Below are 71,766 nucleotides of genomic sequence, written 5' to 3' on the forward strand. Positions count from 1 at the left end.
TGGAGGAGTCCATTTAAATGGAGTCAGGTCGTGGGTGCACACATTTCATCCCCTTCCATGTCGATAGAGCGAATCCTAATGGCACCTTTCAGTGAAATTCTCATCTCCACAAAATTGATTTCCATGTGTGAAACAGAGAGTCGTCCCCAGAGACAACAGGTCCTAAAACCCTCTTCACACGTTTATGCTGCTAATTTAGAGGAAAGGACGGAAAATAAATGTGAAATAGAAATGGGGAATATTAACAGTGTATATGGGCGAGCGGGTGCGTGCAGTTGGCGATTAAAAGCACAGTTTATAAAGAGAGAGCATGCAGTCCCTATTGCCAACTGTGAAACAAATGGCATCTAAATTGAATAATTCAGTCTGGGGGAGAAAGACGTGGGATTTGCACACAAAGACTGACTGACAGATAGAGTGAGAGGAGAGGCAGCCAACCTTTAACAGAGCTGCAGAGAAAAGACAGTAAATGGCAAGTTAGATTAATAGATTGGCAAGGTCTCACAGAAGATGGGATAATAATTCACCAGGCACAAGAAAGGCAGCTTTTTTCTGAGGTCAGAGTTGAGTGAGGAGGAATTATGTAGATGGAAATATGAATATTGAATAATGCAGTCGAGATCCATCATTGAAACAAAAAGGGATTAAGAGTGGTAGAAGGAGTCAGAGGTTAGAAGCAGTAGTGGAGAGAGATAGAAATGAGTCAGGTGGGTGGAGAAGAGAAATCTGTGAAGGAACTGAAGCGTAGTGGAGACAGAACAACTGGGAAGAGGAGTTTGCAGCAGCAGACAGAGGTCAACATGTTATTATGATCCACATCCAGCATCCACCATCTATGGTCTGAGCATTCACCCCTGCCTGTGTACCTTTCAACCAGCGGCTGACGTTCAGACAGGAAGCAGCAAACGGACATGTAAATGAACACCTGGGCTTCTTCAGATCCAGTTTCTTACCGAGTAATTTCAGCTGAACAAATACAAATCACTCAAAAGTCATTTATGTCATGGTGAAAAGGGAAATGGACTATTTAATTTTTTACAAAGCAACCTCTAACTCAGGCTAATTGGGTGCAGCTTATTTCTGACGGTGTCTCTTCCCATGTGAGGTGACTGAATGTCTCTATCCCACTTTGGCTCTCAGCACCTCGGTTTTTGATTTTTCTCTAATCTATTTCATTCTTTTCTACTTTGAGCTTAGATGTCCTGCTGGGATTGTTAACCAGCTTCCAACACAGACTTTTAACCTGCTCGCTCAATCATGGCTCTGCCAAAACCTTTTATCTCCTACCTTGTCTTCTTTTGTCTGCTTATTTCTTGATTGACAGAGTGTTCACATGACTCTGTGAGGCAACCTCTTAAAGCAATTTCCCCGTAATTTTTTTTTACTTTAAAGCTGTAATTTTTATTTTACATTAAAGCCTTTAAGGTCATGTAACTAGTTGTATGTGAAATGGTTTGTTTGTTTATTTGGATCCCCATTAGCTTCAGTACAATCTAGAAGCTTGCTTAATATTCCATTGATGACTATTACAATACTCTTTAGTTCCTGCTAGCTTAATGGAGCGTTTTAAGCACATTTCAAAGCTTTGTTTTTACTGTATGGGCTTCAATTGTACATATTTAGTTAAGAAAATGAATTATTGAAAATTTAAATGTATGATGCTTGCCCAGTTAACAACAGCCAGATTGTTTAAACGCTAGATAGCGAACGTAGAGTAGAACTCTTTAGCTCTGTACTGACCGCAAACTTCCTTGAGGAAGTTGTGACCAAAACAGAGCTGAAAAGAGAGTGTATTAATACCAATCTGAAAATGCATGTAAGAAAAAGCAGTGTTTTTCCTTTAACTGGCCCCCAGGCTTCTGATAAATATGGTCATAGTCTTCACAAATGATATGAACAAGAGAAGTGTTGGCAGGAAATAGCTGCCTATCTGTCATGATTTAGAGCGTGCTAGCTAGTTTGTGTTTGTTGGTGATGCTGAGTATGTTTGTGTATGAGAGAGCGAGAGCGTTTCTTACAGTTTGTATTTCAGCCATGCAAAGGAGACAATTAAAATACATTTAGATCTGACTACAACTTGACTACTGTCAATGATACAGCCTGATTTAACACGTGCAGTGTGAGCACTCAGGTCAGGCTGGACAATCAGAGTGTACAGTGTGAGCATGGTATTCATGAGCTTTGGTTGTTGGTTGCAAAGGAATCACTCTTACAGTGTGAGATGACGTCCACCATGACTTTTTACAATTGTGCATCGTATGTCTGGCCTTAGTAATTTCTATTCACTCTAAGTAACAATAGTTGATTTAACCATTTATTGTCTAATTTATATATTTAACTGAGAAACTGTGAGGACTAAATCATCCTCCTCTAAAGGCAAATTTAATGTAATAACAAGCTAAGCATCCTTAGCATCATTATGGTCATCATTATCATTAATATAACGATTATCATCATTTTCATTATCATTATCTTTCTACCTCCTTTAGTTAAAACTTCTTAATTTATAGCATGCATTTCTTTTGAAAACATTTCAGTTTTACCATCTAGTTTTATTAAGGACGATGACTATGGAGTTAAGTAATTGGCCTAAGAATCCAATGAGACAGTTTCAGCGGGGTGATTACTTCCAGGAGGCAGCAGTGCTCGAGTGTTGTGGAGAGGTTGTCTCTAATGTGATTAGCTGTCTGTTTCAAATTAAACACAAGCCAATGATGAAACTAGGGACAAAGTATCTCATTGTCCTTAGCATCCTTACAGATATCCTCACTCCTCTGTTTCTTTCTCTTCTTTGACAGCTTTTGTTCTGCCTTTCATTTCCAGCCCCCATCCTTTAGAAAGACAGACAGTTAAAGAGAGGTGTGTATCTGTGTGTATCTGTGTGTATCTGTGTGTATCTGTGTGTGTGTGTGTGTGTGTGTGTGTGTGTGTGTGTGTGTGTGTGTGTGTGTGTGTGTGTGTGTGTGTGTGTGTGTGTGTGTGTGTGTGTGTGTGTGTGTGTGTGTGTGTGTGTGTGTGTGTGTGTGTGTTTGTGTGTGTTTTGGGGGTGCAGGGTGGGTGAACGGAGTGAGTACTCAAATCCCAGTGGCTCTGGGGAGCTGTCAGAACTGATAGTGCTCTATCACTCGCAAACGGAGGTGCAAAATTGGGCAGAGCTGAGCACTGTGCAAAGCAGAGGATGATGGTCGTCTGTCCACTGGAGCCTGACTGACTGAGACCAAGGAACATGGAAAGTGTTCAACCAGCTGCCGCGCAACTTGAAATGAACAAGCCCAAGCTTTTCAGAATGCAACAAAGGGAATTCACAATAAAGTAACTGGCAACACGGATGAGAAAATATAAAAGTCTGATAGTAAAAAATAAATAAATGTACTTGTTTTCTGGCTAAGAGTTTGATGAGAAGAGTACAACCTATATAAAATATATCAATATAAAGCTAGATCCAGGGGCTGGTTAGCTTAGCTTAGCAAAAAGACCAGAAACAGAGGAAACAGCTAGCTTAATATTGGACAGACAGACATAGATTGGTTGAGGAAGCACTCACTGGCTTAACATGTTGTCAAACTATAACTTTATAAATCTTCTACCAATTTCCCAAGTTGAACTTGGAGACAAATTATTCACAAAATGATGAAGAGTTAGTGATATGGTTAAAAGTGCTGGTTAAAGCAAAAGTGTGGACTTTGAGATGGGATGACACTGTCAAGCTATTCGTCATAGCAGTCATTGTCAATAATCAATTTTTATGAGATGAAATAACAACAGAACTCACATGTAAGCAGATCCATCTATGACCAATAAGAAAACTCAATGCACTGCTGAGGATATTGAATATTCTCGCAAGTGCTCACAAGACACCCTTAAAGTTGGGAATGTTTCGTAAACTGTTTTGTATGCTATATATTGACATGGTTTGAGCTATTCCCATATAGTCTGCCTGTACGATATATATTCTATTTTGATCAATTTACTTTTGGACTTTATTGTTGGACTGTTGCATACGTCGTTCACAAAATAAACACAGTGCTTCCCTTAAATGTGGTTAGACAATAAAGTATGAAAGTGGGACACAATGAAGGAGTTAAATCAATCCTAACTGAGTTTATAGACATGTTTAAATCAGATTAAGGTATCTAATAAGTGCAGAGATCATCACAATCATTTTCTCTGCAGTGGGGGGACTAAAGCATGTTTTTGTGGAAATGTGGTTTAGAATGGACTTCATTAAATGTTGTACTTAAAATTTCCGCACAATGATTTTACTTGACTACTTGCTTTGTCTTCGGTGCATTTCGTTAAAGTAGGTCTTAACTAAAACAAGGCGCATTCAGTGGCCTCTCACCTGTCACAGACACCAGTGCTGAGCTGATGGTGCATCATATGAAGAGAGGAGAGACACAAGATGTGAAGCTCTCAAACAACAGGGACATAGATGTGTTCTTGGCAGATCTGCCTTAACCAGCTGACAGAAACAGAGAGTGTGTGTGTGTGTGTGTGTGTGTGTGTGTGTGTGTGTGTGTGTGTGTGTGTGTGTGTGTGTGTGTGTGTGTGTGTGTGTGTGTGTGTGTGTGTGTGTGTGTGTGTGTGTGTGTGTGTGTGTGTGTGTGTGTGTGTGTGTGTGTGTGTGTGTGTCTGTGTGTGTGTGTCTGTGTGTGTGTGTCTGTGTGTGTGTACGCGCATGTGAGCTCATGTGAGGCATTTTTAGCTGGTAATGAAACACAAACTAACAGATATGTGTTTATATGACTTTACAAAAGCAAGAGCATCAGCAGGTAGATATATAATTTTCTACTTTCAGTGCCAGAAAAATTACTGCCCCCTTCAAAAACATTTCAAACATGATTTATTTTTACATGTTCAAAGATGCAATGTGTGTTAAATGACAGCAGGATGAGATTTTTAATAGAATAAAAAAAACGACTTGCGCATGTGCTGGACAGGATCAGCAAAGACAAAAAAATTACAGCTCTGTCCAGAGGGGGCCCCAAAATGTTCATTAACTGAAAGTTGCTCACAGGAACTCTGGTAAGAAAAAGCCAATGAGTGAGTGTGCAATTTCTTATGTGTCTCGGATCTAAAGCTAATACAAAGGGCTTTCACACTTAAACAAAATCTGAAAATGAACAGACATTTTCAAAATGAGCTGCATGTGTGAATGCAAAATGTCAAAATTTTTCACTCAGATTTTACCCTGAATTTTACTGCTAGCCTTACTGAAAATGCCCAGTCTAAAGTCGTAGTGAGCCGATGTGCAAACGCAGTGGGAATGTTCACAAAAATTACAGAGGGAGGGGAGAGGGGTGTGACTGGCGGATGATAAGAAACTGCTTCATATTGTTTTCTTTTCGCCACTATCTTCTTTTCTGCTCTTTTGCTGATCTGGTGAGTATGTAGAACTGTACACTGATATCATCGAGTTGGACTCTGTGTCTTCATCCACCATTTCTTCGTTGTTCTTTTTACGTACTATTTTTATGTCCTCCTTCATGAGACCCCACCCCTTTTGTCTGACATGGAAACCAGATGCTTTTGAGGGTTGAACCTAAACACTGCTCAAGAAAACAGCCTCCTAAAATGTAAACATGTGACAATCCTTGTGTCAAGTCGAGTCAGCCTCACTTAAACCTGCACCTCAGATAGAAAAAAAACAAGGATACAGAGCCTGTCGCAGGGGATCACTCTGTTCAGGAACACATTGTCCTTTTGAAACATTGATGGAAGAAAAACAACCAAAAAGAACCCACACAAATTAGACCAAACTTAGAAAAAGTGATCCACAGTCTTGGGAAAAATCCTGATACCAACCATACACTTTCCTGAAGGTTGCTCCACTTGCACGGGCCTCATGGCAAACAGAGAGGATTCCTTCAGTTTCTGTGTGGACGTGCGAACAGCCACAGAGAAGACAGAGGGATGTTGTAAAAATACCAAAGTCCAGGAGTAACACTTCTCTGTCTGGTTCAGTGGCCTCTGATCTCTGTCCTGGCTTCCCCTCATCTCAAACAACATTTGGCTGTCAGTGGAGACTCTCTGGGGAGACATCGATTTGCCAATTGCTGAGACTTAAAATATTGCAAAAGATGCTTGCTTGTCAAACACTTGGATATGTGCTTACTCGGACAGTATCATTGGAGCCAGCAACGTTTGACTGAAGTTGGCCCGTGTTGTGCTGATAAGTGTTGAAACAGTGGTCTGCATGGTGATGTTAATTTAAGATGTGGAAACTGTCAACAGGACAGAGATCTTAGTGGTCTCTTAGTGGTTTGCTCTTCAGGCCGTAAATCTCAGCTTTCATGATCTCGTCTGTCAAAAACATTTAACGCACGCGAATCAAAGTCTTGGTGTCATCCTCCCAACATTGTCCCCTGCCTCGTGTCCTGCCGTCTTCTGTTTGATATGCCCTTGCCGCCTCTGGATGCCCCCCATGCCTTCCTCCACCTCTGTGTCCTCTAACCACTTCACACCTTTTCAGATTCATCCCCACCGTTGGCATACAGCGTGCATTTCACCCTGCAGGGCACAATGCAGCGATCCCCACGAATCAATGGTAGATAAATCAATGCTATCTCCTTTTTCCATGCCTCTGCTGCCATCGATTTCCAAACCCCCAAACCCCCCCCACCCCCCTGTTACTTTGCTGTTTACGAAGACTCGAACTTTGCTCAATTAAACTGAGTTCACTTTCAGGTACAAATTGTAACAGCGTAAGGCTTTCAGCTCTGAGACAGACACTGATGTTGGCTGTGGATGGGGCAAACGAGAGCTTTATTTATGAGACTCTCTATTGGAAGAGAAGCTGCAGAGGTTTTTACTGAATCTGGATTTATTGTGAGCCCTCGTTCAGAGGAAGCATGCTAAAGGCTCGTCTTGATCTTTGATTCTGAACCGGGGCTAATACCTTAACAAGAGACAAAGCAAATATCCTTTGAACATATTTACTAAGATAAAGGGAGGCCCAATTAGCATGTGAATAACCCTTGCTGTGGTGTTTTAGTGAAACACTCATAGGTTTCTTGGCAGGAACATTTCAAATATGATTTCCTATCCAATCTTCAGGCTTTAGATCCTGTCACTGGGAATGATTTCTGGGAAATGAAACCGACTCAGACGTATTATTTTGAAAACTACATTTAATATAGCCCAGAGAAAATTATCCACTGTGATATTTCACTCGTCTTCCCCATAAATAATTCATTATTTCTATGTGCCCTCATGCTGCCTTGGGGATTGGAACAGCTGAGTGTTTTCACAACGCATTTGTGTCCAATCTTTTGCGTATTGGGCGCGCTCTAATCAAACCACAGTAAACATGCCTTGAATGTTTGTTGAGTCATCTGCTTATCAGCTAATCAAATGGCTTATTTGCCTGCCTGCGTGCCTCGCTGGAGCACAACACGGCTCTGGTTGAATATTTTTCAATTAATTTGTTCATCTGTTTGATTGACTGTGCAGCCACACAGCAGCGTAGGTGATATGATTGAACACCACAGGCTTTAATGTATGCTCTATAGGTCCTCTGCTGCAATGAGGGGGAGATGTGATTGCACTGAATACATTTAAGGGATAGACTAAGTCAGGCGATCTATTGCTCTGGACATTTTTACCTTCCCTGCTACACTTTTCACCATTTTATTTTGTGTCATGTGGGTGTAAGACCACACAAAAGACCCCGTTTGTACATAAAGTCTGTACCTATTTTTTTCTGAGAAAGCACTAGCATGAAAGTGCAAGTCATAGAGAGAATTTCAAAGGCACAAGCCAGGACAGCGACATGGAGCTGCCAGGGATTGGTGAGCAATCAGATAGGGCAGAATTGATGACCTGGCTCAGGATGGATTTCTTGGAGCGGGCTGCCAGACCGAGGTAATACTTTCAGGCTCTTATCAGCACTGGCATAAGCTGAGTGCTGCATCACCCACTTCCCAGCGTCAGCTTATTATGAGAGTCCATGATGTGTGATTGCTTGTTCTGCCTTTGTGTGTCCCGGGTCTGCTGTGTGCACCGGACACAGTGTGCAAGAGAGGAAGAAGAAAACTTTCACAGTCAAACCCTCTACTTCCACACTATTGTAATGACATTTTGCAAAAGAGAAAATTGGTGTTTTGCAAGGTTTCCTGTGACTCATATAAGCTGGAGATGTCAGTGAAGTGAAGTTAAGACGACTGTCACATATATGTCATACTTGTTAAAAGATAGTCTGGGGAAATATATAAACACTTTGAGGTAGTCAGTGGATTAAGAACACACAGGATATTTGTGAGTGACCCTACGCATTTTGGGACATTTAAAGAGCATATGATGCATCCTAAAGTATAAATTCCTTCATAAACCTAGGCTGTGCTCATAAAGGATAATACACTGTCTATACAGATGATAACACAGCTGTTGTCCCTTTGATATTATTAACTGATTATTGCTCGTCTTATTATCTGCACACAATATTCCTCCTATAGGAGTTTAAAAGCAATTAAGTTAAATGGCATTTTACAGTCTCCAATTTATAAACAGTAGATTCATTTTGCATGCTAATCACATTTAATTGTGTTCTGGTTGCATAATAATATTTCATTTGTCCCTGGAGAGCAGCCACAGAGCAGCTCTCCTGCAGATTGGACTGATTCAGTGTCTTGCTCAAGGGCATGTCTGCAGAGACGGTGCCTGCGGATTTGAGCCCGGCTCTTGCAATGCAGGGACGCAGCCTTTAAACTTTAACTGAGCTGCTGATAAGGAAAAAGAGTGATTAAAGATCTTAATCTGCATCCTGCCACGCAATTTATATCAGACTATTTTTTTTCTATTTCCGCGATTAAACAACGTGGTTTCAGACGTTTGGACGCCGAGCATCTCTATGGCAACAGTCCTCAATTACCCATGATTGGCCAACCCGTGGGAATGTTTCTATTCCCTGAGCACAGTGATTGGTCGGTGGGCGGTCTGAGCAGCCTGACAGTCTGCAGCGTTCCGGGTTATTGTCAGTCTCGGCAGCTCGGCACAAGGGCAGGACCGCGTCCCGGAGCTGCCTGAAGCAGCTAGCTCTTTACTCAGACGGAACCCTTTCCTATTTGGTTATTACACCAAAGTGAGAATCTCGGAGCACTGCTATCGAGCTTCCTCCACAGCCTCAGCTGGAAATCTGGGTCTGAATCGGGATGCGAGTCATCTGAGAGGCTGCCTACACCGCGGAGAAAGTGACGGACGGAGCAGAGAGCCTGAGCACCGGGATTTACACAGCGTCAGTTTTGGATATATCAGGCTGCTGCTTTGGCCCAGCCTTGATTTATTTCAGGGTACCTTCATACAATTTCACCTAAAAGATATTACTAACATTTCCATGATAAATATTAGCCTACCTAAGGTCTAAAGTGAGCAGGCAGACCACTTTAAACCCATGCGTAACAGCGGTGGATTTTGGAATACTGCGTAGCAGTTAAACCATCTAGTCTTTCTATGAACAGTCTTGTTATTTGGGAATATCTACAATCAAATAAAAGAGCACCCAGGACCTTCTACTTTGTTCCGGAGGCTAAACGCTGAAAACCCGAGGCGCACTTGGTGCGCAATCCTTTCGAGGACGCTCCTGAAATTGCCGACCTGCGCTTTTGCCCTCGACAAAAATTGGCAGCCGAGTCGAGAAAAAAGGCAAAGGCTTATTAACTTTGCATGCTAGAGGCTAGAGTGTGGAATCTAATTCACAGGGTTATACCGGTGTATTTGCATATACCATCGGAAGAGGAGGATAAACTTTATCATCTTTTTACGTCGACAAAGCAGCTGCTGGATGTTGGAGAACAAAATGAATCTTTTTTAATTTGGACCCCAGAAGTGTGAGGCAGATTGCTCAGTGAGTCCTACGATCTGCATGGAGTTCTAGTCTGCACTACGGAGCAATTTATGGTAAATATATAAGGTTGTAAATCATGTTTTTAGATTTGTTTATTTCTCGAAGTTTGGCAAAATTGGCATTTTTTTTTGCAATAAACGTAGTTAGCCTCGCTGAAATACTAAAATCAAAATAAATGGGGTAACAGTAGAAAATAAAAAAATGTCCCAGGATGTTGCTCACATAATGATGTCTCCGATTTTAAAGCCTTTGTTTCCATGTGTGACCCCCATAAAGGAAGTGTTGTAAAACCGACTTGTTAGAGAGCCGCTCCCGAATGGCTTCAGGAACTGCTTTGATGTGTAATATTGGTCTTTTCAAGTATGGCTGGCAATTAAGTGTATTGTCGCGGGGATTGCACCGCAGGCACCGCACGAGGAGTATGTGGCACTGGAGGAGTTGCTGCTCGGAGCAAAAGGTGCGAATTTTTCATCTGTACGCCCCCGTGCGTCACAGCGCGTGGGGAGGGTGACTACGGTGTCTGCTGCAATTAATGATTTTCACTCTGGAGTGTTAATGATATACAATCTCGTTTTATGGCGTGCCTGCATATTGTGACAGGCTTTTATCAAGGAACTCATACAATCCAGATAGATGTGTGCGTAACGCTGTAAAACTTTTCACTTTGTGCTCGGCGACATGCATGATGCTCTGTGCTGCATTCAGCTAAGGAGGCAATTTGTCATTGTCCTGTGAATTCTTCTGCAAATTTGTCCTCTGCAGCCAAGGCCTCCAATGCAAATAGCAACGTCTGATTATCTCGCATGTAGACGAAGTCCTGGGTTTTATTTGAATTTGAATTTTGGCTGGGAAAGTTTGAGATGATGTGAACTTTGAGCCTGAGGGTTTGCTGAGGTTGTTGTTGGAATATTTAGCTTCATCGCTCACATGCACTGCACATAAAATGAGGTTGCACATTATGCTGACTGTGCAGTGAGAAAGCTGCACACAGTATGTTTTATCATTAGACTACAAGCATCCTCAAAATCTATCTTCCTCACTGGCTTCAGTCATTCTCTCCCCAGCAGCCCTGCAGACAGTCGGCTCTCTGAATGTAATATGGGCCCCTACAGCAGGGCAGGCGCCCCCACAGTCAGGGCACCTGCCATGGAGCCTTCCTGCCTGTATTGAATAAAACATCCAGTGATGTATGAGGCAGGGGCTGCACCCGTGGGGGCAGAACTGCCTCATTTACTTCCTCCACTCTGCGCCTGTGACCTGCTGAGCAAATTGTGCTCATATTAGCTCTGCGGCTGCTCCTCACCTAAACAAATAGTCTTCCCAGCATAATGCTCGCCTTAACTCAACATGATGGTTGGACAAGGCAGGGCAGAGCGGACGGGCAGAAAAGCTTTAATATCTAGGTCACTGAATTACCTTTTGGAGTCTGTAGCTCTTGTTTTTTTTACTCTTTATTTTCTGCCTTGCTGTTAGACTTTTCGCCTGTAACATTGAACCTTCACTTGTCCTGCTGCAAGACTTAACTCAGCGTCATCTTCATGCTTTCACCATGTTTCCTGTTGCTCTACAATTTCAACTGTGAACAAAGCCCAGCAGTAATCTTACAAAATGTGAGCCCTTTTTAGGTTAAAAAGGCCTTGCATAAATTCTGATCACTCCCAGGCTCCGATCTCCTCTTCTGTACTTGGTGATGCGGTTTAAAAAAAACTAAACGACCTAATTAAATGTCTGATTGGGTCTATTAATTTCTGCTGCAACAATTAAAATGTGGAGAACACATTTTGGCATGGCATTAATAGAAGTAATTCACAGAAAGAAGTCTGACATTTCTATCCATTTTCAGCTCAAATCACCTATCAGTTGGTTTGATTGATAGCTCTTGGGCTCCTTACTGTATTCTTTGCTTATTAAAGTGGCTGCCTGAAGTGAAGAAGTGAGCTGCACTCATGAATATCAGAAAGTCGCTGAAGTTTAATTTCCTGCGCTGTGTATTAATCTTTTTTAATCCCTGCATGGTTTGATTGTCTCAACACCTACCCAGAGGCAGCAAAACTCATTTAGGCATTTAAGATGACTAAAATAGTAGATACAGATGTGTGTGTGTGTGTGTGTGTGTGTGTGTGTGTGTGTGTGTGTGTGTGTGTGTGTGTGTGTGTGTGTGTGTGTGTGTGTGTGTGTGTGTGTGTGTGTGTGTGTGTGTGTGTGTGTGTGTGTGTGTGTGTGTATGTGTAAGATTTACCCGTCCCTGAAGGGTTTAAGCTCTGCATGTCCATTCTTGTGTGGACTCTATTAATAAAAGTTCTTTTTATTCTCACAGATGAAACAGATTTTACAGGACAGATGCACCGTCCATAGTCTGCTCTATAAAAAATAAACATATTCTTTCCCTGTCAAAGAATAGACAACTTTTTTCTTGATAAGCTGATATCTTGTTAAAACATGCAGCTTCCTACTTGGAAACACCATCGCACACTCTAAGAAACATGAACATTTACTCTCAAAGCGACGTCAGCAGCAGCTCATTAGATACTCGATCAAAGTGTTTCATATCAAGAAAAATCTACAACAGCTCTTCTTTTCACACCTTTCATGTGCAGGCAAACAAAAGAGACGTGCCCTTTTTAGTACTTTACAATATTACATGATTTAATATAAACTTCATTTCTCGAGCATGTGAGATCTGTCTGATGTGGGGATGGAGCGTGATGAAAGCAGCTTAAAAGAAAAGTATTACACATAAATGATGGTGGAGAAACAAACACAGCCTTCAGCCAGTCAGTGTGAATGAGTACAGGTGAAAGTGATGTTCACTTTCCAGCAGAGATGATGCTGTTGTCAGAGTTTGACATTAAAAATAGAAGCAGGATTGGCTGAGATGTTTCTGTTTTCTGCCAGTTTCTTGTGTTTCACATCGATGCCTTGTTAGTGTACCTGCTGGACTTCTGTGTTGTGATGGTTAAACCTGAAAGATGTTGTTGTACCAGAATGTCTTTTATGGTTGACCACTGTGTTTTGTGATAAAAAAAACAAGGTGAAACAGAACTTCCATATTAATCTTAACACACATTCAAGCTCCTCAACAAATCAAATAAACACAAAAAAACAAAGTTTGCCAGGTTATCTGTAACTATAGCAGCATTAACTCTAAAAAAAAACCTTTTTTTAGTTTAAGTTTAATGAAATCGTAACATAAGGTACATATGTTCCTAATACTTAAACTTCTACCACTACTGTGTGTTAAATGACCCTCAGGCTTAAACATTTGGTGGGAAGCTCTTAATTTATGTTTGGTCTCTTCATGTTTTAGCTTGACTCAAACACATACAAACATTGTAGTTACTCTTTCCAAATGACCGATTCTCACTTTTCGTATCAGCTTAAACCAGATTTCTAAGTCTTACTCACCTTTCCGAATAAGTAGCGGTAATACGAATGCCATTTTACATCTGTTACTATGAGTATCTATTTAATTATGTGCAAAACTAAGAGCGCACTCATATTGTATTATTTTTTAAATTTCACATCACAAGAATGAATACAGAAATCTACGATCAAATGACTAAGAAGTAGTGTTTCGATTCAAGCACATTTGTTTTTGTTGGCGAGAAGTTGTGTGTGTCTCTCTCTCGGTTTGTCTCCAGATAATTGCCCATGATTTTAACCTAAAAGGTTTACCTGACCACAGCACTGCTCATGTGATCTGATCTGCTGCTATGGCAGACGTTGGCAGTTCTTCATCAGGGTTATCTACAGCCACTTAGCGCATGAGGGACAGCGATGATCCCCCCCCCGACCTCATCCCCCTCCTCCCTTCTCACCCCTCTGTCACACTGAATGGAAGTCATGTCCCAGCAGACCCTGAGGTTAATGTATAGCCTTTAATTTCTAAGGTTAGGGCACTCAGTCTATTTTCTTAGTTTGAAAATGCTCTCGGGCATGTGGAATTGTAGTCAACAGGGCTGTGCACTTTATATGTGGTTAATGAGTACACTAGTATGCTGTGTGGTTTGATAGTTTGCTCAGTCAGGAAAGTGCGAGGAGGCCTGCTCCCTCCAAAGTGTTCTTGGGAGGAAGAAAGAGAATAAAGCAAATCTGACAAGCTCTCCAACAGCAAATTTGCTCTCCTTAAAAACAATGCCGCTCTTGCCTTCCTCATGGTCACATTGATTTGTTCTGGGTGACAGTGCAGGCTGCTGTGAAATCACCCCAGCGCCATTGATCTCAAGGAGCAGAGGAGGAGGAGGAGGAGGAGAGACTGGCGACAGAGAGCAACATGGGAAAATCCTCAGCATGCCCTCCTCAACCCGAACCAGTAATAAAAGACGGCCCTGCTTACTATCAGATCAGGTCCTGCTGTACTTCTTCAGTCGCTGTATCACAGTCTAGTCTGCGCTTTGATTTGTTTTTGGAGACCCGTACGCTCTGTTTGATTTGCTATTGTTGCCTCGCCATGTTTCACATTATCAGCTGAACTCTTTATTGCCGCTGTTTTCCATGCCAGAAGCGAGGCTGTTTTTATCTCATGCAGGCCTCTGATTAATCTCCCCCTCTATGCTTGTGTACTTTAATCTTGAATGGGAGATATCTGATTCTCCTCGGCTATTGAGGAAGATCAAACTTTAATGGAACAAGGAACTGCACATCATCCTAATCTCCATCTCCCTGCATTTTGGTTTACTGCTCCCCCCTCGGGCTCTGTGGCTTTCTGCAGAAGCAGGAAACACATCAGACAGATAAGGTGTTTTCTCTTCATGCTTTGGTAATTTATTCCCTGTTGACAATGGCCGCCACTTTACATCTCTGCTGTTTGATTACTTGGTTAAGGGAAAAGCAGGTAGAAAACACAGGAATTGATTCAAACTAATTGTTCTGAACCTGTGAAACTTTACCAGAAGCTATAATTGTGGGTTTTCACATGAAAAAACCTGCCTACCCTCTCTCTATTTATTGACATGCAGGAGATTGGGTTGTGCAGGACCTACGTCATCTGTCTATAAAAGCCGGGGGAGAGCTACGTCAGCTGCGTGGATGTATTCAATGCATCTGATTACACTCCAGTCAATCCAGGAATTAGCTATTGAGCGCTATTCTCTGCCTTCACTTCCTCCATATCACTGAATAACTCCACATTATGCTGACCAGCATCCGTCTGCTGCTGCTGCTGTAAGGATGCATATTGTTGCAAATGGATAACACTTATGGGGTGTCACACCTCCCGCAGACAGCTTGTGTCTGTGACAAAAAGAGGCTATTACCCAATTCTAAGGCAGTTTGCTGTAAGGTAATGAAATTTCCACTGACTGGAGAAAACAATGTTGTCTGGTCCGGATTGTAATTACAGAAGCCACCTCACCATTTTTTTCCTGAGTTCAGCGTGAATGCAACACGATTTAATAAAACTCTGGAGATTTTTATCATTTATTGCCAGGCCTGGCGCAGCAGCGTCAGGGAGCGTAAAGGCGCAGCTTGCACAGATAAAACTCATTCAATTTGCTCCTTGAATTTTAACAAAGCTTGAGAGCATTTGCAAGAAAAGAGCCAGTGTGTGCCCGACAGGCGAACGTTGATGTGTTGGTCATCTGTGTTGTTAATGTGAAGCCACTTTTTCCTTCATCTAAAAGGAGAAACATTCTGGATTTTCTGTCATTTTCTCCCCTCTTATTATTTGTGCAGAGAAAGGGATGAAAATCTAATGCAATATTAGGCCCCGAGGCCAAAGAACTTCTGTGTGCCTGCCCCCACTCACATACAAAAACATAGGAACATTGACATGAGGACATGTATGGACACACACACACACACACACACACACACACACACTCACAGACACACACACACACACACTCCTAGCCCTGTTTTATTACCTCCTGCCTGCTGCTGGAATTGCTTTCCTCCCTCGAGTGAGCCAGGCAAAGCCGGCTTTATTGTGTTAACCTATTTGTGTGTCAAGAGCGATTGCAGCGTTCTTTATCTCTGTTTGTATTCGGATGGGGAGACGGCAGAGAGAGAGAGAGAGAGAGAGAGAGAGCTAGTGGGGAGGAGGGGGAGAGAGAGAGAGTGGCGGAGGAAAGTAGAGAGGGGGGGTTTGCACAGGAGCCAGGAAAGCCAGCGGAGTTAGACGGATGGCCGGTCACCTCGCTGCACTCTGGAGGATAATGACTGGTTGCTTAGCAATAACCCGCCCCCACCCACTTCCAGACTTGCATCCAGAGTAATCACTTTTTCCTCTAAAAGATTTCATATATAATTATAAGCTCACTGAAATCAGCCTAATGGCTCTTTGCTCTTATTTAGCAGAGTGGGTTGAGGGTGTGGGGAGCTGAAATTTGCAGATTTTGGTGTTTTTGGGTGGGTACTTATCATCTGAAGGTTTTGGATGCTTCTCCGTGTGTGTGTGTGTGTGTGTGTGTGTGCTTGTCAGCATGTGTTTATATCTGCTTTGCATTGAGCAGTTGGTGGAGTTTGACCTGGATTACCACGAGGCCAAAGCTATGTTTCCTGTTAGATAGCTGGCTCTGTATAACCTTTGACCTACGTAAAACTGCATCATCAACATACATTCAGATAGATGAATCTGCACGAGCCGTAACACTCACATATTCACTCTTTCAGGGGCTTCCAGTGCGTCGTCTTGTTAGCTCTTAGTTTTATTAACATTTTTATTGAGTTGAACAAACTGCTGACCTTTTGTGGCATTATGAATAGCACAGCCTGCTTAGGTAAAATGAACGTTTTGGCAGAAGGGACTGGCGTCAATCCAAGCTGTTTAACTCGTGATTTGCAGGGTGTTTATTCAGCAGTGTGTTTTCCAGCGTTTCAATTCCTTTTCTGCTGCTTTTTTCAATTCTTCCTCCACAGTCAGAATATAAATCTGTTTCTGTCTTTAATTTGCACTGTTCGCCAGCAGGTCGCTATAATTTAAGCTAACTGTGTTTTTTAAGTAGCAGGATAAAGGTATAATATCTGAGCATGACCCCAATTTAAAGTGCCTTTCATCACCAACAGCCACTAATGTTGGCACACATTCCCGGTTCGTTTTAATGCTCAGCCAATTATCCTCTCTTCTTTGGAAAATAGATTTCTTTTAAATCTTTTATGTAGGGGTAAAAAACCCCAATTTGAATTCCCTGTGAAGTCCAAATCAAAGTTGCTGCCACTAAAACAGATCTCATGGATCAAATCAAATGTTTTGACTGTAGCCCGTGCAACCAGTTGGTTTTACATTCATTTAAGAAAAGACAAGTTGCAATTTACTAAAAACAAAATCTTATTTTGTTATCAGAGCTTCTTCAAATAACGTCAGGCCCCTTGTCTGATAGTTACCCATCTGTGCTTCCTCTCCATATCCTGCTCAGTGCCATCTTTCCTTATCCGGGCTCATGCACCATTGCTACAACTGACAGCTCTGCACGTCCTGGGAACCTCGTACAGATAAACTAAACATACAGTGCTATCCCCCACCCCCATCTCCATGGCATGCTTCTGTGGCTGCGTCTATAGGAACAGCTGTCCAGCTGTCACCGTAGCCAGCCAGTCAGCCACTCTCCAAGGCAACATCTGCAGAAAGTGAGCGCGGAGGGGCGGCCTGCCGTTCTCTGCTCGTCCCCAAAGACCACAGACGAAGTGTGTCAGTCATTTTGGCTGCACATTACGGCTGACCACATCAACCGTATCACTGGGTTCTGATAGAACGTTATCTTCTGCTGTCTGTGCCACTTAAATCAGCCCCACAGGGCATCAAAGTGTAATGTGTTGTCACCAGTTTACATGGATCTGTTGCTAAAGGATTTCAGATCATCACATTTCTTAAAAATCAAAACACAGGACTGTGCAGCCAAAGGAACACCAGCCATCATTGTTTCCATTAATAGTCGTCTGCCTCTGCTTGGATATGTGTGTGCGCACCTGTGTGTGTATGTGTGTGTGTGTGTGTGTGTGTGTGTGTGTGTGTGTCTGTGTGTAAACAAAATCCCAGCGAGCAAGGTGCAATGGCCTGGAACTGACAAGAACCCACTGGGAGAGTCTCTCCTTGATGTAGCTCCCCCCTCCCCAACATCTTTTCCGTCTGGCAGTGGAGTGACGGTGAGGTGGGAGGCAGCAGGGGGGGGGGGGGGGGGGGGTTGTTTGGGGGGCACAGAGCCATGTGAATGGGGAACTGAACAGAGCTGCGGTCCCCTCTGTCAGCCACAAACCAGGATCAGGGAGATCACATGGGACTCTCCTAGGACGAGCAAACAGCTGTTCAGTGTTTTTCTCTTACTCCTTCACCAGCTCACTCAGGGTTTTTCCCCCTATTCGTCGTCTTCTTTCAGACTGTCATTAGCTTCTGTCATGCTCTTATTTTTATGAAGCAGTCATTTTTAAATGGAGAAAACGCTGTAAGTGTTTCTGCAGACATGGATTAGATGTAAATTAGCTCTTTAAGAGCGCCATAATCATCCCTGCTCCTCTTCTTGTTGTTTTTTAGGAACTTTTTAAAGGGCTTGATTTCTTCATCAGTCCTCTTGGTGACTGAGGGCCTCTCAGGCATGCTGCGCCTCTCCCACCAAACAGCTGCAGACTCATACAGGCTCTGGGCGAGCTTTGATGGATCCTATTTACTGGGGCTGAGAGAATGCCTGGGTATCTCAAATTAAGTGTCACTTAAAGCTTGTCTTTTAGTCAGCTTTCCATTTTGCTCCCCCATCTTGTGTGACAGCGCTGTGCTGCCAATTGTAACAGGGATTGAGAGGAAGACATTTGGCGATTACACATTTTTTCATGATTGAGATCTGAAGCCAGCAACTCCAGGCAAAAACCAAATTCCATATGGCTTCAGTGAAATGTCTCCACGAGTTACAGTCAGCGCCGATGAGGGGGAAATCGCCTGCTCATGACTTATCGTTTTATCATTCAAATTCAGCCCATTGACGCTCGCTGCTGTGATTGACAGCCGGGCTTGAAAGCAACAGCTATCTCAATTGAGCTGCGGCAGCCAGTTGGTAACCGTGACAATGGTCTCTCCTCTTTGCCTTGTTTTCACACTTTTTCTGCTGTCACAGAAACCTCTTTGATTGCTTCTCTGCCAAGACAGCCTCCTATTAATCTTTTAAATAAGGGCTGCAGCCCAGCAGTATTGTTTGCAGAAAACCGAGAGGACCCTGTGAGACCACACTGAGAGGGAAAAAAGAGGCAACTGGGGCTGAATCAGTCTCATTGTGGCCAGAAAGCTGAGCTTCCTTAAAAACCAACAATATTAGAAATCTAATAGCTGCTGTGGAGATGGATGGTGCCGAGGTTTGAGTGTATCCTGCGCTCTGTGGCCCCACCTGATGACTCTGCGGGCTCTCAGCTTTGCTCACCAGGTGCATTCTGGGCTTTCATCTGCATCGTGGCACTCTGAATAAAAGCCTCTGTGTTTATGGCCATTTTCGTTTTTTCTATGCACTTATTGATCCATTTCAGCATGGTTCAAAAAGCCTTTACTTTTTCCATTCTGGGCTCAAACCACATAACAGCAGCATATTCTAAAATAGTAGAACCATTTATGTATTCTGATGTGACCTAGGGAGGGAAGAATAGCAGCTGAACCCTTTGTCCCTCTGTATGTTGAGCTTTAAAAGAGACACAAACATGATTAAAAACAAAGTGTCCTTCACATACCGATGTTTCTCATAACCAAGAAAAAACTTCTTGTCTCTTTCTTGGAAAGGCTTCCTGCACTTTGATTCCATGGACTCGGCTTTTCTGTTTAATTAGGTATGATTTGTGAACATTTTCTAAGTGGTTGAAAGCACACTTTCATCTCTGTACTTTCTTGTCAAGTGGTTGTTAGTGCAGAATTGGTGGAAAGCTCCTGACTTCTTCTGCTTTGTAATGAGTCTCTTACTATATAAAACTGCTTCATTAAGATAACCTTTAAAGTTTAATGTACAGAACATGTGGCAGAAAGATTTGGCATCTCTGCAGTGTGGGATGTTTACGCCATATACATTTACTAAAGTTATTTGACCATTGTGTACCTTTTCTGGTCTCTGGCCAAAGAAACCCAGCAAAGCAGGACAACCTTGATGACTAATTGACTCGCAGGTCAGAGCCACATGATAGCAAGACTGCTGGTCAATGGTAATTGATATTGTTTCCCCTACAGGGAGCTGCAGCTGCTTTGTGATCATCTGTGTGATCAGGCAGCCGTGCATGCACACACGCATGAGCGTTTAAGCATGTAACTATTCATGGATGTCATCTGTGTCTTCCTCACTTTGAAAACAAGGCCAATCAATCCATTAATATCCTATCCACTAAATTATAACAGCACTATTTATAAAGGCTTAAATCTGGCACCGTCCTGTCAACTCTAACTGTGCTGCTGGGAGCATTAGGGTTTGAAAAATACAGTCAATTAAAAGTTCTTCAAAATGATGTTCTTGATCAGATTGTGGCCTGTTTGTGAATTTGACACCTGCTTTAAATGTATGTTTTGAAAATACGTCCTCAGGGCGCTGAAACTGTTTTACAGAGGTGAAGGTTTTTCTTTTCTCTGTGTACATGTAGCCTCACCGCAGAGCTTTTAAGTTTTCTGTGCTTTATATTCAGACGAGTGTATTACAAAGTCCATTAGACATTAGCGTTAAACCAAAAGTTTCCTCTCAAAATGCAAATGTGTTTATGCAGGGAGGTCTTCATGATCTTTATGAGCAGGTTAAACACACAAACACTGCTGTCTCAGATTCACACAGCAAATCTCTCTCCCTCTTCCACCTCAGCCCGGTCCCCGGCAACCAGCCTAAGCGCCTCGCATGAAGCCACAAGCCTCCTCCTCTTCCTCCATCGTCATCCCAAAAAAAAAAATCTCTCATGAGAGATTGCAGTTCCTCCAGTTTCAAAGCGGCTGCATAGCTGGACTGTGTCAAAGCGTCCCCCCCCCCCCCCCCCCCCCCCTTCATGACCCCTCCTCTTGGAGACGGCACTCTTGACCTTCTGCCCCATTGTTTCCAGCGGGGATGGATGAGCCGGCGCGATCCTTCACTCAATAGCAGCTCCATCTGTTGACTGCGTGACTCTGGGTTACAAGCGGGGATTTTGCTCCGTCTGTGCAGGGTGTGAAAGGAGCTATCTCAGGGGGCTTCCTGAATAGGGTGTTTAAAACTGCAGAAGCAGGGTGTTGTGATGCCCCTCACACCCCCATCCCTTTCCCTTCCACCCGTCATCAGCCCAGCACTGCCGGCTGGGTGTGTGCAGGATGAGAGGCCTTCATTGTGCCTGTTCACAGGCCCCTAGGCAACAGGGTCACCTTGTCCCCAAACAAACGCTGCCCTCAGAGGGATTGTTGGCACTGCATGTCTGTGTTTGTGTGTGTGTGTGTGTGTGTGTGTGTGTGTGAGGGGGGGGAGCAGGTATTTGAGTGTAAGAATGCATCATCAGGAAGAGGGCAGAGGCCTTGGCTGTGAGGACATTTATCTAACATCTCTGCCTTTCACATCAGAGCCCATTCAGTACAACCCGTCTGTGTTTCAGCTTTCAAAAGACATCACAGAGAGAGACACTCAGCTGCTTTACAGGTCAAACTGTTCGCGCTGAGCATTTAGACTAACAAAGCTGCACATGTCATTCTCTATTCCTCTTGTATACAGAAGAAAAAAAAAACATTATATGCGTATGAATTTGAATTCCCATCCTGGTCAGATCGGTGCTTCGGCCTTAAGTTCTGCAGTTTGTCTGTTTTTAATTGCGGGTTCATAGACAAAAAAAAAGGAAATTGTCACCGTAGTCTGTTTTGACTAGTGGTTTACCTTCAGTAATTAATTTTTAAATTGCAGTCTGTGAGACATTTGTGCTGAGGTCTTCTGTCTATCTGCGTGGGAGTTGTTATTTGGCAATTCCTCATAAATGAGAATAAGCAGGAACCTGCCCTGGTGGATCTCTTTTCTTTCTCCTGCATACAATCTTAAAATGATGATTTTTTTTAGAAATGCTTTATTCTTTATGAAAGTATATATATGTAGTATAAAGTTGCAAGTCCAGGCTTTTATCATCTATGCTCTGACTTAAATTTAACAGTCTTAATGTTCAGTTCTTCTTCTATTTCTATGATGGGTGGGTGGTCCCCCTGGTTTGTCTCTTCTTGCCAGAAGCTTGCTCCTAAAGGGGCCCAGCTGAGCACCCTCATCTGCCTCCTTTCCTGTTCTTTTCCTTTATCACGGAGCCAAACTCAGCCACAGCTCCACTGCTGGAGCCTCCACCCCTCAGCTGTCACAGTCGGCCCCCAGCACACCTCTACCTCCGTAAAGATGATTAAAGCAGCCCGATCTGCTACCCTCGTGTCTTTCACACATGTGTTTCACCTCCACCTTGCTCCTCGGGGCTGAGAAAGTGAGCAACAGTATCAGAGCGACAACAGGCGCTGAGCCCCCTCACCAGACGAGACGGAGTCAAAGGCAGAGGAAGAGAGGGGGGGTATGTGAGTGGAATGAGTGGAGGTAGAAAACTGCAGTGACAGCAGAATGAATAAATTGAAAAAGTCTCTCATTGTAAATTGTCTATCGCTCGTGACAAACGATCTGATAGGCGAGCGGCCCCGGTTTCCGACGCTTCCGTCCCAATAGAGCTGTGAATAACTGGTCTATCTCCACACTGCTTAGCACTGGCCCCGCACTTAATAATTCATACAGTGTGAAATATTTTCCCCGGTACAGATATGCCAAAGAGCTGCCGCCAGCAGGCAGAGGGGCGTAGAGGGGGGGGGGGGGGGGGAGGGGGGGTGTCCCTGTGGTGCTAATTTGGGGGATGGTGACGTGCGTAGTTTTCTGAGGGGGCTCTAGTTTAGAGGAGACGCCTCAGACACATTTGCTCTTCTGTACGCTCAGTCTGAAATGCAGAGAGTGCACATGACATTTAACTCTCGGCTGATCTGCCTGCAACCAGGAACAGAGAAGGAGAATGCGTTTCCATCTGAGCTGACTGAACAATGTTAGAAGAGACTGTGGGGACAAAGAGAGGCTGTAAACCTGCTAAGTAGTTTTTGCTGTTTGCCCCTGTGAGTGTTGTGGTACTGTAACAGGTTGTCTTTGGACACCTGCATGGTTCATGTCTCCTGTTTCCATAAGCAGACTTCTTCTCCTGCAACTCTCGCACCCTGACCTTATTGTCCGCCTGGTTCAAAGTGCTTAGCTCACACGGCCTTATTCTCCACAGCTTTAATGGCCTTTATAAAAGTGCGTGCATAGATGTGTGCCCTCTTGAGTTTCTCTGTAATAGTGTCAGGCCATGTGGGTCATTTTTGTGTGATGTTGCTGTGTGGTTTTGTGCAGCTCGTTCCACTGCGCAGTCCTGTACAAACTGGGTTTTATGGTTCGCATTCAGGCCTTGATACCAATTATGCAAACTATTAAAAATTTAAGGAGGACAGTCTTTTATAATTTAATCCTAAAGTAATAGATTCTATTAAAAATGCATGAGAGGGGCTTTATAGATGGAACTAGAATTAGTGTCTATCAAAGACTCCAGTCAAGGATGCAGGGGGAATGGGCGGCAGGAGTGCTGCTATTGCCTCATTATTCAAATAGGATATGATTACCATAGAGCAGAAGTCCCTCAGAGCTGAAGCAGAGCTCGCCGGCCACTGAGATCATACACAGGAGGAGTCTTTTTGAGCAGGTAGAGCTCCCCTTTTCTGCTGAAATGAAACTGATTTAAGGTTTCCTCTTTTAACTTCATCAAACAGGATTCAAAGTGACGTGCAATTTGTTGTGCTTTAAAGCATTCTGTCGCTGAAACGCTCTTTGTCTTCTCCAGTTTCTCCTCCCTGGTGTTTCACTCAGGATTGTTTAGTCTTGCCCTTGCTGAAAGCATGTCGAAGGTGTTCAAGCATGAAAACAGGAAGCCTGCAGAGCTCTAACTTAATGGCTCAAGCAGCAAGCAAGCAGCAAGCAAGCAGCAGACCTTTAACTGGCCTCTGTACTCCCTGGTTTACCCCCACAGAGCTTCCTGGACAGGTGGAAAGCAGGAGGAAGACTCTACCAGAGTGAATGTGCTCTTTTCAACAAAGCAACCACATTTGCACTCTTTTGTACTTTATCCTACACCGGCAGGGGAGCTAAACAGTTTTTCTGCATCACAGGTTTTTATGGAGAACTGATAGCAAGTGAATTTCCTTCTGTTGTCATTCTCTCTTGCTTCAATAATTACAGGTGCAGCAATTGAGATACCACAAACTGCCTGTGAAAAGGCTCTGTGCTTATTAATGTGCTGAAAGAAATGGATTGTAAAAGCCAATAAAAATTGGAACCTCATGAAGCTTATATGGATTTGAAGTTGTGCCTGGGAGGTAAATTCCTTGGCTTTTTGATGTAATGGTTGCCTGTTTATGGAATAAATCCAACAGGCTTAATCGATCATCTCCGTGGAAAGGTCAAGAGGAGAAGCTGTGGTGTTTGAAGTGCTTATCCCGTGGAGGAGCGCCAGAAATGTGACACCTCCTTATGAGTGGGTGGTGGCAGGCAGATTAGTGACGGACAGGGTGGCCCGGGGGGATGATTTAGGGAGATTCAGCTCTAAATACTCTGTGCATATCAGAAAGAGAGAGAGAGGGGGAAATCGTAAGCTGCCTTCCCCCAATCCCCCATTTTCAACAGAAAAGCATGTTAGTAGATTAAAAAGAAAAATTCCAGAAAAAGAAGAGGGGGAAAACAAGGGGGTCCCAGCTGGTGGGGAAGGGTGAACAAAAGTTTATTGGTTTTAACCTTCTGTCCAAGCTTTCTGTTAAATGTTGCTTGAAGTTAGCGGTCGGTTTCATCTCTCTGCACCCTAATCTAATCTGGAGTGGGTGGCTACGGGCAGCATCTGTGCTCTGAGTTGAAATCGGGCTTTCTCTCTGCCTAATCCTCTATCCAGGGATCACTCAGTAGGGTGAAGACAATTACTAGCCTGCTTTCTCATGCTAATGGAATCTCTAACTAGATCTTAGAGAAAGAGGAAAAAATAGATGAAGGAAGAAGAGAAGCAGGGACAATGGCGCAGAAAGATGACCCAACTAAAATGGGTTTTTAGATTACTGTTTAATTATTGATAGAGACCCAGTTGTAAGACCTAAGGTCAAGATTTGAAGAGCATTTTCTGAAGAGGGAGATAGATTATCAGGGTTTTTTTTTTGGTGTGTGTGTGTTTGTTGTGTGAGGAAGTTGCTGAGACAGGCCCCTGATGTCACCCACATATCAGCAGCTGTGTGCTCCACATAGTCTGCCTTTCACCTTTTTATCACCTGCCTCCAGCAAGGTGTCTGGAGTGGTTTTAAATTGCATTAATATGCAAGAATTTATAGATTGCCTCCCTTGGCATTTCTGCAGTGAGGGGAAGAGAGTATTACAGTCTTCGTCTACACTAATTACTGGGTCTTGGCAGTGTTACCTGTCTCTTGTGAAGGACAAACCAAGGCACAGAGCAGCAACACACAGAACAGAAGGAGCTCATTTTCTGGGGAGTCTTCAGGAAGTCTGCGGGGGAATTTTTACCCTGATATGTTTGATGCGTTGGGAGTTTTGACAACCATAAAATATCCCCACTAGCGACGTCAATAAACTAAACGACTATGTCCAACTTCAAGCTAGAAGCTAACAGGCTTTGCACCTTATTCCAGTGACAGTCGCACGTTCGCTCATACCGTTGTTGTTGAACGTACCCAACATATATCTTCTGTTAATCCTGCCAGAAACTCAAATGGACTGTCTCCCGGTGTGTCAGCACATCTAAAAATCATGGCAGCTCAAGAGTAAATCTTACACCAATCGTGTTTGAAGAGTATCTAAGACCTGAAACAGAAAGCAAGTCCTGTAAAATGAATCACAGGAGCAAAAATCCTTGAGAATGGCAAGACAATCAGTCTCCACATGTGGCGCTATCTCTGCGATGACCTCGCTTCACGATTCTCTGTGTGGATGGTCAAACTCACTGATAACACAGGTCCTTATCGGGCTGCTTTTGTCATGGGAAGCATTTTAAATCATTAGAACATGCCAACGTTTTCATTATTTCCTAATCATTGAGCAGTGACACCAAGGACCTTGCCAGTGAAAAAAACAAGAGATCAATGCTTTAACACTCCCAGTGAAGCTCTCCCCCTGTCAGGTTTGTTCTTAAAATCTGCAAGCAGTAACTCCCCGTCCTTGCTGTGGGTTTCTGCGGTTTCTGTGTTTGTCTGTTGGCCTGTCAGAGAAACTTCTTGGATTGCTGCTGCACGAACATCTTGCTGCTGTTTGTGCCATCTGTGCCTTTAGCCAGCAGGTGATTACCAACCGCAGCCTCACCTCCCACTCTGTCCAATTGGATTGGGACTGCTGGCATGGTCAGGGCTGGCTTTCAGAGGGAGCAGGATGACAACAGCTGGATAGCACACATTATGGAGTGAAGGGAAAGGCTGAAATGAGGAAGAAAAATATGTGCAGAAAAAAAAGCCTGCTTCCTCTCCTTAGCCATCTTAGCTGTGAGCACTTGTGTCATCCTCTCTTTTCTAGTCCTTAATATCCAGCAGAGCAAAAATGGCTTTGTCACACTTCAGATATATCAAATGAGATCAGTGTCAACATTTCAACGGTGCACCGTTTGATTGCCTTGTGGGCTCCACAACACTCTAATGTTATGCATGGCTGAGTATTGGATCCATGACACCCTCCAGTGACAGACAGTGAAGCTGTCCTTTGGACCAGGAGAATTGGGGTCACCTTAGGCCCTGCAGAGAGCGCTGTTTGGAGTCTGCAAATGAGAGAAGAAATCACATTGTTTGAATTTAATTATATTCCATTGATTTATTGAACAGCCATTAATAAGCATACATTTCCAGACAGGGCCCTTTTGCGGGAATGTTTTCCTCGCTCTCCTTTTTTTTTCCGTCTTTTCTCTCGCCTGCTCACTCCATTTCATCATAAATTGACATAAGCCTTTCTTTGAAGTTCAGGAGCCAAGCTGAGGAATGACAGCACAACAAACAATGAACAAAACACAAAAAGACAATGAACACTGTTTGAATATTCAAGTGAGCCACCATAGGACGAGTAGAGGGAGAAAAAGAGCCCTTGTTTTATTGTTGTTGTGTTAAGCCGTGAATGGACCTGTCTGGGACAATAAAGGATTGTGTCACATTGGGATAAGAAATTCTGCAATATCAACAATGCTTTACAAATGGTGTGTAATAAGGTTTACTCAGAAAATATAAATCCAAGCATGAGAACTGAGAAAGCGCAGCTCATTTTTGGCTGAATTTAGGTTTGGGGTGTTTGATTTATGTTTAAACGTCCTGGCTGCAAGGTGAGACTGCATTCGTGGCAGAAATCATTAAAAGTATCATTTTTCTGGAGAGATATTTGGTTTTTAGTGCAGCCAGATTTCTGCTAAATTAACAGCAGCCCTCTGGTGTATCTGTGATCAACAGTCTGGTGTAAAAAAAACAAAAACTCTGCAGCTTCTCTCCACATCTGTTCAATATGTCACAACATTCACAGGGTTTCAGTGTGAAAGTGGTTTGAGATGACAAGCGACGCTGCTGCCTTACAAAACAACACAACAAAGGGCTGAGGCAATAAGAGGAGAAGCGGATGTGTTTCCCCTGTGGTTTGTCTGACAATCTTAAGCCATGCTCTCATTGCTCAAAGTCCCTTGCTGGCATCAGCAGGAGCACCGAGGCTCAGTCATGTTGCAAGAGCACCTTGGTTTGTAGTGAGCTGCAAACAAGCTGATTTTACCAAGGGGACTCTCCAAGCAGCACAAAGGCTTCTGTTAGGTTTCAGACTGATTACTTCAAAAAACACAAATAAAACACAATTTAAAAATCTGAACCAGAGATACAAGGCCGCAAGTCAGTTATGATGTGAGTTTGGTTCTCTTTCTCCTACGCTGCAGCAAGGAAAATCTACTCAAGTTTCTTAAAATTAGAACTTTATCTTATAAGAAACTTAAGTACATTTTGCTTGCTGCATTGACATTCATTTTTACTCATTACAAGCTATGCAGGCCTTTCTTCTTAATCTGGACTTTTCAGGTTTATGTGACTTATTGTATATGAAGTGTCATGAGACATTTTGATTAGAAATAAGACTAATGCACTTGGTAAGAAGGGAGCTTTTGCTATAGTTTATACACTGCATTGAATCCTTTTAATTTAGTTAAACACTGGTAAATCTAACCCATTATGAAGGTAAAAGAAAGTACTTTTGTTGGCCTTTATAATATTCCTTTGCTCTTGTCACACCACCATTTTGGACATAGCTGAGCCTAACACCTGATTGGTTAAAAGCTTTTAACCAATCAGGTTGTTCTCATTTTTGCTTTTTATTGTAAAACATCTCATCTGAAGAGCATTCTCTCTACTAGTTTCTAGTATCTAGTGTTTCTTAACTCTTTTGTCATCTTTCTTATCTGTCATATTTCTGAAGACACTTCCTTGCACTACCATACATTACATTTCACAAGAGATCAACTGAGGTCAAGGTGAAGTTAAGTTATACCTCTGTAAACTGGACACAAAATGTGGTATAAAAAACAGATCCTTTAGTAAAACCTAGCAAAAGCTGCACATGTAATCTTTCTGAGAATATCTGCCTTTGGTGTTTCCCAGATCTGCTGTGGAAGATGCATTTTTACCCTCGTGAGCTTGGGTTGCAATCATTTGGAGCAAGTAAGTAATAATGAGGCTTGAATTTTACTCTCAGAATGCTGCTCAGGCAGCGGTTGAAGAAATAAAATTTAATTCATTGTCAGGTTCTGAATTTTTCATTGGACCTTCTACAGATCTTATGTATTTGTAATACACCCTGCCAAACTGAGTTCTGTTAGTAGGATCACGTCAGAGCTGTCACTTTATGAATTTTGAATCATTATCATTCATTTTATTCATCCTCATTTACTCCAGGCTTTGTATTTTCCACATTTTGACTATGGCTGCTGCGTGTCAGAATGGCTCAGTGCCTCATGAGCACCACATTTACCATTAATGAAACCTAGCCCCTCACAGAGATGCAGCAGTTGGCTGTGAAGTCAATTAGTCGTCGTTGCTATTACAGGGTTGACATTAGTCTAGGCAGGCGTGTTTTGATTAGAGATGACAGACGACTCGCTGCTATTGGATTGCCAGACATTCCTCACCCTTCATCCCCTGGGTGAAGCTATTGAAGCTGACTGGAATATGGAAAGCCAACAGCTGAGTGTTTTTGCCAAGATGCCCTTCATCTGCAGAAAAAAACCTCTTATAAATATGACTGCATGGCAGACGTGGCTGTATAAGCCCCAATAACAGTGACACTCTGCATCGTATATATAAGAATCAGCTGCCAATATGTTATTCCAGCACTGTATATCATGGCAGTAAAGCCTAAACTGTAGGCTTTTACACACAATGGCCTTTTGTTGTGCAGGTTATTTATTGTGCTGGTGTGAGGTTGTGCAGAGCATCCAGGGGCTGGTATTGTTGGGGAATCAGTGGCTCTTGTTTGTGGAGCTGGGAGGGTTTGCTAACAATGCCGTTTTTATGTCCCGCGGTGTGTGCATGTGACAAATGTCTCCTCACAATTTTTGTTTGTGTGTTGTTTTGTTGGTGGGTTTGCGTGGGTGTTGATCTGGGTCAGCGTACATAACCCTCTCATTGTGTTCTACGTCCACATAGACCAGTTTTGTATCAGGTACATGTGAGCATTAGTGTGTGTGTTTCCAATGTACAGTATGAGTGCAAATTATTTAGTGCAGCTGTGTGGAAAGTGGCGAGCTGAAGGGCTTTAATGCCAGTCCTTCCTAATGGAGCCTTTCACTCTGCCTCCATTCATGTGACGGTATGGTGACGGAGGAGGGGGGGGGGTATGTGTGCAGGGATTAAGAGGGTAGAGGCAGTGCCTTGTTAAAGAAAAAGAAAGGGTTTGAGTGTGTCGATTGGATTAACTTGTTTGGGCTTATTAAGAGGGGAGACACAGCAGCTTGTTAAAAGCACTGCATGGGGCGTCCCACAGAGAGGCTGCAGGGTCACCATTCAATTAGGCTGAAGCCCCGCCCCTGCCCATTGTAGCGGCTGTCTGCCAGGCTCCAGGACCACGACTGGTCCTACACAGGGAGGGGGAGTTTCACTGGAGACTCTTTAAAAGCTTGAAGATTGGTTATCTATTAAAAGCAGGATAATATTAGCCAAGGCTGCTTCTATTCCAGATACAACGCCAGAGTTTTAATATCTACAAGATACTAAAATTACACCTCGCCTGACTACTGAGTGATACTGAACAATTCTAAGAAGCCTTGGATCTAACAATTAATTGTTTTCTCCTTTAAATGCCAACATTCTGATTGTTGCATTGAACAACTAGTTTTAATATATATGAACAGATTTGGATTACAGTTAATTAAAAAGCAAAAATCTGTCAGAGGAGGTTAACTCTGGTTAGCTGTGTTTAATACAGACATGCTACATGCCAACAGGTCATGCTACATCCTGCATTAGTGCTAAATGTTAGCGCTGAATGTAAATTGTGAGTGGCTGGAAAAAAAACAACTTTATTTTGAAAAAAGAAGCCATACATTACATATGATAGATATTTTCTTAATTCAAAGCATATTCAGCTTTTCCCAGACAAATATAATCTAACTGGCAAAATCAGAAACTGTCTTATCAAACATGAATCAATCAAGACTATGAATCTGGACAAACACTCCAACTCCTCTTTTGCTCCTTAACGGTCTCTGTTTCACAGACACATTTCAGCCCACATCAAAGAGCATTATGTTTCGGTACGCCCACTATCAGCTACCTCTCTGTCTTTCACCTGAAACATTTGCAGCTCAAAACACACACAAACACCCCGTTTATTCACCCATGACCACCCTGTTCCATCCTGCACTTGGCAGGCTGCTTATCTGCACAGACAGCTTTGGGCGCGGGAAGCCATCTCCTCTGATCTCCTCTGCAGTTTAAGAACCTTTTAACTCAGAAATAGCCCTCCGCCGAGCCCACCGCCTCTTGATTCCGGCTTATTCCCTCATCTCGTGGGACTGATCTTCCGCCCCCATCGCAAACCCTGCAGCAGCGTTAGCAGAACGGGAAAAAGCCGATAGACATCCTGGCTTTTGAGATATCCCCGCACTGGTGTAATAGGAGACCTAAGAGTGGATTTGATGAGTGAGTGAAGTACAGGTGGGTTTTCTAACAGTGCATGTAGAGCAGTGTGTGTGTGAGATTTTTTTCCTGCACCTTCTCAGGGATTGACCCGGGTGTGATGTGCTATTCCAGGGCAGCTGGATGATGGGTCACTGGGGTTTAGCTGGGAGATCATTTCCTGCAGCTGATAGACATCTGCTAAGTAGTACAATAAGTTAATAGGAGGAGATGAGGGGGGAAAGGGAGACATGACAAACAAGCCAAAGACTTGCTCCCTCTGCCTTGCTCTTAAAGGCAATAATAGGAGAAAATTGGTTCTCAAAATTGAATTGGAAAAAAAGTGGGTCTCTTTCAGCCAAGTTTAATGCCTCAGAATACATTTGGTGAGCAGCAAATGGAGAAAAATGGAGGGTAGTTAGACGATTGTCTTTCATTTCAGAGAGGGGAAAACTGTGGAGGTATCCCCTCCGTTAAGACCGGCTTTTAGTCTCAATCTCCTCCATGTGTCCCGCTCCTCTCTCTGAACCACTATCTCTTAACAAATGGGCTGTGAGGACGGGCTGGTTGTGAAATTAGTATCCTCACAAAGAGGACACAGAGAAAGGATTATGTGAATAGCCCGTAATGAGCTCAAAGTGCCAGTGTGTTTGGGCCAGGCCTGCCTGTGTGAGAGAGGAAATGGCACTGCAAGCGACCTTTTTTCACTCAAGCACCTGGCGAGAAATAGAGTGGCCCCTCTCTCCCATCTGCAATGTGTGTGTGTGTGTGTGTGTCTGTGTGTGTGTGTGTGTGTGTGTGTGTGTGTGTGTTAGAGTTAACAAGACAAGTCTAAAGATTTAATTTACTAACATTAAATGAGAGAAGCACTTTTTTTGTCGACAACATTTTAACACCATCAAGGTTGTGCTAAAAGTGTTGTGTGCTGCCTCTTACAGGTTTTAAAAATACACACTGACTTAACGTGTTAAGTGTGTTACACAAGCCTCGGGGTCTGAGGCCAAATTTAATGTCAAGAGAGAAATGTTTTATTGAAAAAAGCCTTTAATGAGTGAAGGATTGAATTCTTTGAAGGATGACGCCTTTTCCAGTAACACCTGCTTCTAATCTTTAAGCATCCAAACCAGGGAATTCATTCCATCTTAATTACAGGCTGTAAACTGGTTCGTATTTGTCAATGGTGCTTCAGTACTTCTTTTGTCAATAGTTTTAATCAGGTTAGGCTTTACCAGAGAGAAATGTGTTTTATTTGTGACAAACAGTGGCAGTAAACTTGGATCTACTGATCTGATTTGAAAAGCTGTAATCTGTGCAAAGAGGACTGTAAAGGTTTATACAAATGTTCCTGTTATTGTAAATGTAGCTGTTCTTTTATTTTATAAAGATTTAAAATGGCGATATCGAAAATTCTATGAGTCAATACAAAAAGTGAATGTTCAGAGAGAGCTCATGGTAAGAAAAAGGACTTCATTATTTTGATTTATACTACAACAGATGATTTAGCATGATCTGAAAAGCAGGTAGTTTATTTAGTTCATGAAATCAAAATAGAATAAACCCTAATTTATTCAATTTAAACACCTCTTACTTTGAAATCATGGTTTTCAACCTTGAGCAATTGTTGCAGGAACATTTTAGGTTTGATGGAATGCTTCTGTTATTGGCTTAATATTTTGACGGGTTTCACTGGTGATCTATATTTTCTTTACCCTGTAAATGAGCTTTATGTACCGCCATTAATTAATCTGCTAATCATTGTAATTGCTTTCTTTCACATAAAGAATGATAATCTATACAACTAAGTAATGGGCTGATGGCAGGTGGCTAAATGTTCATTTAGTGATTCACTGAGAAAATAAATAACGGCGGACAAGCCTGTGACAGGCACATGAGAAATCATTTTTCAATAATCTGCCACGCATCATGGCGGGAGACGCTGGCGCTGACAGCGCAGATGAAATATTTGCCTCTGCTCTTTGTTTTAATATGGGAGGAGACCGGCCCAGATGGAAACGATAGTGTTTCATATCGATGCATTTTGGATTAGAAACTGAGGCTACAATGTCTTCTGGGCTTTTATGTATTGTTCTCAGTAAAGTAAGAGAACCTTTTTCCTGTCAATGAACTATACAGAGGTGTGCATCTGGATCTGTATAAAACCCCTTTTTGGACCGAAATGTTTTGCTTTAGCTGTTATCACCTGGCTCATAATCCAAGTAGAAGAGTTTGTAATCAGTCATCATTGTGCTTTGTGACACTGCTATGTTTCTGATGAATGATACCCTCCATGCTACTCGATTGTTGAGGGTTCTCAGTGAGGAAGCTGTGGGTTTTCTCTGTAGTGTGTCCTGTGTTTCCACTGAGGCTCTGATGGGCTTTTTGAGAGGAAACTAGCAGCACTGCCTCCGTCTTCCTGACTGAAGGTGGCTGTGGGGAAAAGTGGGAGTGCAGAGCTGGAGATTTATGGCCTAGAGGGAGATTGATTAGTGCCGTCACTAGCCCTGATGTACGGTTGGCAGTACCCCCCCCTAACCCATCGCACATATGCAACCATACGCGTCAACACACAGCTACACACACACATCCAAACACACGGCTCAGTCCCCCAGTCCTCTCCTGACAGTCCCCCAGAGCTGTTGCATGTTAAGTTGCAGCAGACAGACTGCTGTTTTCTCAGCATTACCATTTTTTTCTCTGTCCATAGATAACGCCATCAATCACCACGTACACACAGCTGCCCTGGAAGGAATGTGCCTGAGTGCTGCTGCTCTCTGTGTGAGCCTGTGTGTTTGTTTTGAGGACGCTTTCATAGACAGGAGATGCGGTCCAATGGTCGTGTGGATGTGCTGTGTGAAGCTGCGGAGTGACCGGCCCTGGACTGTGCTCTGAAACCGTGTCAACTGCACTGCTCTGGTGCAGGTGTGTGTTTATCATTCAGCACACAGAGCTGAGAGGCAGGCAGCTGTAGGCATACTTCCCCAATTAAATCCTAAGTAAAGAAGCCAGACCATCCAGCCCAGAGCCAACTCCTGCAGGCTAACCGGACATGACTGAGGTTTTGACCCCCGGATCATCTTGTTTTACTCACTATGTGTTCCTTTCTTTTTCTTTTCTATTTCGCTACAGGTTGGCCGCAGAACTCCCCCGGCTGTAGTACCGTGCCCACCTCGCCATGCTGGCCTGTCTGCAGAGGAGGCAAAATCCTCCACCCCAGCACCCGGTGTGTGCCAGCAAGACCCTGGAGCCTCCACAAGTCCTCGGACGAAAATGTGAGTGTACAGAATTATGAGTAACTAATATGGAGGTTTGGAGTTCAGAAAGTGAAGAAAAGATTGACTGTTAACGGCAACGGTGAATAAGTGAAAAGAAAATAGACTTTGTGTTTCCTGTTGTTTGTTACTGAGTTTCCATCGCTGTGGACTTAGACTTTGGATTGCCGGGTAGTTTAGCTGTGCTGATTGTGCAGTCGTGCCAACAGGGCTGCACAGACACTGCTTAACGTGCCTCACTGGCCCCGGGTGACCCTCAGGGTCTGTAAACATTTACAGTGTCTGGTCCTGGCCGCCTGTAAAGCATGACAGCTGCTCTGTTTGCTCTCTGAGCACCTCCCTCTGTCCACTCACAAAAGAGTGTAAAGGGACAGAGATGTGCCAGGGCTGAAATGTTCCACAGCCGTATAAACTAGTTCCAACCAGAGATAGCAGAAGCAGTTGGGCATCTGGAAGGTGAATTTCTTCCTCTTCCTTTCTTCCTTCTTTCTCTTTGGATAAGCCATTTTACACCAAATATTTGTTCAGATTATTTAATGCTCCTTGAGTCTTTAGCAGCCTTTGTTTATGTTGCAGGCCTATGCGCTAACTCAAGCAGATTGAAAAGGAGTGCAGACTGAGAGCAGGGGAACATTAACCTACCTGTTTATACCTCAGCTACATAAGCCTTTAGAAGGTTCTGTTCTTCTTCATCATATTGGAAATAGCACCAGACCTGCAACCAGCCCTGACCCTAAAAAACTCTCTGATATAGGTGAAGAAATAAAGCACTGCGTCCTCCCTGGCCAATTAGCTCTTTCTTCTGCTCAAAATCACTTTACAGCTGTATCCTACATAGAAAACTAAAGTTTCAAACAAGACAGTGGATGGCTCTTACCTCAAATCAGAATCTGTTTTGCTGCTCTGTATGGATATTTTTGTGGAGCTAAAAACAGAGAGTAAAAAGATACCTGAGTGCATTGAGACAGGGGCCACTGCTTAGCTGAGTGGAGTTCAACCGGGCTAAGAGGTTACAGAGAGGTGAAATCAAAGCGAGGACAAAGAGGAACTACGTGAAATAGAATTAGATCAGGTAAAGATGGAGAGGGAGGAGGGATAAATGGAGGGGAGTCCTGAACAGTCTTCTTAATCGATTCCATCCCTCCAATTTTGCAGGATTAGCCCACTTCCTCTCAGGGTCTTTTTTTTATTGAGGAGATTGCAAGTGGGAGTCAGGCCTCAAATCAATAGAAAAGAAGAACGGTCTCCAGTCCTCCCTTTGCCCACCACTCTCACTGACCTCTCTAACTGTACCCCCCCCCCCACACACACACACACACACACACACTCTCTTTTCCTCCACCTGTTAAACCCTTTGATTGACAGACTACCACAGCAACTGACTTGAGGTCCATAATGAGGATGTTTGAACATAATAGCTTCCTTTCTGTCCTTAGAGCGAGAGGGAGGGGGGGGAAGCAAGTGTTGGATTTCCACCAGTGTGTAGCTCTTGGCTTCAACAAGGTGGTTGTTCATTCTGGCCGAGAAGGGGTGCAGAGAAGCAGACAGTGGGTCTGGTTGAATAAGTGGGCACACTCGGGTCACCATGCAGAGCAGATCCCTGCGATTGATTGTTTCATGGCCCAGTTTGTGCCAACGTGTAGGGGGGTTTGTGGGTAAGGTGACCTGGGCTCTTGACAGGAGGCCAAATACCAGAATACACCCCTCAGAGAGTCGGAGAGTGAGAGCACAGGATGGGGATTACCTGGCTTTGAGTTAGAGGTAAGATGTGTCATTTGCATCTGCTGTCCTTTCCACAGAACTGTGTGTGTGTGTGTGTGTGTGTGTGTGTGTGTGTGTGTGTGTGTGTGTGTGTGTGTGTGTGTGTGTGTGTGTGTGTGTGTGTGTGTGTGTGTGTGTGTGTGTGTGTGTGTGTGTGTGTGTGTGTGTGTGTGTGTGTGTGTGTGTGTGTGTGTGTGTGTGTGTGTGTGTGTGTGTGTGTGTGTGTGTGTGTGCATGTGTGTTGAGATGAGAGGGCAAGAAGGGTTTTTAGAGAAAGCCCCTGAATGCAGATGCCGAGTGGCTGCACAGTTCATTGATGCGACTCCCATTAAAAATCCCTCATACCCTCAATAAAAAAGGACTTAACTGGCTCTACCATCAGCTGGAAGCGTTCAGATCGGCTTGCCAGACAATCAATTTCCCCCAAGCGCACAGAGCTTAGCGGGAGAAACGGGAGGCGGAGAGCGGGATGTTTCCATTATCACAGCCCCGCTCTGTGTCTGGACTCGAGGGGGGTGGGGGGGGGGAAGGGGTGAGGTACTGTAGAGCTGGGAGTGCAGGAGTAGAGAAAGGAGGGAGGTGGGGAAAGACAGACAAGTGGAGAAGAGAGAGGGAGAGAAGCAGAAAGGCAGACAGAGAAGCTGGCTTTTCAAAAAGCCATTGACCGCCTGCCCTTAAAAATATCATATTGGATTAGCCTCACAGAGACGGCCTTTTGATATTTTTTTTCTCTGGCCGTAGAATTAAAAGGAGTGCAGAGCATTACTTGAATTATAAATCATAGCCACTTGCTTTCTCTGCGCCCAAATTCCGCGCATATGTGGCTGCGCCAGCCCCTGTCATTTTTAATTAAATCCCCCCTTATGGGTGACATTTGTAGCCTGCCCCCCTTCCCCTCCTTCGTCCTCCCCTCCTCATCTCTTTACCACTGCCCTAGATGGAGACATGAAAGGCAGAGACGGCGGAGGAGCCAGGGTCTCTTATCCTGCTGTGCCCCAGAGAGAGGTTGCCCATCCAAACAGATGAGAGAGAAGGCACCTGCGAGGGGAGATGGGTGAACAGATGCCAATGACCCTGGCCACACTCAGGCGGCAGCGTCCTTCCTCTCTGTCTGTACCTCTCCTTGATTGTTGGTTTTAAGTCACCACAACATAGGATATCTGACAATTCATATTATTAACTCTAAACACTTGACTGCTACTGAAAATCTTGAGGGACTTAAAGCAATATTTCAAGTTACAACATCACATTTATCAACCTATTAAACCTCTTCGCTGGGAAAGTATACCTGTCCTATTGTAGCATTAAGTAAGGTCTTTTACCTGCTTTTTGTAAAGTGTCTCGAGAAAACACTTGGAATGAGTTGACGCTATACAAATAAAATTTGATTGATTGATTGATATTGTATTGTGCTAGAGTACTTGACTATTAAATAATGCCACTTCCTAGCTAATGATACTATTAGATAGGATTGGAGTGCTAATGGTTATCAAATATGTTGTTCTAAAATGAAATAGGGTTCAATTTTCTTTCAAATTCAAAATCAAAAGGGTGAAGCAGTAAAATCATATTGATTTTCAGATACCTAAACTTAAACAAAACAGACATTGTAGTGTTCCAGCCAAAACACTAAAACACCAAAAAGGTCAGTCGCAATGGTTATTTGATCTAGCGTCCTTTGTGATACATTGCAATGACCTGTGTAACGCATATTGAGACAAACCTTTTCACATAATTATAAATGTGACTTTGATAAAATCAAACTCAGAAACTGTTTTTCCCCCAGTTAATTATCTCTAGTCATCCGGTGTGAATGTCCAAAACTAGTCTCTAAATGAGACTTGTAACAACACACACACACACACACACACACACAAACCTACAGCTGTAACCCTCTGTGACACCACCCAGGAGGCCTGTGGTGCCAATCAGCCATGTGCAGATGAAATGTTCCCAGAAGGCCCGATATCCCAGGTTCATGCTGTGTCAGGCCTGGTTCAGCCCTCCTCCAGCTTGATGGACAGAGACAACCTGGCTGTGTCACATAGAGCCTAAGGACATGACACAGAGGTTCACTTGGGGATTGTAGTTTTCCTAATAGCCCTGTGCCTGTGTGGGAAGAGCTGCCAGATCCATTAGTTTGCTTTGCTTTTAGCAGCTTCTCTTCCTATAAGCCACACTTCCTGTGAAGGGGGAATATGCTCAGGTAATGACCTCCAGCCACCTCTGTTCCACTGTTGTGCAAGCCGCTGTGAGACATAACAGGGGAATTAGCCGGCCATATCAAATTGCAGCAGGTTATTCCGCCGTCTGTTATGTAGGGGGAAAAACTGGGGGCAGCTGAATATTTAAAAGTGGTCACCACCAGCAGCAGAAATAACAACCTTCCCCCTGATTGCCTCAGTACCCTGGAGGTGGGGGGGGCAGAACGTGGAACTGGGGGGAAAGAGCGGTGACAGAGTGAGTGAGGGAGAGAGAATCTGCATGCACTTGACCTTTTCCCACTGATTGAACAGCCTCGTTTCTACCTCCCATTTGGAATTCCACAGAGTGCACAGAGACTGTCATTATTCCTCCATCTGCAGCGCGGAAGCAGAGGTCAGGAGGTACTTTTTATTGTGAAAGGTGATTGACAGCTATCCCTGCCTCCTCCTGGGTGCCTGCTTATGCTGTCTCATTTTGCGGATCGCTAGGTCTTCATAGCCACATGATAAGTATCATCACACTTTCAACATATGCTATATTGCAAATCCAGAGCATTAAAAGAGTTTCACTTTATATCGGAGGGACAGCCTTGTGATATTGGTAGTATTTGTCTTACCTCATACGAAAGGCTCTTCTGTCATGTTGGCGTCTCAGCGCTGGCATATACAGGATCATTTCCGGCTGCTGGCATCCCACAGCGTCATGCCTTCCCTCTGCCCTCTACCTTCTGCTGTGAACACGGGGGGCCGTGCAATCTTATTGCCTCGGGAGGTTGAGCTTGAGGAAAAGGGGCTCTGCTTCAGTTTTTGGTCACAGCGGGACTTGGGTTGAAAAACAGGTTCTTGCTTCCAAAGCCTCCGAGCTGGCATTTGGGCATCCCAGGTGCAAGGCAGCGACGCCCTCTGTCTTTGCCTGCCAGCGAGCGGGGGTAGGTTGAGGCCTGTGCTATCTCAGAGTGGAGCTCGCCACAGACTGACCATGAAGAGGTGGTCAGGAGGTGCCGCACATAACTGGCACGGTGAAAGTGTTTCTGTTTCATCTCTCCATCCAAAACTCTGAAAGTCCAAATGTTGGCTCCAAACTACATTTTTATTCATAGTGTGTTATCCTTTTTAGATACTTTTGTTATTTTCTATAAATCTTTGAGAAACTATATGTATATCTATATGTATTTTCCAAACGAATAATAGAAAATCACATGTTTTGTAAGAATTAGGGCTGTCAAACAATTCATTTATCAAATTGTAATGAATTGGAGAATTTCCATTGTAAATTTTGCATTCCGAAACTTAAAATCCATATTAACAATGTGAAGCAATTCTTATCCAGTGTTTTGATTGGGGAATCAACGAAATGCGCTTTACGATCTTGACTTTTATATCCGACTTTGAGGTAGGAGACAGTTTCAGAGTACAAAAAAAAACTGTGAAAAAATGAAAAACATTGTTTATTTTTATTTCTTTCTTTCTAGGACAACACTATTCAAAATTAAGGAATGTGCAGGAGTGCACGTACAAAAGGTATCACTGAAGTCTAATGATACCAAGTTAATGTGAGAGCATTCACACTTTTCAGGAGTTTCAGTTGAGTTGATTTCTCTGTGTAAGTAACTCAGTTAGGGTAAAAGAAGGAGATTTTCTCTAGAAACTGTTGTTCGTTATGCCTTTACTTCATATTGTCTGCTGTCTTAAGCCAAGGGTGCTTTGCTCCTTGTTTGGATAAAAATCTGGTAGATCCACATATACAACATTAACTCAACAACAGAAAAGGGAACTTGCTACAGATGGAAAAGTAAATTAAAAGGTAGTAAGAAAAGTAGTAGTAGGGAGTTTTTTTAATTGAATTTAGCCATTTAAAGGTGCAGTTTTGTTATTTTTCATCACTGTTGGAGCAGGAAGATACTATGTTGGCTAAAAAAATATGATGCACCTAAACAAAATATAGCACGATTCATGCGATTTAAAACTTTTTAAAAATAATTTATTTTCTTAATCACATTGCTGCAATACTGCAGCTGTATGGTTAGTAAACTGTCCCAGCCTTTCCACCATGATTGAGATCAACAAGAGAGACATTTTCAATACGTTATTGTCTCAAACATCCTGTTACATGAAGTGTTAAAAAATGACAGTTGTTGTGTTTTGGTCTAAGTCAGTCATGAACTTTCACAAATTATAATATTGTCTCTGATTTTCAGCCATCTCTAATAGTGCAGAGGGTTTGGACAGGAAAGCATTGGAGTGCAAAGTGACCACAGCATAATGTTGAAATAACCCCTCCTCCGGGACATTTTCTGTGGTTTGCTTGTAAACCTCATGCTTATAAAGGCCCTCTTCACATGCTTTGGTTTCATGGTCATTTTAGGCTTGAGAACTGGCAAATGGAATTTGCTTGGTCATAGGTTCTGGGTGAGGGTGTGTTATTTTGCTGACCTCTGGCTTTCAGTTACATCCCTGGTTCTCTTATCCTTTAAACAGATTTCTGACGAACACTTCACAGCGATTTCTCACATTGACCCTGTTATAAAAGCAGTCCAATAGAAGGATACAAAGTCATAACTAAAAATAAAGTCATAAGAAACATGACACATTTCAGTTTTATCCAAAGTGCTGCTTTTAAATCCTTGCCCCTGCAACTCCATTGGTATCTTTCTCCTCTCCTCTCCTCTCCTCTCCTCTCCTCTCCTCTCCTCTCCTCTCCTCTCCTCTCCTCTCCTCTCCTCTCCTCCCCTCTCCTTTCCTCTCCTCCCCTCTCCTCTCCTCGGCAAGTATACTGTAGCCGCCTGCCTTGTTGTCTGTGCAGTGTTAAATATTAATTGGGAATCAGTGGAGAACTTGTCTCCTAAATGATAGAACAGAAGGGCCCAGGCTTGCCTCGGGCAGCCTGCAGGCGCCTTTCTTCTTCCATTTACCTGCAGGCCTGCGCACCAGCACTTCCTCTGGTTTGACAGGCCTGCTTGGGCGCCTCCAGCCCCCACCACCCCATCTCTCCCCCACTCTCTCTGCCTTTCTTCCTCCTCTGCTCTCTGCTCTGGTTCCTTTTCTTATCTCTGAATGTGCTTACAATCTCTACCTCTGGGGTCCTTTACTCTGTGTGTGTGTGTGTGTGTGTGTATGTGTATGTGTGTGTGTCTATGTGTGTGTTTGTGTTGTTGTCCATTTGAGTTTGTGTACTACATGCTCTCGGCTGTACATGTAGCCCTTTGAGAAAATAGTGGCAGAGTGTGGCATATTCTCTTAAAGACAGGACAGGGAGGGTGAGACATGAATGTTTCAGGTCAGGATTTCAGCTTGTTTTCTGTGTGTCCCTGCACTCTTCTCTGCTTCATCACTGCTTTAATCTCTGTTACTTGGTGTTTTCCCAGAACCAGCCTAACAGTTTCTGTCTCATGTGAGTCGTCTTTTGTTCCTCTCTATCAGCCATGTCATCTGCAGAGGTGTACCGAGACAAAACAACCAGAACTGGCTGTTTCTGGCTGCACTGGCTGGTTTTAACTTGTGGATGACCCTTTTGGACTTACATATTAAAGCTGCAGTCTTGTTTTGGAAATCGAACCAGTCCAACCTGTTGTTGTTTTGCCTCTTTGTGTTTTTGCACCGGAGCACAGCTTTCCACAGGGTTCACCAAGGGTGTTTCGTGGAGTAGTGGGGCTGAATGTAAAATGGAAAACCCTAGAGAGGCAGGAAAGGGCAGCAGAGAGGAGGGGATGTAACTGGACGAGGGTAACGGGGATGGGGGATGAATTTGATGCCATAGGAATGAGTTCACAGGCTTGTGAGCACAGGCCTAATCGCACATGACAATATCGGCTGGTGTGCCAGTCGCAACGTATAACCGCCCCGCTGCTTGTGCTGACTCGGGGTATTTGCTGATAAAGCTCTGCTTTCTAGACCATGCTGTATGCACAATGAGGGTGGCCCGGGCAGGCCTGAGGGCTGGATAATCATAGGCAACCCACAAACTGGGGAGCGAGATCCCCCCTTCCATACAGAGCATGGACTCCACTAAGCCCTTTGGCCAGTCTTGATTATTAAACAGAGAGCAGTTTGTGATGAATATAGTTATTTTTGGTACATTTATTATCTATCATGCTGCACATAAATTATTTGAAAGGAAAGCTTCCGGTGAAACTGGTGCCTGAAATGATGCCTTGTCTCTACGCACAGATTGAAATATTCAGGGTTTAATCTTTTTCTGAAAGCTTTTTTTTTTCTTTTTTTGCTGTCATGGGAACAAACATGGAGGTTGCTCTTTTGTTTGGTGGTTTTGTTTCTGGAGTGTATCGTGTTGTGTGAGGTACACATGTTGTCCCACTTTCTGTGTTTGTTTGGTGCACGATTGTCCCACAAAAGACCCGACTCGGCTGCTGGCCTGCATTCCTCGGTGGCTCAAAGAGCTACACGCTGGTGTTATTACTGCTGGCCAGTCCGTTCCATCATCTGTGATTTACAGCCATTTCAAGGGAATTCGTTTTTTTTTTGTTTTCTTACAGTTTTTGTTGCGCTATTAATTACTTTTATTGACAAGGACGGAACATATTAATAACACTTCTAAAAAATGTTTAAGGTTAGCCAGAAAGGCTATTCTGTAGTGCCAAGGCATGCAACAGCTATAAAACTAGAACAACTAGAATAAAAGCATAATGCATGCATGCTATAAACTCAATAAAAAGCCAGGACTGTATCGTATGTTATTGTCTTTTAAAACGCTTTCAGGGTTAATGCTGATGGTAATGTTTGAATTCAGAAGCAGTGGGTCTGCTCTGGTACTGTCAGTGGTGTTAATGGGGCAGGAATGCAGGATGAGCACTTTCCCACGCTGTTAGTTTTCTTCTGCCGGCCGCAATTGAGAGAAGGCTCTGGGCCGGCAAGGCTCTGCTAATGCAGCCAGAGTGCAGACAAATGGAAAGTGACACTTGTGTGTGTAGAATGGTATTTGTGGTGACGCTTTGACTACAGATAATAAAGTGTTCGCCCTGAGGTGATTTCTCCCGGCGAGCACCCCAGATGAAACTCACTTACTCAGAGAGGGAGACGGAAGGGGCAGAGAGGGGAGAAGAAGAGATGGAGAGGAAGAGGAAGAGACGGCAGTGGAGCGATGGGGAGACAGATGGGGGTATGAAGAGGAAGGGATGAGGGGTGAAGCGAGGGAGGAGACAAGAACATATACAGGGATGAAGACTAGAGAAAAAGCAGCAAAAAACATTGAGAGGCATTCCAAGAGAAAATAGAACTGTTTGTAATTTAAGTGCTGTGTGGATTTGAGCATGCAGAAGTCAGAGATTAACGTCAGTTTCATTGTGTATCACATTTATTCACCTGTTTTGGAGGATTACAAAAAAAATGAAGGCGTATTTTTAAATGTCTGTATTTTGACTATTGATGTTGAGCATTGTTTTAAAGGAAACTGATGCCATGTTCAACTAGAGAATAACATGTCTGGATTGACAGTTTTTAACAGGATCTGTGAGTGTGTGTTTCTGTGTGGGTATCTTTGCCAGGCCATGTGCACAGAGGAGTCCTTCAGGATCAATCAATTCTCAGTAATTTCCCCTACAGCCCATAAAAGCCAGGTCTGTCTGGAAGGAGCACGAGGTTGCCACATCAAACCAGCTAATTAATTTTCATGGCTGATTCAGTAACATCTGGCTGAAGAGATAAATTCTAACGAGAAAATGTAAACATGACAGTGTCCTGCTGGTGCAATATTTCACAAGGGAGGAAGCCTTTATAAAAGTAACCTAATTAGCTGTTTTTGGTCTTACACATTGTCCACCAACATGTTTAACACAAATATGAAACCATAAATGAGTACTATGAATACTCACAGACTAACATAGAGATTATACACAACAAAAAAAGGATCTTGTTTTCTTCTGCTTTTTCCGAGTGTAATCGGTACCTCTGGACCTTATTTTTGTCTCGGTGAACTTTATTAACCGCACACGTGCAGCTCCTCACTGCAGGCTCTCTAAATGACCTCATGCTGCAGTCTGTGTGAGGAGGCCACAATTAGGCTCTTTATTTGGAATGTCTTCCATCTGCCGGTGCAGGAAATAGATAGATTAAATATTAGATTAGACTAGGTTTAATGAAATGAAGGATTAGATGTGGGAATTTTGTTCAAGAATTAAAATAAAAATCTCTTTTAATGATTAATCAATTTTTTTGACATGGGGCCATGTTTGTGTGCCTGCGGAGGATCAGTGTGCAGGTTGCTTTAACACTCTCATTATGCTCTGCTATTTGTGAAACATGCTGGCAGGTTAAAAGCTCAGTGTGTGATGATTGCAGTGGCAATGGCAAACATGGTTAAAAAGTGTCGTAAAGTCACTGATTTTACTTACATAGTACATGAGAGGAGTTAGTTAAAGACCACTTTTTCCACTGTCTAACAATTTGCATTAGTTTGATGATTACGATGACACAAGCAGCTGCAGATTCAGACCGCTCTATCCTCTGAGAAATCGCTGCAGTTTGATTTCTATCTTTGTAATTATAGATAGCAAAGGCCTGCCAAATAATTGCTTTGATTTTTTTCTCTGTGGTGCACAGAAAATCAACCTTGAGATGAACAGAGGGAGACAAGTGTTCCTAAAAATGTATTTTCCGATATCAGGCAAGCAGCAGGGTTTCCTTCCTTGTCACGTGCACTTGAATTGATTAGCACTCTGGCTGAGGGCACATTCAACATCTCTGCCCCCTGCGAGGCTGCTCTACCCTGTTGATCACTGGCTCATACATGTGCTTCCTCTGCTCCCGTGCTCCTCAGGAAGCTCCTGCAGGGCTCCAAGGCTTTGATTGACTGGCGGCCAAGTCCACAGGACGCCTCTATTATTATCAACTCTACCTCTGCAGAGGGTGGGTGGGGTGGGGCTACGACCAGGGGGTCTGGCCCACAGCCCCTGCTTTGTGTGCCCGATAGTCAATTAAAGGCAGCGCACTGCCGGAGACGAGTGGGATGCAGGGTTAATTGCAGAGGACCAAACAGCTGGCTCTATCAGGGCCCATTGTGTTTGCAGCAGTTGTCACGGCAATTGAGGCCCGGTTGTAATCGCTGACTAATCAGCCCTGTGCCAGATGACACCTCCATTAGCACAAGGCAGGTATTGTTCAGGACGTGGAGCTGCCTCTGCCCCCCTCTCCCTGCCTGCCTGTCCTTTTACAGCAAGCTAATGGAGGTGGGGAGAGGATGTCATAGACCCTGATCCTATCTGCTGTGAGCCGAACAATAGCTGCAGGTCAAGGGTTTCTCCATGGAACAATACCCTTTGAATATGTCTTTTCTAGGCTGCAGCACACTTGACAGGTCAAACTTTTTTGTCATCAATTCTTCTTATATGAAGAATTGAGGGCTGTATTAGCGGTAAAATATTAATCTGAATATTTACAATGAGCTCAAAGTGGCCATAAGTGACGGAATGTGGTACGAGCATGTAAAAATATGAGGCGTCCTGCTGGTTTAGTGGGTATAAAACATAAGCAACATAAGCTCTCTGCCCAGCTGGTTGCCGCAGTTTGTTGTCTACCAATCAGTCGGGTTCTCCTCAAGGTTTTTGCCTGTTCAAACATTTTTTTAATTCACTTCTGTTGCCTAATGCTTGCTAATGGTATTAATTTTGGAACTCTGTAAATACTATAACAAAGAGTGCAGGCTAAGTCCTTTAAGCATCATGAGATTACTTCTGTCAGGATTTTGTGTTCTAAAACAAATTCTTGATTGATTGTTAATTTAAAGCTCCTGTTAGGAGTTTTAACAGACTGAAATCAGCACTTAGAGCTCTTTATGACCTACAAAAGCAAATGAAAACGGCAGTGACTAGCATTAAAACTTATACTCGATAAACATATTTTCTATTTCTGAAACCCCTGCCAAAGGGTTGATGCCAGACAAGCCTTTTTTTTCTTTCTTTTTTACATTTTCCATGGCAAAGAATCTCAATGATTTATATACATTTGACTGTTGAAAAAAAGCAGGATGACATTTTTTGTAAAGCTACTGTGGGGAGTTTTTAACTTGTTATGACATTAATCTAACTTACTCTTTCTAAGCAAACAAGACCATCAGAGTTTATTTCTTTCCTCTTTTGATGCCTCAAACTGCTGCTGGGACAAAGTGGGTAAAGTAGCTTCTTTTGGGGGTACATTTTCCGTGGTCAAGATTCTCAATGAGTGAAACGTGACTAAAAGACAACAGGATGACATTTTTAGTTACAAACACTAGTAAAGACATGAGATGTACTGCATTGTCCACACAGGGCGGCAAAATCAAGACAAACCAAAAGTTCCTTACAGGACCTTTAAGAATCTTTACCTGGAATCCGATGCAATCTATCAGAAACAAAACGTATAGAGAAGGGATTTAACATTTGTAGTTGATGTAATTTAAATGGGCCGTATAAATCAGAACAACAGCCTGCTAATGTCTTTTCTCAGCTAACACATATTGCAACAGTGACTGTCCCTTTGTCCTGGACTTAAGTTGACCCTTTATTCACTTTTATCCGCCTGTAAGTCTCTGCTCCTGTTGTTTGTCCTGACTTAATCACAAACAGATCTGTTTGTTTGACCTAGATTAATATGTAGTATATGAACTCTATGTTCCTTGAAAACTTAATTGGGGTTCAACCAAATGGTGCTCTCCCTTCGTTTAAACAAGCATAGTTTTTTTTCCCCATTGCCCACCAATATACATGGTCATATGGGGATCAAAGTGTGTGTGTTGAGTAGGAATAGCAGCTTGCAGGAGTGAGTGAGAAAACGTCGAGGGCTTTTTGATGTTTGGCAGCTCTTTCTCCACTAATAAGAAGAAACTTCTCCAGCCTGCCCATAATTTTAGAACACTTGGAACACTAATAAATGGGAGCAAGGGCATTTCAGGCAGTTCTCTCCGACTTTTCCTCTGCTTATTCATTTAAACCTCTAATTAAAATGCAAAGCATTCTCATGGTCCTCTGGATTTGGTACTGCGCTCTTGCACAGCCTCTGACTCCCTATCTCCTCTCCCTTTTTCTCTCCTCTCCCCTGTTACACCACCCCACCCCCTTCTTCCTTTCCCTTTCCACCTCACCTAACTCCCTGCTCTCATACTCTCTATGTCTGCCTCTGCTTCTTGTGATCAACACAATTTGACCTCTCACTTGGAAGAAGTGCACAGAATTTAATGGATTTTTTACAGTCTAATCTAACCAGTTCCCTCTTTATTGCTGTTTTGTACCCAGTGGACCTCATCTTTACCAGGCCTCCCCCCCCACCTCATCCACCCTCACACCAAGAAAATTAGTTCATCAGAATTCAAAATGTACTGCTAGCTAATTAAAGGAGTGTTAATTGAGTGTTCAGAATTGGGTACCCCCTTCACCAAACACACTCAGATACACACACAGACATGCGGGCATACACACACACACACACATGCAATCACAGTGACAGCACGGGGTACACCAAGGACGTCGCGCTCGGGGAGTTTCATGCCAATCAAAAATGGAGAGAAAGGAGAGTGCCCATCCTCCAAGTGAAATGGGATTTCTAGATCATATCAGGGCCTAGTGTGGCTCAGACTGGCTCCATGCTGCCATGTTATCCCATCCCATCCCAGTCTCTGCTATCTCTGTCTGCCCGCTGGAGAGTGTAACAGTGCACAGATAGTCTCTCACTGTGTGCATGGTGCTAATGAGGGGTGGCATTTAGAGATGTGCTGCTCTGACACATGGGCATTGTGTGCCAGGCACTGGGTGATTAAGGACGAAGGTCAGCCCATTAATTGCCTCCCTGCCATCTCCGCTCCCTGGCGCGTGGTCTCTCAGAACTAATGCATGTGTTTGCCTCAGCTTTTATCTAATCTCCAATGCAGTTCAATCATATGCTTGGTTTGTTTACATTCCTTTCATGTGAAAGTTTTTTCCCCCCACTTATTGTAAAAGCAGTGCTAGCTAGCCCCAGATTCCCTGTGCGTATGCTGTTAGCTGCTTGGTGTGCTTGTGAGTGCACATAGCCTCTCCTGCTCTCAGGAAGGCAAAAAAAAGCATATTCTTCCAACCCCAGGGGAAATAATTAATCCTTACAAGGCTGTCGCATGTTGAAATGAAGCGAGTGTGAAGCATTTAGCCCAGGAGGCATTGCAGGATGTCGCCCGCACAGGCACCTGTTGTTCTCCCTGCCCTACATTTCATGAGAGAGCGCTGAGCAGAGGATAACAACATGCTCCACTGATGCCAAATGATACACACAACTGCACATGCAGATTTGGGTGTGTATGCATGTGTGAGTGTTTTTGCATAGTTATTTATTGTGTTTTCATGCATTTTGTTTGCATGCTGAAGACTGTGCACAGGTGCAGGAAACCCCCTACCGTAAGAGGAGGTGAGGGCTCACACAAAAGAGGCAGTGCTGGCTGCCTCAGAGGCTGTTTATCAGGCATCACCATCTGTATGCTGCTGCTCAGAGCTGTGATCTACTGCAGCCTGAACCAATAAGTCACAGAGTGCCGGCCTAAAAAGAGACTCTCTCCTTTAACCTCCATGTCCACACTTATAGACTTAGTGCTCTGGAGCAGAGAGATGTAGAGACCCTGCACATCAAACACAGTGTGTATCACAGCCAGTGTATGCGAGTGAAATTACACCCTGCTTTGTGGCTGTACTTACTGTAATCAAGTTTGCTGTAAAATTTATACCATGGAACTTTTAAAAGAGGAAGCTGGAATCAGAAGCATCCAGATGCTCATTTGCCTCCTCCTCCTCTTCTTCCTTTATGCCCTTGGCTCCTAATAACCGGAAGCCTTTGTGGAGCTGAGATGGGTTTGGTAGGCCTGAAAGGCCACTAATCCCTGTGGCCTGTGAAGTGTGAAACCCTTTGATGCCAGGTTGGTGTGCCAAAGGCTCTGCCTATTGACAAACAAGGGCCAAGCTGGGAAAAGACGGAGAGGCCAGTGCTTTCTCTTCTCTCTTAGAAGAAATGCAGGATCAGGCATGGAAAATATGGACTCAGTCAGAGAGAAGGAATAGAATTAGCCACCCTTTAATGAATTTCCTGGCTGTTTTTATAGTTTTTTTCCTCATGTGGCAGTAATTAGGTGGAATGATGGGCAGATTGCAGCTGGGGGCTCAGGGGCGGCAGGGCACAGGCCCTTGATATGCCTGAAAGCCAAGTATCTTCCCTTATTGAGACCATGTGATGATCAAAGCCATTTTTTTGCCCTCATGTAAAGAAGATCAGAAAAAATGCTGCCTTTCCATTTGCATGTAGATCAGCAATGTGCTTTGAAATGAGCATGTTTTTCTCTTCTGAGCAAATTAAATAAGTCTTCTGTCAGTTTTTCACTGCTAGTCAGAACATCAAAGCAAATGGCATAGCTGTCACCAGGGAGGCTGAGCTCTGCCTCAGTAAGGTTAGTTAGATTTAGATGGACTGCACTGGCACCAGGTTCCCCCAGTCTAATTAAACCTAGTTATTATATCCAAGCTGTTTTACATACTTACATTTTAATGTGACGTGTTTGTGTCTGATTTAAAGTACATTTTGTCCGCAAGATGAAGCTTACTGATTGGAATAGGTTTCACTAAATTTGGTTCAGGATATTCAGTCTTTGCCCTCCACTGCTAAATTCCCAATTTATTTCTGTTATGATATGGATCTTGTAGATTTAATCATTTTCACAGTTGGAGACCCAAAGGCTTGTTGAAATGAACTCCCCATGCTATCTGTAATGGGAGCACAGAAATGAGAATTGTGACTACTTGGCTGTGGAGTCTCTTTAAAATGTTTTTGCAGTCGTAGAGGAAATGGAGTGAGTCCTAGTCACAGCCTGCACTCTGCACACTCCTCGGGTCGCCAGGACATTTGCTGACGGCACAGTTATGGCAGTTAATTTTTGTGCGTTTTGTTAGCTTTTGCATGAAAATGTCATTTTTGAAGGGGTTGCAAGTCATTGGTGGCAGCTGATATATTGCTTGTAAATTGAGTTCCTTTCCCGACCCCCCACCCTTTTTGTTACACTGAGCTAAGTAGCCATGAAATTGCCTGAATAATGTCGTTTAAATCCAATCTCACCGCGGCCCCTCACCTCCATGCCCAGCCCCCAAACAATGACACATGGTGGGCTTTTGAGAAATTCCCATTTTCCCGTGTGCCACCTCGATTCACAATGGCCGAGTCTTGGCTCATTGAGCGACAGCCAATGCTATTCTCACTTGCTACATACACCGCCAAATTGAATTTTGGGCTTTGAATTAGTTTCATAAAGCAAACAGTATATAGCATTTACATATATGTTAATAGTAAAATATTCAGACCTGCATTTTGTTTGTTTCTATATGCATACAATGCATAATACAATCCCCGTGAACACAAAAGCATCTTTTTGCTGCTCTTTGTTCATTCAGAGTCAAAAGGCCAAAAAGTTAGCATGTTGTCCTCTGTTTGATTTATTTCATGTAGACATTTATAACTTTGTAATGCTTTTTAGCTCCTGCTCAACCTTAAACCTTAGTTTCAGTTTTATCTCTGACCAAGTTTGAAGAAGAAGCAGTCCAGTATTCTTGACTCGGCTCTGCTCTAATGTAGTTCTCCTTAGTCAGGATAGTTATTCCCAACAGGTATATAATGGTTTGTTTTTTGTTGTGAGGGCTTCTTCATGAACTCCTGGATTAAATAAATGTGGAATTTCTGTGGCCAAGGGTAAGACCCAGTAAGTGATACCACTTATAAATCTCAAATGTGCCACTGCAATTAAACATGCCTTTATCCCCTCCCTGTTATCCCTCCTCGCCTGGTATCCAAGGCTAACCCAATTCAACTCTAAAGAGAGTCCGAATTAATTTCACAACGGACTGATTTAACAGCGCCTTAGGTATGAGGCTTTGACAGAATGAGTTTTTAAAAAAGATCCATTTGTCTAGGGATGAACCTCCACTGGAGGAGGTGAAAATTAGATGGAAACGAAGCTCAAATAGAGCAGAGTGATGGAACATAAATGCACGTCATTCCTGATTTACAGTTTCTACTCTGCTTGGGATCTTAAATTGTTCTTATCTAGTTTCATCACCTGTACTTGTAGAACATTTACATTTCTCAGTCTGCTGTGAATGTAGTCATTTTAATTCTGCATGATTTCACTGTTGCAGCAGAGTGGTGCACATTGCAATAGATTGATTGATCTGACTTTGTGGCTGCAGTTGCTGTCAGTTCTTCAATATTTCTGGTAATTAAACCTGTGGTTCTGTTCCGCTACACATGCAGCCATTTGTGTTAATTTCACTCATATTTTTGTCTCTGTTTTTCCTGCAGGTGAGCTGGTTGTGCCTACACATTCACCACGCTACCCCACTGCGGCAGAACTCGACGCCTTTGCGCAGAAGACAGCAAGCAGTCCGCTGTCCATCAAGATCTTCCCCACCAACATCAGGGTTCCCCAGCACAAGCACCTTAATCGAACAGTAAACGGATATGACACCACAGGGCAACGCTACAGTCCCTACCCACACATCCAAACAGGGGGCTACCATGGCCTGCTTGCCATTGTCAAGGCCTCCTCATCTTTGACATCATCATCAACATCTACCTTTCTTCCATCAAAAGGAGTTCTCAAGAACTCTGATGGCAGACGGACTAAGCTCTCTCCAGCACACATAGCTGTTGCTCCGTACCCGCCCCCTACTAGTAGCACTTTAGCCAGTGGCCAAGGTCAAATGGTCTACCACACAGGGCCCTCGAAGCCTCCAGAAGGCAGTGGACTGTCTGTTCCCCCAAACGTCACTGTGGCCGGCTCAGTAATTCCTGTAACAGGGGGTCGAGGCCTGGCCCTGCCTGCACAGTCAAACCTCCCCTCCATCCAGAGCATCATCTACCAGATCAACCAGCATTGCCAGGCCCAGGCTCTGCAGCAGGTGTGCCAAGGGGCGGCCACCACCTCATCGTCAAACTCCAGCCCCTCCAAGCAGGGCACAACTATCATGGGGCTCTCTTCTAGCTCCTCAGGTGGAGGCTACGTGGTGGGAATGGCTCCCCAGGCTAATATGTTGTATGCAGGGCCTGGGCTGCCAGCTCAGAACGCAGAGGCGATGAAGAGTGGCGTGTATGCAGATGGTATGGACTACATCATCTGGCAGAAGCAGCAACAACAACAACAGCAACAGCAGCAACAACAGGCTATGCTCCGTATGTACAGTGGAGGAAGTGGAGGTGGGGGCGCCATCAGTAAGTCCCCTGAGACTTGTGTTCCAGGTGGAGGGATAATGGGGGCCCAAGTGTCCTCCTCTTCCTCCAGACCTTACCACCTGACGATGAGTGCAAACGGAGGAGGAGGTGGGCTGGACAAAGTCAGCTCCTCCCCTTTGAACTGCATGGGCATGCACGGGAATTTCTCAGTGGGTCAATACTTTGCCCCACCCTGGAACAGTGTGCTGGTGACACCGGATAGTGACTGCTATAACCCCCAGGAGCTTCTGGGCACCTCCACAGGAGGGCCGGCAACTGGGCACAGAGAGATGGGATACCCCCAACACCATCACCACTACCACCACCCTCATCATCCTCACCCTGCCATAGACAGTGGGGGAGGCATGTGCTGCAGCCTGCCCAGCAAGAGCATGTGCAACACGTCGGTGCTGAGCAGCAGCCTGCAGTCTCTTGAGTACCTGATCAACGACATCCACCCGCCCTGCATCAAGGAGCAGATGCTCGGCAAAGGCTATGAGACTGTGTCAGTGCCACGTCTGTTAGACCACCAGCATGCACACATTCGCCTCCCTGTTTACAGATAGAGGAGGAAGAGAATCAAGAGAAGAAAATCAAAGTTAAAGAACAGAGTTGTTTTTTCAGAGTGGCACTGCTTTAACAAAGTGTGGGAGCTTATAGAAGAGCAGGTGTTGTGCTGTGTGACCATAGGTTTGATGGTTTCAATGAAAGCAGTGGGAATCCCAAATATAAAAGATGGTATTTGTTGCCAGTGGGAGAGAAAAGGGATTTAAACATTCTCCAGATGTTCCATTGTGTGGTTTGCCAATAGGAATTTTGGATTGATTTCTATTTTATTTTTCTTCTTTGTTGTTGTTGTTGTTTTTTTTTTGCCTGAACATTTTTGATGAGAATCATAGGTTTGACTTGAAGTGCATAATGGCACTTGTATCCCCTTCCAAATACTAAGATGAAGCTACTGTGTAGGTTGTCACTGAATGGTCTTAAAGGGCCAAAGTTTAGTGCTGCTCTCAAAATCCAAAACTCTGAAATACAGTTCATCGACAACACATAGAGAAACACATACAGATACAAAAAGGTACTGATAAACCAGGAGGCTTCAACTCTAGGCAGTACTTGGGTGGATATGTACAAGGATCATAAGGTTGAATTAAAAGGATAGTACAATATTATTAGTTATAATTGCTGTTTTAATTGATACATAAATTGCACTGCGTGAATCTTGTTAACTTTGAAGTTTGGAATTGGGTAGTTTGGATATGATATATTTAAGAAACTTTAAAACTTGAACCTATTTTTTGTTGTTTTATATATTTGTAGGTATATTATATGCATCAGCTGCTATGGGGAAAAGTGTCTCAAATGTTTTTTTTTCATTTTATTTGTTTTGTTTTTTTTCATTTTTGTTTTCTATGATTTAATAATTCCTCCTCAAGCTGATGTGCAGTTTCTTATGTCCTGGTGTGAGGCATAGTTGCTGCTTTGGTTCTGTAAGAACCTTGTTTGGAGAGCTCTTTTTTCCTTACCAACACTGGAATCTACAATAAATCTTGAAATACTTATTTAAAAAGAAAATGTTGCAAAAAATACAAGAAAAAGAAATGTTACACTGAAGAATGTGATTGGGAGGTTATCTACATAACCTTATGTGTATGTTTGTGCGTGTATGTGGCTGAGTGCATGCGCGTGTGTGCATTTTTAGTTTATGTTCTTCAAAATCCTCAGACTTTTTTTTCTGCAATTGAGTCATTGCAAGATGTGGACCACCAAGACTGAGATAGTGATTCACTTGTCCCATTAAGATCATATCTGAAACTTTTATATTTTACAAATCTTGCTCCTTTTTATTAGAGGCTTTGGATGTTTTCTGGAGCAAAAGTAGAGATAATTTCTCTTATGACTCCTGTAGTTACAGTGCTACATCTCCTACTTCGCTCTAATATTATCATAATGACAGAAAGAGGTAGGAACAAATGGAAGTCCTATTTAATCCTTCAAACAATAACAAAATGATAACAATCATGCCCTGTCCTCTGGCATCAGATGAAACCAGACAAGGCTCTGCTTTTTCCTCGTCCATTTCAGCCCCTGGTTGGGATTTTATTCAGCCCAGGCCGGTCTTAACTTGATGATTGAGAGCAGTGAAATATTTATTATGACTGTGAGATTCCCTTGAATGTACTGCACTTAAATTACTGCAATGTTTTATTGCCTTGTGGGACTCAAGTGAAAGAGAAAAAATTGGACAGCAGTCCTCTGGTCTTAAATTAGCATTTCTTTTGTCCGTCAAATTTCAATGCTAAATTGAATTTGGAAACTGGCGAGAGAGAGAGAGAGCGAGCCGGAGCTTTGTTGTTGGGAAATACTGGCATCAGTCGAGATTTATGAAGTGCAATTATTATGACTGTATTAACATTTTTCTCTGAGCTTACACCAAAAAATGTAAACTACAGTTGTCAATACATTCCCAATGTACCACATCCCTAATCCCTCTCCTTTTTTGTTTTGAGGTGTAAAATAAATTTCTTTAAGAAGAGATTCAGAGGCCACATTTTGGCTTTGAAGTCTGTCATTATTTTCTAACGCTTGTCCTATAGGCAGTGGGGAATCGAGCGCTTGTTTCTGCAGCTGAGTGAGATGCAGAGAGGAACATAATATGTGATGTAGATTATGAACTGCTCTGTATAACCCAAGTTTATTCGAATGATATATATTTTTAAAATGTTCACACTTTGGACATCCAAAGATTAAGGACAGGGAGAACTACAGAAAAAAGAAAGATTCACTCACAAAAATAAAGGGACCCAGTTAGAAGCAGGAAGTATCTTCAATCATTTTGAGTCCATAAAGACCTGTTTTAACTCTTAATATATGAGCTTTAATTCCTGAGCAGTAGGTGTTTGTAGACACGTTGATGTCTCTAAAGGTTGACAAAGATTTCAGTCAAAAGAAACCCAAGCCCCCTTGGCTTAAATTTGCACAGTAAGCCTCCTTAACATTCCAGTGAAATTTTTCATGTTGTTTCAACAGCTTAATACCCCAGCCACAGTGTGATCCCAGCATATTTTCTGTCTTGTAGAAATATTTTGACAGATTTACAGATACATCCCGTCCCTAAATCCCCTCCGTTTGGCTTCTGCATCCAAGCATTAAACCCTGTCACATGATGTTGAAGTGAAGGGAGACACTTGAGGCAGCTTCTGGTGTCTGGCCTTTCCCACCAATGGAGGCACCAGGCTACTTTGTTAATGGGAATATTGGGTGACGCCTGGCTGCTGGACACTGCCAGAGTATAGGATTCATATAGTCAGAGGGGTTGAAATCGAACCTTTTCAAATGCCAGGGGATTTCCTAGAGAGAAGTCTGGACATTTTCAGAAAAAAACAGAATTAAACAAACAAACCACAGATGATAGTACTAAAGCAAATTTCTAAAGTTGAGCAGATAAATATATATTTTGTTAAGATACTTTTACCATCTGTTTATTTGCTTCTACATTTTCTCCTGTACAGGCTCCAATCTGTCTGTCCCCCTGCTCATTTACACACATCAATGAGCTCCTATTGACAGGAAGCATCTCTGCCCTGAAACTCTGCTCCATTCCACAATTCCCGATTTGGACAATGGACGCTTAGCCCCATATTAGTATAATAGAATTAAATTTCAAATAGATTTGTGTCTTAGCTGATCCATGCAGCTCACTCAGCTGCAGAGGCAGAGTGGCATATGGCACATCATTATCTAAACCCCCTCCTCCTCCTGTCCGGGGCCAACAGGGTTCAGCATTGCTTAAACAAACTGAAGGTTAGGACTGGCTGGCTGGCGTTGAAGGGGAGGACAGCAGGGTTTGTAAAGGGGGGATTGGAGGGGTGGGCGGATTGCTAAATCACAGCCTCCACAGCATCTCAGTGGGCCTCAGCACTGCACCATGGCGCCTATGCTCGGAGGCCTGCTTTAAAAGCCGGGCTGTGTTTGATGGAGGGGATTTGTTTTCTGTTGGATTATACATGGTTGCTCCCTGCCTGGCTGAGGGGCCCCGTGCAATGTGACAGATCTGTTGAAAAAGACAGAAAGGGGGAGAGGGAGATACAGAGAGGGATTTTTGGGGTCAGAGAAGCCTCGAAGCATCAGTAATCAGGATAATTGCCATGTTCCTAGTGCTGGTTTCAGTCTCCCCTCTTTGGCTCTGAGGCCTCATATTCATATCCAAGCTGTTAGGAAATCACATTCCTCTCTCTAACGACTTTTTGTCCCTGTTTTTACTAAATTGTGCTAAAGTGATTGCTTAATTTATGATCAGAATTTTAACACACTGAAAATAATTTAAATTATGTTGCCCAGGAAATGATAAATTACTCCTTCTGAACCTCTTCTGAAGGAGGACATTTAGATCTATAAGTTATCTCTGTGGCTACACACTATCGACTATTAACACATTTTCAAGGGCGCTGAGACGATCAGCAGGATAGCCTGAGGGCAAAGTGGAGGGGAATTGACTTATGCTGGTTGTAAAAATCCCTTAGTAAATCCCAATAAGTCCATGAGGACCTTTACCCAGTGCAAAGGTCTGGTGGCATATTATGCACCTTAAGTACGATGGAGGAGGAAGGGGAGCAGACAGGCCCATTCAGAGTGGGGTCAGCTCTCTCTCATTCACAACACAGGGAGGGGAAGGGAGAGACAGAGAAAATGAAGGCAGCTGCTGGCTCTGCAGAGTCCTGGCGCTGCTTCTCTAACCTACAGATGACGCGGGGGGTGGATGGGGGGGTTACGTCCCCTACCCGGTGCTTTGGTCAACCTCAGTCCTGTCCCCTGGCTGCCCTTGGGCCCCTGGCGCTCTCAAATCAGAGTCCTTCCCAGCATCCCTCCTCAGCGTCTGCAGCAGATAAAGTCCTCTCTGTTTGGCTCCACCTAGCAAGAAAATACTTTAATCAATAATACAGATGGTCTTGAGAAGGCTTGTAGAGTTATCCAGCAGCCTCAGAGCTGTGATGCACAATGTTGTTAAAGGTTTTCTATTTGTGAAAGCACATATTTATCTCTTTAGTGCTACTGGATGAAACTAGATGGGATGCATGTGAGCACCAAATAATGTAATGAATAATGATTTGTTTTTAGTGCTCATTAAATCTAAAACAAAGTCAAAAATCAGCACAGATCAGAAAAATGTGAGGATTGTATTATTAAAAGGTGCAGCCCCAGAGCCTGTTTAAAAAAGCTGCGTGCAGCAGGTTGTATTTCCCAGAGCTTACAACTTGTTTTTTCTTCAGCATCACAACTATGTATGTTCAGCTGAAAAAGCTTATGGCATCCAAATATTCATTTCGTTTACGTGCTGGGTTTATTGCTGTATCCAATCTAAACACAAAAGTCTGGGGATTTTGCTCTTTTTTCTTCCTGTTTCCTTTTCTCTGTTTGTGTGGCTCTCAGAATGTTCTGTGGATGAACAGGGCTGTTTTTTTTTCTCTCTCTCCTGAATGATCTCAAATGCACCAACGCTGCCAAAGTCTGAGGGTGCCGCAACCTTGAGAAAATCATATATATGGAAATGGGAAATCTATAAAGCGTCTCTCTTATTGTTCTCCCTGCAGTGTTGTATTTATGTTTAAAAAATGATTTTGTCTCCTCAGGATGAAAAAAAATATGTAAAGAATACCTTGCTTTTTTTAATGATAATATTTGAGTCTTAGATTTCAAAATAAGAGGTCCGAATATAAAAAAGCTGCAAAATCCTTTAGTCGTGGGGTTTTCACCTTTTGAATGTGCCTACAGCCAAGCATCCCAGTGATTGCTTACCTTTCCCCCCTCTGCAGTTCTGCAATCTCCCCCTAATCTCCCCTCTGCCATCACCTTCAATTTGCTCAAACTGCCACTGTCCCCCCATCATCCCAACAACCACATGAGATATTTTGTCTGTTCCCTGCTTTTGTCAATCTCAGGACTGAAATTTCTTTATTTTAATGTAGATGGTTGGTTTTCATTTGACCCCTCCTCTCTTATGTATTATTGTTTGACGGAAGTAAATAAAGAAGATGACTTCCATGCCTGCCTTGTTGCTATAATCATCTGTAGTCGAACCCTTTCCTTCTTTCTTTCTTCTCCCTTGTCTCCTTATCTTTAACATTAATTTGTAAGACTCTGGACGAGACTTTACAGTAATGAAGTTAAGCACTATGCACATAAGCGCCATATGCCGGCTCCTTCAATCCTGTTGTTCGCTTGACCTTCTTCACCTCTGCAACACATCACCTGATAGAAAGATGCGTCTTTCAAACTGTTATTTGAGAACAACCTCACCTTTGTGTAATCAAACAATCATGGGAGAGAGAGAGAGAGAGAGAGAGAGAGAAAAAGACAGTACACTCTCTACTGTAAGAATGATTGACATCTCTCCTGGAGCATGACTTGGAGGAACTGTTCTTAAGCAGAGGCAAAGGCTAAATCTCTTTACATGCAATTTACCAAAGTGGCAAAGACGAAGTGTCCTTCATATAATCCTCGACTTCCAAGCCCCATGCCTAAAGGGAATATGTCATTTTCAAATAACCCTTGTTTTCCAAGAATGAAAAGAAAAGTTTGAGGCGCTCATTGGGTTGGGATGTAGTCATAAATCCCAAGAAAGACTTTATGGCACTTTTTAAACAGTTTGTCACAGCATTGTCATGTAGATTGAACCTAATTAGCTACAAATCACAGTTCAGCGCAGATTTTTGTCACTTTCTGCAACTTCCACCCCTTTGATCCTAATGCCCTAGTGAAAAAGATATCAAAACAACAAATTGATATGTTGCGTTTTAGATTAATTCAATTAATGATTTAACTGTTTATAGTCCACGTTTGAATATCAAGCAGTCGAAAGCCATTGAATTCATGTTTAAAATTAATTGTTTGTGGTATTTTGCCAGCACAACATAGTCAAATTACAAATGCAATCCCTAAAGATTGAGGACCAAAACATTCACCCAGTCTAAATGTTTAACAACGCAAGTACCTAGGAACCCAATATTGACATTAGCCCCTCTTTTCTCTCTTCATTCTCCACTTCTCCACCCACCTCAAACATCAGATAAGCCATAGACTGATGAGCCAGCCGCCTCCACCAGAGCGTGTGCTACTGGGAGACTGCACACTGATTTCATCCACGCTCGCTTACAGAGCGCTGTGGAGCATAAATGCTTCTCTTATTAGCAAAACTCATTCACCTGCACGCCACATTGAGTCCGTTGCAATCTCACAATATGAATCATGAGAGATGCCTACAGAGGCCTGGCAGCAGCAGGCCGACTCTGAGTGCCCTTGCCTGTCAGTTTAGACACTCTGAATCATTCTGGGTTCAGCAGCCTCGTTTCATCTCAGATGAACTGAAAGGTCATCTCACAAGCAACCTCACCAATATGTCTCCGGCTCCTCGTCTCCCAGTGTTTCCAGTGATTGCTCATTCCAGTTAGAAATACCACACCTCAGTGAAATATTTCACTAGGGATGATGGGAGGAATTTCAAGGATTTATATTAAGGGAAGAAAAATTAGCACCGGCTTCAACCTGCTCCGTGAGTTATCTGTTCTCTTTCAGCCTGGGGATCCATCACTCTCCTCTTTTGCTTTATAATTTGGTTAAATGAGAGTATGACCATTATGTAAGGAGGGTTTTTTTCTCTTTATATCTGGCTGCTGGACCTCAGGCAGACAATAAATGTTGCACTTGAAGCCATCAGACAGTCTGGAGAGTTGTTAAGTGAATAAAGAATTGAGAGTTGTCAGTCTAGTATCCGCTTGAGACTCATCAGCCTAAACACTTTAAAGCTAAACAGGATGGACAATAGCTGAACAATTTGTTCTGCCAATATCTAAGCTAGTTACTTTACCTAAGACCTTTGGCTGAGGCTGTCAACTTTCCCTTGTTACTAAATGAGAGCTGTTACAACATGAGCCTGCTTGGCTGTCACTTGATTTGTTGAGACACATTTGTAGCAGTGAGCACACACACGCATGCTGCAAGCTAGTGAGCCATTTTGTTAACAGCTCACACTTCCTGTGCAAAGTGTGCGGTTCCAGAGTTGCTGACAGTGACACTTGCAGGACCGAGCCCTGCCCTACTTAACAGGCTGCAGGGAGGAGGGCAGGCCAAGTTGTCAGCAGCGCTAGGTGCTCACTGCTTAGATAAACCTGGAGGATTAGTGGCCCAGTTAAAGTTGGGGCAAAGAGGATTAGCCTCTTCTCTGAGGTGCTGAGAGATTCCCTGTGTCCTTCAGCACTGCCCACCTCAGAGAGGGGGAGAGAGGAAGAGGAGGTGAGAGGTGAGGCCCTTGTTATCGTGAGTAAAAACCAGCACTCTGACATTTAAAAGAGGACAAGGAAAGGTGCAGTGTAATGATGAAAGGTGAAAGGAAATGAAGCAGTCAGTAAATTGTAGCCAGGTTGTGGTTTCATTAGGAAGGCAAAAACCCTTAATTACCGACCAGGTGTAAATGGGAGGTCAACCAGACCTGCAGGGATAAAAAAAAAAAACACTTTTTAAATAAACATAAATAAACTACATTGTGAAAACTATCACCTATTATAGTAATAAAACTTAGCATCAGCAGAACAATTTGTACTGCTGTTATTAGAATATATCTGTGCTCTACAATGCTTGAGAAGTCACAGCTCAATCGCACGTCTTCTTATAGGAGCGCCACATACAGAACAGCAGAGGAACCCAGAGCTCTGCTGCCACCAGCAGGCCAGAGAAGGAACCACTCATGATAATTAACAGAAGAGGACTGGAAATAACTGTAATGAGTTTTTGAGGATAAGCTTTAATGTGGAAAGTAATGAGTGAACCTTTTGTAAAAAAAACAAAGCTGAAAATCTTTTTACACCTGTGATGTCATCAAAGCCACCTGGGAAAGATTATATGGCGGTTTTGCCACCAATTAGTAAAGCACCATAAAAATGTTTTTTTATTGTTACATAAAATTTGGGTTTCAAAAGAGTGAAAGAATATGAATTTTTGATGGTAATGAGATACTATGAACATAAATGGAGAAAGATAAAGGTTTGTCCTAGTAAACTTACTATCTTCTTGTTCAAAACAAATTAAAACAAAGCAGATTTGAATATTAATCTATTCCTTCTTTCTTTAGTTTAAAAATAAACAAACAGAAACTATTAATTGTAAATCCGAAATACAGTAGGTTTTACTTTTTAATATGAGGCATTCTTGTTCCGTCAAAAAGATTCCTTATCTCTTGATGGCCAATTCATATAATTTTAATTAAATGAAAACATTTTCTTTTTGTCAAAGAGAAAATATTTTTGGATAAATAAAATCTATGAAACAATTTAGAACAGATTTGAAAACATCCTCATAAAAAAAGATTTTATAGCAAATGTTATACAAATGCGTGCAGTGACTGTTTGGCTTTCAGTCTTTATTGTTCTGTGCAGCAATAGACACACAATATAAAAATCTGTAGACATTTGTCTCTATGAAAACAATGTAAACATATTGAACAATGGCCTGTGACCTTCAGCAGTAATGAGTGATACTGAAGATGAACTGTGGGGTTTATCTTCCCTAAATCAAACCCCGTCATGCAGCACAATAACATAGATACATGCATACATACAGTAGTTGTGCATAAACAAGATGCTATATAGGGCAAAGAGCCAATTGCAATGAAAACAATGCAGCAAATAGGGGAAGGCACATAATGGGGAGGCCTGAGAGTTGATTATGCAAATACCCCAGCTGCAAAGGAACAATAACTGTGGAAATTCAAAGACAAACTATAACACGGAAGGCTATTGTCTAGCATTTGCACATTTGCTTGACAACTCTAACCTGCTCATCATGCCCATCTTGTTCGGAACAATGTCTTTGTGTTCGTATAATAATGCACACATCACAAATTGTCATAGTGCATTGTTTCAGTTCAAATGAAAGCTGTGCTGCCTCAGCCGGCAATCGAAGCCTGACACCTTTAAAGTTTTGAGACTATTAATTAATACATAGAAACAAACCAAGAATAAAAATACTTCATAGAATACAAATGTTCTTTTTCTATACACTGAAAGCCATAAACATTTAAATAATGGTTTTAAATAATCCTTAGCGAGCAAATCAAAGCTGATTTCTTTCTACAGGTCTATGAATATTGATATTGTATAATATTTATAAGAAATTTCTCCCTTTGCTACTAAATCAGTGATTAGCGCTTCTATAAAAGCTTTTGGTAAAACTGCAAATGCAATCATACAGTAATTAGGTTCTTCTTGAAAACAGAAAACTAATGATTCTGTTTTCTGTAAGGCTTAATTGCGCCTTGGAATGCTAAAATATTTTTTACTCTTTTAAATCCCTGAGTGATCAGCCACTGATGTCTGAAATATGGAGTTATAGAATAGTTTCTATTCTTTGGTGACATGTAAAAATGACCAAATTACAGCCCTACTGTTTCTTCATTCTTTCTCAGGGTCCATATTTTTTTTAACTGTATTTAGGATATTTTGTAGCTGTAACTTTAAAAATAAAATTCTCATCATACATCCAGTGTGTGTCTATGTGCTTAGTCCTTTAACACAGACTGTCTAACTGTAATATTTATTATACTTTCTCTGAACAAAAGGTACATGAAGTCTGTGCAATGCAGTACAATAATTGGCCAAATAGTCCCCTGCAGAGTGATCCTTCTGATGTTGATTGCTCTCTGCTGCCTCATCATAAGAAGGACAATGTCAGTGCCTGGACGTCAGCGGCTCCATCTCTACCACCAGATCACGACTCCGCGGACCTTTACTTAACTCCACCGCCCGGGGGACCACTGTAGACCAGCGGTCTGGATGGGGATAAAAAAAGATGATGGATTTTCTTTTATCTCTAAGAATACGTAAGTGTCCTCCACATGAATTTTGTGTATGAATGTATTCATGAGAGCCCAGCAAGAATCTCACCTCTCCTCAAGGCTCTGACGCTCTGCTGCAACCCGTTGGCTTGGCACGTCTCATTCTTTCCAGGATCCTCGTTTATTATCGCGAGGTTCTGATTCCAGTGGCACCAGTTCACTTCATCCACCCTGATAAAACGAGATACTATTAGGATTGACTGTCTTCTTTGAAGTGTCATAATAGTGCTGAGTGACTGTGATAGTGACTTATGCAAAAATACCTGAAGCACCAGCGTCGGTCAGGTGTGCCGTCGCAGTTCTTTCCCACAGTCACCATCTCCCCAGCTCGAAAAGACTTTCGAAGGCAGACTGGGAAAGAACGCTCGATGTCCAAGATGGTCGTCGCCCACTGTGGATTCACAACGCAAACATGTCTGAATAGTTTTGATGACACTTTCATTTAAAAAGTGTCTTTCCTTGTGTCTTTGATGTTTCTTCATCCATCCACAATTAACTGTTTTAAAGATGTATTATTGGGCTTTTTGTGCCTTTAATGGAGAGATAGGACAGTAGATAGAGTCAGAAATTAGGGAGAGAGAGGGGAATGACATGCGGGAAGGGAGCCACAGGTGGGATGCGAACCCAGGCAGCCCACTTGAAGGACCATAGCCTCCATATAGGGGCGCACGCTCTAACCACTGCGCCACCAGCGCCCCATCCACAATTAACTTTAAGACAAAATGTAATCATGAAACTGTATAGACAGACATGAGGTCAACATTTTAACTTCTAAGGGGAACTACCTTACAATGCCTTTAGAAGGATTGTCGTGAAAACTGGTGCATAAATTTAAGTGCACTTCAGAATGAACCACTTTGTTGATCCCATTACTTATTATCTTTATCACCACTTACAGTAGATCAATTCTTGATTTTTCGTTCAACTGCTTCTGGTTATTAACGAACTACAGAAAAAAGGGAACTGATTTCCAGTTAGGCTCAGTTGTAGTTTAGGCTACTTTTTTTTTGTTTTGCGCAATTTGGAAAATATTAGTATAGTATCATAAAAATCTTAAAATCTGCTAGCATTGGCACATAACGTTGAACTTGTGAAATGTTACCATGCTGAAGTTGATGTTAGTTTGTAAGCTCAAAGTTATTAAACTATAAGCACCACAGACAAAATGTGTGTTTTGGTGTCAGCTGGGGTAAACATTGTCCAGTGGAGTTATTTAAGAATCTGGAACAATTTCAACAAAACAAAACTCTGCATGCTAGATAAAACAAGAGGTAGTTATAAAACATGTGTTTTCATAATTTGCACTAAAAGCATTGGGTACATTTTACAGATTTTATGGATACTGTTCACCACCAACAATATCTTACAGCTGACCTGAAGCTTCCAGATCTTCTTGCTTTGCTTGGACACCTGTCCAACCGTCTCCCCCATCAAGGCAATCAACATGTTGAGCAGAAGCACAAAGGTGAGGATGATGTAGGTAACCAACAGGATGAGGAAGACTGCAGGATACTGTGCACTGTCGATCATGTCCAGTTCTCCCATCCCAATGGTCAGCTTAAAAAGGTCCAGTAAGAAGTTACTGAAGGTGTCTGGGTCCCTGCACTTGGGGTAGGTTGGGCAATCTCCACCACAGTCTGATCCTGGTGGAGGACACACTTTCAGCAGGGCCACCAGGGCTGTGGAGTGGAAACAGAGGATGTTATGTGTTTTTGAGCATCTAAAGGAATGGTGCAAAGATGTGGAAAAAATACCTCTTTGCTCTCTTGTGAATAATTTGATTAGTGTGTCAATACCACTGTCATGTCAGTCATGAATGCTTTAGCTTGGAGATAGTTAGCTTCATACTTAAAGTACAAGTTTTTATGTCTTTGACTTACTATTTTTCTTTTTAAAAACCTCAATTTGGCAATTTTATAGTAAGAGGTCAACTCTAAAAGCTCTGGTAGATAATCAAATTTTCCTTATGGCAGAGCCAGGCAGGTGCCAGGTCAGCATAGCATGGCCTAAAGCCTCGTGAAAAATTAGCCACTTACTGTTAGCTTAAGGTTATATGGATAGAGTGTGCTTAGCTTAGCATAACACTGGAGACAGGGGGAAATAACAAGTTAGCTTTAAGTAGCAGCTCGATGATAAGCTTTATTTAGTGCAAAAACTGGGAATAGGAGAAACAACCTGTTTTCTTTAAGCTATCCAAGCTAAAGATCTCCCAGCATTAATGTTAGCTTAATCTTTACGTTATCTGACAGATATGAGATAGTTATTTATATATCTATTACAAATCTGTCCAAATATATGGAACCATTTATTGAAGTAATGCTGACACACCTTAAAAAATGAGGGTGGCCACTAACCTACCTGATGCATATCCAATCATGAAGAGCACATACACCAGCAGAAATCTGAAAAGGTCTTTGAATAGAATCTGAGAAGTACAAATAAAATTAGCATTAACCAATATTGAATGGTGCTGTTGAAGGTTGATTTATTTTCTGTAAAAGCATCTCTAGCATGTCACCTTTTGTATCATGATGCTGTAGGTTCCAGTGAGCTTCAGGCCTCTGGTGAAGTAAAGAGTGTTCATCCAGCCCAGGACGAGTGCAAACACCATCACAGACACGTAGGCCTCGATGCCAGACAGGTAGAGAACAGCAGTGACCATAATCAGAACTGAGTAGATGAAGCTAGAGAGGACAGAGAAAAAAATGTTTTTAGATTAAATAAAGTCTGTGACACAGAGGCAATACATGAAAGCATGAAGACATTTTTACCAGAGTATAGACATCACAGCCCTTGCTAATGATTTACATCAACATGGTTCATAGCGGTGCTTGGCATTCTCTGCTCTTTGTTTATATTGTGTTTAATTAGAGATGTAAACTATAAAACATGCCAAGGAGGAGGTTGAAGAATTAATTAGATCACTTAATTAAAATTTGCCTCAAGTAAAAGTCAGCAGAAGCTAAAGCAGAGGTGAGGAAAAGGGGGCGCAAGGACAGAGACTTACTACAGCAGTTGAAAAGATCCATCAATGAATAAAGACTTCACCCCAGGGCACTTCTTCAAGAAGAGGTCCTTAATCTGCAAAAAGCAGGATAAACATTTGTACAATCACAACAAAAATAGAGGTTACAAGTTTAACGTTAAGGCCTCAGCCTGTACTGACTCACATTGGTGAGGAAGAAGAAGATTCCTGATGCCAAGGTGATAATCTCACCCACCATACGCAGGTAATCAGAGGACGTTGTGTAGGTGTGCGGAGGCTTGACGGACACAAGAGGGTGATAATCATTTAGATTGGTAGAAAAGCTGATAAGGGTATTTTTGAAAACTTTGAATTACTCCTTTGATAAAATGAAGTGAAGGTTGAAAATTCTGAATACATGTTTGGTACTTTTCATTCTGCTGCCACGTTATATGTGGAACTGTTTTATGCTGTTAAATGTATTTAATGCAGCCAATAACAAACAATTTCACTTTTTAACTTAAAAGGAAAAATGAATGTAAAAATACATGATCATGTGGTCTCCAATGTTGCATGGAAACAAATTCAATGCTTTCTTATCCGGAATCACTGATAGATAGATGATATAGATGATTCAAAGTGTCTTTATTTAGTTTACACCCACTGTTCCCTGTGTTGGGTGGTAATAAGCCACTAGAGTGAAGATGATCATGGTGATGAGGTAGGAAACCACACTGATGTAAAAAGTGACAGCAGCAAACTTCTGCCATTTAGCCCTCAGCAGCTCGTTGATGGGCTCCACGGCCAGCATCTCATGGCGATTCTGACAACAGGAACAGATAAATGACGGAAATTAAAGATGAAAACCTCCTGGTTTAAAAAAAAAAAAAAAAGCTTAAAATAAACTTTAAAACACCATTAATTAACCTACCTCATTGCGACTGTTGTAAACGAGGATTTCCAGCACCGATGGTTCCTCTCCACATGTATCCAGAGATGACAGATCATAGAGGGACGAGTACACGGGCCCGTAAGCCCAATCCTTGAACTTCCGTGACAAATGACGAGCTTCCTCATCTTTGATCTCACGTCTGATAATGTGCTGGAAAACCTGGAGGAACAAGAAGAAGCTGATCTATGACCTGAACTTTAAAATCGTATAGCCCGTAGAAAAGAATTGACGAGAACTTTTCTTATACTGATGTTTCATTTCCTCACCCCTATCTTGCCCAGCTTGGCGGCCATCATGAGAGGTGACATGCCGTCGTTGTTGAGCACAGTCTCCAGGCTGCAGTCTGGGTACAACTTGGCACTCTTGATGAGCAGCAGGTCGTACATCTTTGTGAGGAAGCGTGTGTTGTCCTTGGTGTTGTCTGCGATGTGCACCAGGGCGTGCAGCACTGTGTTTCCACGTGTATCCTGGCGTCGCAGGTCGGCTTTTTTGTGTGGATTCTCAGTCAGGTAGTGCACAATGTCAGGCTGGTTAGTGCATGCAGCCAGGGAGAGAGGCAGCTCACCTGCACAAAGAGAGAAAGGGAGAGCACTCACTTCACACTGAATTCACGGGAGATTAAGGGGAACTGTATTTCAGATTAAATATAAGCAAATCAACAGGAGGGTTAATTAAGAACTGTAGCTGGTGTCTGTATGTTTTTGCAAAGCATACTAAACATGGATCAAAGAATTGACTTAAATCCCCGCTATGAAAACAGCACAATTAGCAGTTGTTTGAAGGAGGGGCGCAATGGGGCCAGAGTGCCAAAAGCAGCTGCTGAAAATGAGCCGTTGCCATGGGTGACAGATTACTTTGTCACCTCACATAGAAACGCTCCTCTTCATGGATTTGCACGGGTGCATGCAGAGTGTTAGCGTGAGTCTAAATCCCATTAGCCGTCAGCCCTGCCAGGTTCCTGTTCACCTCGCTGCAAAGCTCCGCAGCAAATTACACACACTGTGCCCGGACACGCTGGGATTTGGGAATGACAAGCTTGCTAAGTGCAAATAGAAATCATCTTCTATGTGATGAGTGAGGAATATAACGCATGAATGTTATCAAATGAAGTATTCTCAAAATGAGGTAAGGTCAGAAATAAAACAGAGTCTATAGCAAGCCATGTCTATCTTATCTCAGTCTTTTTGGAGAATTACACTAAAATAAATAATTTCCCATCACAAGGTTGTTATAAGTACAAACCATTCTCTCTCTGGGTACGGCATGTGGTCATGTTTTAAGATGCCTCTTCACTGGCACCAGCAGAGGGCAGTGTTGAGTATGCTCTACAGTCTCTGATTTGTTTATATTCCCTTGCAGGTCAGTGAAGTCCTGCCCCGAGGAGGGTCTACAGAGGATGTTTTCTTCCTTCACTGCAGAACACTAACACCTTTGACTGAACACGCCTTATTAAAATATGACATAATGCTTTTCTTTTCATGTGTTTTTGGAGCACCACTAATGACTGTTTCTCGTACGATGCTTCAAAAAGACATTTGGGTGCACGTTGGACTTCACCCCTGGATCACATCTGCATCCTGAGTTTTGACAGCCAAAGCCTGACACGTGACAATAAGGAGAAAGGTTGGATCTAATGTCGCTCCATCTGTCCATGGTACAGATGTGCCTCTGCCAGGACAAGGCCAGAACTGTTTTATATTTACAGCTTCTGTAGAACACATCAGAAAACTTTGGTATTACCTTGTTGATGTAAAAGACAGAACAACCACTTCTGAGCTACACAAGTGTGGAGCTGAAACAGTGAAGAGTGAAGTCATATAAACCACAGACACACCATGTTATTATCAGCATATAAGGCAGAAAGTATAGGAACAAATTTCAAGCTCTTGGTGCAACTGTGGAGGGCATTGCACTTAGTTGGTTTTACTCTATGTTTTAAACAGAACCTTGGCGGTCACCAAGGGTAACCACTCAATCTCCACCTTCCGTTTTATATTCGATTTTAGGTCCACTTTTAATGCAAATTTCTATGCTCCCACTTGGCAATTTCCAAAATCAAATATAAGTCTTGTGTGATGTTTTGCTCTCACCTTCCTTTATTACTTTTACTGAACTTCTAATATATCTTTAACAAATCTGTTTTTACCTTTATTTCGTTTTATTTTTCTCTGGTGTGAAGTCGCCTTCTTCTTCTCATAATAATCTTTAACCTTCTCATGATTATAAATGCTTGTGAATTGTTACTTTATTCTTTTAATCACTTCTTTGTTTCTGCCATTCTTCTTCATTCTCTATTTGGACTTACTTTTGATGCCTGTTGTTTTACTGAAATCCTGCCTTTGGTTTGTCTGTCAAAATCATCTGTTTTTAAAGGTGCTTTATAAATAAAGTTATTATTATTATCATTACTATTTGCTTTATTACTCCAAATAAAGTTAACGCATAAGGTTTACTAAACACAGAATACAGAGGAACATTGAGCGTGTCTATTTCTGGACTAAATTAATGTGCAGCCAAAGGTCATTACCAAAGTAGAAGTAGCCCCCCTCATTTCTCGGCTGGAAAAAGCGTCCCCTCGCAGGAGCATGAACATCAGCTCCCTGCTCCACCAGCAGCTCCACATACTGCTTACTACGGCGCTCGATAGCAATGTGAAGCGCTGTCTGGCCTGATAAGACAAAAACAAACACAACAAAACAGAAAGTTTGAGCTATTAAAATACTCTTTATTGCCATTTATATTTTCTTTGTCTTGAGAAACTGGTGCCTCAGTATGAGCTTGGGGATGGAGGTCATTAAAAACAGACTATAAGGGGCTTTAGAGACTTTTATAGCAACTTTTCTATGGGTTACAAAAAACCTAAAAAAAAACCCTAGCCCTTAAAACATTTTTATGACGTCACATATAAATAGTTTCCTCAATGAGCAAAATGATTTTTTTTTTTTAAACCAACCACCACACTTGTAAAAACTTCACAAATGAGGTAAGAGGTGAAAAGCTAGACATGGAGAAAACAACGTAAAGCAGCACCACAGTTTCTCTTACAAACCTTTTTATGTTATTGTGAAAATATGTCCTTATATGTTTCTTCACAACAGTGTTAGGGTTGGGAGTCAAACACTTAAGATCTGGATTCTCTCATTTACAGATCCGCAATTGTTTCCAGTGCTTTTCCCCATAACTGGGCCCCACCTACAGTATCAGCCAGAGGAGCTACAGTAACCCTAAACACAACACTACTGTGGGTCTGCCAGCTAACACTCAAATCACATTGGTGTATAAAATTATAGATTTATTCATCAAAAATACTAGTACGTTTTATTTACCTGTATTGCTTTGATTACTGGGTTAATAAATACCTCTGTAATAGACGTCCCTGAAAGGTGTGTTTATAAACTCTCGGAGGTTTCCAGTCTTCTCTGCGATATCCACCAGCACAGGGATGGTGTCATTCTGACCTCCGTAAAGGTTCAACAAGGCTTTGGGCAGACAGGTCTTACCTGTGGATGGCTCTGATGGAAAAAATGACATTAAAAAAAAACAATCTTTTAAGTATTTTAAGAAACCCTATTCATAAAACTGAACTACTCATCACGTTACAAATATGTTCAGTTAAAACTTTAAACTTGATTTAATTAGTTTATGCTGTAGGTGTGTACAAACTGCAACATTATAGGCCATTGATGTTTTCATGGGGTTAGTAAAGTAATGTTTAAGTTTAATGAAAAAATAAAAACTAAATAAAAGGGTTATTGCAAATGTATCCAACCATTTAATGACCTTATCAATTGTACTGAAATGAACACATTAGTTTAACATGTATTCGACCCTCATTTACTTGAACCTATCTAGTGTATCTATGTATTTAGAAACTGTTTCTACTTTGATTTGAGCTATTTGAACTCTTTATCCAGTGAACGTGTACCCATAGCTTTAGCTTAAGGTGTTAACTCTTTATCGATGACTTTAAGCTAAACATTTGAAGTGTTCATTCTTGACTTTCAGCAGTATTTGTATTTGAACTCGGTTATTTTAAATCTAACTACTTAAAGAGCTTAATCTTTAGTTTTAGCCAACGATTTGAATTCTTTATTTATTCATTTAAGCTTATTAAACAAACTTCCACTACTTTTAAAGATTCATTTGAACACATAATCTCTACTTGAACTCTTCATCTATTTCTTTCCCAAACGATTTGAATCGTTTTGAACAGTATCAACCATTTATCTATAACTTTAATGACTAAACGTCTCTGATTCCGTTCTTCACATGTACACTGAATGATAGCAAAAGCATAAAGGTGGAGCAAAAAGTAAAGTATACAGGATTCATGAGATCAAACTGTAAAAAGAGGTCAAAACAAGCCCCTCACTATTTTTAGTACATCAGTTTCTAAATAGACTGTTTGGCCCAGCTCTTTGAAAGAGTTTACAGTTTGCTGTGAGTTCTCTCTGCTCCTTGTTATAAAACCTACAAAAACTTCTCAGATACACAGGAAGCTTCCTCGGGCCAGCCTCTGGCAGGACAAAGACTCTGACATGACTCCGCCTTTTCCCTATCGCATCCTCTTAGTGAAAGGAACAGCAGAAAGAGAGG

General features: G+C 42.6%; 2 protein-coding genes across 3 annotated transcripts in view; one reads left to right on the top strand and one right to left on the bottom strand.

Moving 5' to 3' along the window:
- The first annotated feature begins 8,990 nt into the window (after positions 1–8,990).
- Positions 8,991–54,906, top strand: fam222aa (family with sequence similarity 222 member Aa). 2 transcript variants are annotated; one of them, XM_061038114.1, is made up of 4 exons: positions 8,991–9,894; positions 33,643–33,857; positions 34,065–34,207; positions 51,460–54,906. In XM_061038114.1, exons 3-4 carry the CDS (start codon positions 34,111–34,113, stop codon positions 52,932–52,934), a joined length of 1,572 nt encoding a protein of 523 aa, XP_060894097.1. In that variant the 5' UTR covers positions 8,991–9,894; positions 33,643–33,857; positions 34,065–34,110; the 3' UTR covers positions 52,935–54,906. The 2 variants fall into 2 exon arrangements, with proteins under 2 accessions (XP_060894097.1, XP_060894096.1); XM_061038113.1 differs by lacking the exon at positions 33,643–33,857.
- A 6,239-nt stretch (positions 54,907–61,145) lies between these two features.
- The window catches only part of trpv4 (transient receptor potential cation channel, subfamily V, member 4), a 16,524-nt gene continuing 5,903 nt past the window's right edge, over positions 61,146–71,766 (bottom strand). The window contains exons 5-17 of the mRNA XM_061038115.1: positions 70,530–70,682; positions 69,698–69,838; positions 67,437–67,735; positions 67,150–67,329; positions 66,883–67,041; positions 66,424–66,516; positions 66,261–66,334; positions 65,772–65,937; positions 65,612–65,678; positions 64,628–64,932; positions 63,517–63,644; positions 63,303–63,424; positions 61,146–63,187 (exon numbers count right to left, since the gene is read on the bottom strand). Of these exons, the coding sequence (XP_060894098.1) occupies positions 63,087–63,187; positions 63,303–63,424; positions 63,517–63,644; positions 64,628–64,932; positions 65,612–65,678; positions 65,772–65,937; positions 66,261–66,334; positions 66,424–66,516; positions 66,883–67,041; positions 67,150–67,329; positions 67,437–67,735; positions 69,698–69,838; positions 70,530–70,682 (1,988 nt within the window). The 3' untranslated portion in view covers positions 61,146–63,086. The remainder of the gene's footprint in view (positions 63,188–63,302; positions 63,425–63,516; positions 63,645–64,627; positions 64,933–65,611; positions 65,679–65,771; positions 65,938–66,260; positions 66,335–66,423; positions 66,517–66,882; positions 67,042–67,149; positions 67,330–67,436; positions 67,736–69,697; positions 69,839–70,529; positions 70,683–71,766) is intronic.

The sequence above is a fragment of the Labrus mixtus genome, chromosome 5 (assembly GCF_963584025.1).
Source record: "Labrus mixtus chromosome 5, fLabMix1.1, whole genome shotgun sequence".
Lineage (NCBI taxonomy): Eukaryota > Metazoa > Chordata > Actinopteri > Labriformes > Labridae > Labrus > Labrus mixtus.

Excerpts from the sequence above, each read along its gene's own strand:
- fam222aa (XM_061038114.1), top strand. The coding sequence starts at position 34,111 with ATGCTGGCCTGTCTGCAGAGGAGGCAAAATCCTCCACCCCAGCACCCG. Across the intron at positions 34,208-51,459 it reads ACAAGTCCTCGGACGAAAAT|GTGAGCTGGTTGTGCCTACA; the intron begins GTGAGTGTACAG and ends TTTTTCCTGCAG.